Source organism: Ranitomeya variabilis, chromosome 5 (assembly GCF_051348905.1).
Source record: "Ranitomeya variabilis isolate aRanVar5 chromosome 5, aRanVar5.hap1, whole genome shotgun sequence".
Lineage (NCBI taxonomy): Eukaryota > Metazoa > Chordata > Amphibia > Anura > Dendrobatidae > Ranitomeya > Ranitomeya variabilis.
The window spans coordinates 499,233,892-499,305,980 of record NC_135236.1 but is presented as its reverse complement, the minus strand read 5'-3'; the positions used below and the strand labels follow the sequence as shown (position 1 = coordinate 499,305,980).

The following is a 72,089-nucleotide window of genomic DNA, read 5'->3' as shown; positions in this document are numbered from 1 at the left end:
AGATATGATATGTCGTAAATGTACATTGTGTATAGATCTGGGATCCCCAGAACAGGACAAACGCCTTCCATGGAGGGGAGATACGTAGAATGGCTAGTATGAGCCAGGTAGCAAAGCCATGTTTGGTGTCAATATGTAGCAGGGGCCAAGCTGGGTCTGATGGTGCCAAAACCGCCTCCCCAGGACCTTCCAATAAGGAGTTTTGGCTCATCTTAGGTTTTGTAGTTTTTAACTGCTAGATGCCAGGGGAGGGGATTTAGGTCCAGCCCAGAGGGCAAGAGGGGAGTGACCCCAAGGGGTTAAATTCTTGTGTAAAGCATGGGGAATTGCTTTTTCTTGGGAAGATCATATTTACATATCATGTGGGGAGAAGTCAAGGAACTGAGGGGACCATCAGCCTCCCATATGGCAGGCTGTTATGATTGACCTGGTGGTTAGAAGCACCCGGAAGACCTGATGAGCAAACTAGTAATACAGGACTAGCTCTGGGAAGTGGGAGCTCTGCTGACCGCAACCACTAATCCTATCACAACACACTAGAAATAGCCGTGGAGCGTTCCTAACTCTGCCTAGACGCCTCTTCACAGCCTAAGAGCTAACTACCCCTAAAGATAAAAAATTAAGCCTAGCTTGCCTCAGAGAAATTCCCCAAAGAAATAGGCAGCCCCCAACACATATTGACTGTGAGTTAAGATGGAAGTCACAAACACAGGAATGAAACAAGTTTCAGCAAAGGAGGCCAGACTTAGCTAAACAGATTGAGGATAGAAAAGGTATCTTTGCGGTCAGCACAAAAATCTACAAAAAACCACGCAGAGTGTGCAAAAGAGACCCCCGCACTGACTCACAGTGCGGAGGTGCCACTCTGCATCCCAGAGCTTCCAGCTAACAAGACAAAATCATGATAGCAAGCTGGAAAAGAAAACAGTGGTGAACAAATAAGCTAGCAGGGACTTAGCTTTTGCTGGAGTAGACAGGTAATCTGAAAGATCCAAGAGAAAACTGAACCAGTACTAGGACATTGACAGCTGGCATCAAGTAACGATCTGAGTGGAGTCAAATAGAGCAGCCAGCCAGAACTCAACAAGGTCAGCTGAAAACATAACCTCAGAACCAGCAGCTCCACTCACAGCCACCAGAGGGAGTCCATGGACAAAACTCGCCAAAGTACCATTCCTGACCACAGGAGGGAGTTCGAGAACAGAATTCACAACAGCAGGCCCATGACCACAATCCAGGTCTTTCATCTGACTTTTATATTCTGCATACTTTTATACTAACACTATTTGTATTTGCCTATGTGACCATTGTATATGTATAACCATTGCACATATTGTGTCTTGCCTAGTATGCCCATAAGGCAATTAAATATATAATTTAGCCTTGGGCTGCTCTTTTATCCTGATTCAAGTCCACACATCTGTTTTCTTAGCTGAACTTTCCATGCTACCATGGCTTGTTTCTGGCTCGATATAATCAAATTAATGGACCTGGCTTTACTTAACATGGAACTGGTGGCAGTCCTACCAGGCTGACAGTGCTCTGTTTCATTGGTGCTAGTGAAAGAGGCCTCTCAGCCTGTCAGAGTTGTGAGTGAGTGTGATGCCACGCCCATGGCTGCGTGGGCCACCCTCCCTCACTCCCCGTGCCTATCTGGGCCTCCGTGGACAGGGGGTGTCTGGATAAAACTGTGATGAGCTGATCTTACATGTCCCCAGGGTGTGCAGAATGTCACATTGGTGCAAGTGAGGAGTCTGTAGCGAGTGAGCCTTCTGATGGAAAAGTGACGTAAAGTGGGGTGGCGAGGTGCGGGTTCATCACATGTGGTGGCAGCGGTGAGATTCTTTGTGATCTCTCTGGTGTCACCCTTCACATATGGTGGCAGCAGTGGGATTCTGTATTATCTCTCCGGTGTCATCCTTCACATGTGCTGGCAGCGGTGGGATTCTGTGTGATCTCTCCGGTGTTATCCTTCACACCGAGTATCCCCCATCCTGTAGAATTCTGTGGCCCAACACATCTGATTATCCCCTACCTTCTGAAATTTCAATAAGATCTTGAAAACCCATGTCTTCACAACACCTTACAGCCTACAATGACACTGCTGCAACCTCACCAACATCAGAGCTGCTGCAGCCCCCAAACCTACTGTCTCCTTCCCCATTATCCTGCAGAATGCAAGAACACAAGGGCAGGGTCCTTCCCCCTCTATACTGTACCTGTCTGTCACTATTAGTTTGTTCATTGTAATTTCTATTTGTGTTTTGTATGCAACCTCTCATCATACTGCATAAAGCACCATGGAATCAATCAGAGCTCCGGTCACCTTAAAGCTGAAGATGCATTGGAAAGAGTGATTAAACATCAATCACATGACTCACACTTGCTTGAATGAGGGAAGGGTTTATATGATTATGTTCTCTTACAAGTCTTTTTAATGAGTTTTCAATAAAGTATTGTTTTTAAAACATAAGTTTGAGTAATATGATATGCAGTATATAAGCCTGTACACTTTCTTATAATGGTTTAGGTTGGTTTATCAGCACCATGAACATTAAAGTTCACTTCTAAGTTTAATTTTGAATCAGGAAAAAAATACATATTCAAGCAGCATAAATTAAAAAAGGAAGTTTTAACTAAACTGCAAAGACTAATGATGAAAATATAAGGAACGATAGATTAAAAAAAAAATCAGGGAAGAAGTCTAACTGGTTCTAACAAGTAGAATCGTCACAGGCCAATATATTCTTCCCTCAAAGGGAATATTGTGCAAGAGGTCTTCTTAGGAAGTGCCCCACTTAGCTGATTGGATGCAGTAGGCAACACCTCTGTTTTTCTTTGCATAAATATGTCTTGGTGAAATGTAGACAAGAAATGTATAGGGCTCGTTACTACACACAACTACAAACATTTATCACATCAAGATAGGTGTATTAGACAACTGCTTGAGTTTGTACTTTCATTTTAGAATTTGCGACTCATCGAGCAAAGATACTAGCTAATCATCTGCTGCATGGACTTAATAATTAGTAGCTCCAACTATAATCAAGATTCAAGTGGGGCACCCTTGTAATGCTGTTAAACCCACCACAAATCTAACCACATGGAAGAGAGGGACCTAGTGCTTGGTGTTTCCTCCAATCTCCTTTCCTACAGTATTTACTAACGAATTTGACTTTTGCACAAATTATTATAAAGCCTTACTCACACATCCATAATTTAAACAAACTGCACATAGATGCAAAAGTAATAGACAAGGAAAATAGACAAAACACTGGAGAGCAGGTAAAGGATTAAATGACACAAGTCACAACTAGGAAGTAAATGAAAAATGTAGAAACCACAGCAGTTTTGAAAAGATAATAGCAGTACTTAATGCATACAGCAGATGGTGGGTTAAACAGCAGGTAGACATAGATGCAAATAGCAGGAACCACAAGAATTAACAGAGATTAATGCATCTCTATGCAAACAATTTTTAGATAGCAGTTCATAATGCTTACAGCAAGTGATAGATTAACCAAAAGGTAGTAGAAGATGCATACAGCAGAAACCACGGGAATTCACAGAGATGATTGGGGTATAGTGTGAACAGTCTCTAGATAGCAGTCTGGATACTTGGAGCAGTTATTCTAACCATGCAGAGCAACAATATTCAGTTATACTTTAAGTGAGACAAATCTGTAGTCTAAAGAAAGGACATACAAGAGGGGTACACCATTGCACAGCTGGTGTGGACATATAAAATATATTCCAAAATAAATTAAGTAAATTAACATTAAGGTGTTTTGCAGGTGAATATGACAACAAAGAGTATGGGTTGCTCCATCAACACAACATAATCTTTTTCCTTGCCGACCCAGGGGAATAGAGAAGATAATCCAAGGATTCAAATAATCACGTGTAGAAAAACAGTTTGTCAGTGCTGACCCATCAGTATTACTCCTATTGGTTCATACAACCAAAACAATTTGTCAACCATATTTTTTTTTCATGAAGTAAAAGTTAAAATGGATGTTTAAGAGAATCAGAAGGGCTCAATATGTCCCATGCACTTTTAATTACGCAGAAGTTTGATTATAAGGACATTGTGCATACAGGATTGTTACGGTGAGTTTCATTTCTACCTTGTGCATCCTCTAAGCACAATTTTCTATTGAATGGGTTAACAAGTGTTTAAACTATTTTTTCATCATTTTAAGTTTTGTAATTATTACTAATTAACATGTGCCTAAAGTCTGGTTAAAACATTCAGTACATTGGTTTAAATAAGCAGTGCAAGCTAAAACATGCTTGGGACCATAACCCTTAGGCATGAGCTAAGAAAGATACTGAAGCCTTATAAAAACATTACGCCATAGCCAGTGACTGAAAGAAAAGAGAACAACTGATTTATTCTACATAGTAGCTGTTAGATTTTCACTGAATTGTTTAGTACAATAGCTGGCAGAATACACCCTTTATTTTAACTTATTAAACTTTTCATTATACTACATAATTAAGGTGTCTGAAAACTGCTAATATTCACAAGCACAGTAATGCAAATTCTGATTTATCGTGTCATTTTTTTAAAAAAAATATGGAAAAGGAAATACTGCATTTGCACTGATTGTATAAATCCATGAAAGAACACAAATCCATTTTTATAAGGGGTTTCCAGAGTTGTAGCTAGGGGCTTGGTTAAGAGGTGGTGAAACTTCTCAGTGGGCCCCTGACCAGACAATCATGATTACAAATATGATGGATGTATGATGGATGTATGAGAACCTCAGAAGGTAACAGAGCTGCTACTTAAAAAAAAATCTGTATACAAAGACCAACACCAATATTACCACCATATGGTGATCACATAGTGGTAGATACCAGTCCTGCAGAACATATAAGAGATTACATTATAGTTATTGATAATAACTTACAGCCAGGGCCGGACTGGCCATCGGGCACTTCTGGCAAATGCCAGAAGGGCCGATGCCAGGAGTGCGCCGCTGCCGCTATCAGCGGTGCCAGGGCCGACTCCTCCCCCCACAGTTCGCCTGCCCCGCATTCAACTATATCGGCGTCTATGACGCCGGTACAGTTGAATGCAATGATGGAGGAGAGAGCGTCCACTGTCGCTCCATCTCCCATCATTCCCCGCTCTGCCTCGCTCTGAAACTACGGGTGCGCAATGACGTCATGTAATCGCGCACCTGCTGTGTGGCCGGGCAGACTGCAGCTGCTGAGACCGGAGCCTGGAGCAGCGCGGGGCACGAGGAGAGGTGAGGAGAGTGTTTTTTTTTTAAAGGGAACCTGTCACCCCCAAAATCGCGGGTGAGGTAAGCCCACCGGCATCAGGGGCTTATCTACAGCATTCCGGAATGCTGTAGATAAGCCCCCGATGTATCCTAAAAGATGAGAAAAAGACGTTAGATTATACTCACCCAGAGGCGGTCCCGCTGCTGGTCCGGGTCCGGTGCCTCCCATCTTCATCAGTTGACGTCCTCTCCTGGTCTTCACGCTGCGGCTCCTGCGCAGGCCCTCTGTTGAGGGCAGAGCAAAGTACTGCAATGCGCAGGCGCCGGGAAAGGTCAGAGAGGCCTAGCGCCTGCGCACTGCAGTACTTTGCTCTGCCCTTAACAGGGCAGACAAAGTACGCCTGCGCAGGAGCCACAGCGTGAAGACCAGGAGAGGATGTTATCTGATGAAGATAGGAGGCGCCGGAACCGGACGAGCAGCGGGACCGCCCCTGGGTGAGTATAATCTAACGTCTTTTTCTCATCTTTTATGATACACCGGGGGCTTATCTACAGCATTCCAGAATGCTGTAGATAAGCCCCTGATGCCGGTGGACTTACCTCACCCTCGATTTTGGGGGTGACAGGTTCCCTTTAATATAGCAATGAGTGATAACTGGATTGTGGGGCAATTGGGGGGGCTGTATTACATTCTATGGGGGCTGTGCTGCATTACATTCTATGGGACTGTGCTGCATTACATTCTATGGGGGTTGTGCTGCATTACATTCTATGGGGTCAGGCTGCATTACATTCTATGGGGTCAGGCTGCATTACATTCTATGGGGGCTGTGCTGCATTACATTCTATGGGGGCTGTGCTGCATTACATTCTATGGGGGCTGGCTGCATTACATTCTATGGGGGCTGGCTGCATTACATTCTATGGGGGCTGGCTGCATTACATTCTATGGGGGCTGGCTGCATTACATTCTATGGCGGCTGGCTGCATTACATTCTATGGGGGCTGGCTGCATTACATTCTATGGGGTCAGGCTGCATTACATTCTATGTGGGCTGTGCTGCATTACATTCTATGGGGGCTGTGCTGCATTACATTCTATGGGGGCTGGCTGCATGACATTCTATGGGGGCTGGCTGCATTACATTCTATGGGGCTGGCTGCATTACATTCTATGGGGGCTGCCTGCATTACATTCTATGGGAGCTGGCTGCATTACATTCTATGGGGGCTGTGCTGCATTACATTCTATGGGGTCAGGCTGCATTATATTCTATGGGGGCTGGCTATGCTGCATTATATTCTATGGGGGCTGTGCTGTATTACATTCTATGGGGGCTGGCTGTATTACATTCTATGGGGGCTGTGCTGCATTACATTCTATGGGGGCTGGCTGTATTACATTCTATGGGGGCTGTGCTGCATTACATTCTATTGGGGGCTGTACTGCATTACATTCTATGGGGTCAGGCTGCATTACATTCTATGGGGCTGTGCTGCATTACATTCTATGGGGGCTGTGCTGCATTACATTCTATGAGGGCTGTGCTGCATTACATTGTATGGGGGCTGAGCTATATTACATTCTATGGGGGGCTGAATTACATTCTATGGGGACTGTATTACATTCTATGGGGGCTACATTATATTCCATGGGGGTTGTATTATAGTCTGAGGGGAGGTGGGCTGTATTCCATTCTATGGGGTGCTGTATTATATTCTATGGGGAGCTGCATTATACTATATGAGGAGGGCTGCATTGCATTCTGAGGAGGGCTACATTATATTCTAAGGGGGCTGCATTATGCTCTATGAGGGGGCTGCATTATATTCTCTGGGGGGTTACATTATACTCGGGGGGCTACAATATATTCTGTGGGGTGGCTGCATTATACTCTGGAGTGGCATCATTATACTATATGTGGGCTGCATTATACGGTATCGAGGACTATGGGGAATACATTATACTATATGAAGAACTATGGGGTGCATTATACTATGGGTAGTGAATTGTACTACATGGATGACAATGGTGGTGCATTATACTATATGGAGCACTATGAGGAGTGTATTATACTATTTGGAGGACTGTGACAGTACATTATACTATATGGAAGACTGAGCAGTGTATTTTAATATTTGGAGGAATATGAGGATTGTATTATACTATATGGAGGACTGAGGAGTGTATTATACTATATGGAGGACTGAGGTGCACATTGTAATATATGGAGGACTGTTGTGAACTCTATTTCTGGGCTCCCTCTTGTGGTCACAAGTGGTACTGTGTGAGTGCTGTCTTTCTGCAGGTTTGTGACTGGCATCAGCTGTCTCGTTATCTGTGGGCTGGTTTTCTATTTAAGCTCACTTGGACTCTCAGTCTATGCCTGCTGTCAATGTATTCAGTGCTATTCTGATTCCTTCTGACTACCTTGCTCCCAGTCTCTTTAAGAGAAGCTAAGTTTCCGTTTTGTTCATTTTTTGATCATCAGTGTTCTATATGTTTCTTGTCCAGCTTGCTAATATGTGATTTCCCAGCTTGCTGGTAGCTCTGGGGGGCTGAGTTTCTCCCCCCACACCGTTAGTTGGTGTGGGGGTTCTTGATTTCTCAGCGTGGATATTTTGGTAGGGTTTTTTACTGACCGCACAGTTCGCTATCTGTCTTCTGCTATCTAGTATTAGCGGGCCTCATTTGCTGAATCTGTTTTCATTCCTACGTGTGTCTTTTCTCCTTACCTCACCGTTATTATTTGTTGGGGGCTTCCTATATCCTTGGGGTTATTTCTCTTGAGGCAAGTGAGGTCTTGCTTTCTCTTTAGGGGTAGTCAGTTTCTCAGGCTGCATCGAGACGTCCAGGATTTTAGGCACGTTCACCGGCTACCTTTAGTGTGTTTGGATAGGATCAGGTTTTGCGGTCAGTCCAGTTACCACCTCCCTAGAGCTCGTGTCTATGTTTAGTTACTTAGCTAGTATTTCCTGTGATCTCCAGCCACTGGGATCATAACAGTACAGCAGGCCAAAAAAGTGTTTAATGCATCGCATGAAGTGGGATAAAAGAAGTCCTGAGTACAATTTTTTTTTTTTCCTCCTTTGCTGCAGTCTGTCTAGCTTCTCTCATCCCCTTAATCTCTGGGTGGTTTTGAGCTCAGCTGCAGACATGGATATTCAGAGTCTGACTTCTAGTGTGGATCATCTTGCTGCAAAGGTGCAAAATATTCAGGATTTTGTTGTTCATAGCCCTATGTCTGAGCCAAAGATACCTATTCCTGAGTTGTTTTCTGGAGATAGATCTAGGTTTCTGAATTTTAGGAATAATTGTAAATTGTTTCTATCTTTGAGACCTCGTTCCTCTGGTGATTCCACTCAGCAAGTTAAAATTGTTATCTCCTTGTTACGCGGCGACCCTCAAGATTGGGCTTTCTCTCTGGCGCCAGGAGATCCTGCATTGCTGAATGTGGATGCGTTTTTTCTGGCGCTTGGACTGCTTTATGAGGAACCTAATCTTGAGAACCAGGCAGAAAAGGCTTTGCTGGCTATCTCTCAAGGTCAGGATGAAGCTGAGGTGTACTGTCAAAAATTTCGGAAATGGTCAGTGCTTACTCAATGGAATGAGTGTGCCCTGGCTGCAAATTTCAGAGAGGGTCTTTCTGAAGCCATTAAGAATGTTATGGTGGGGTTCCCCACGCCTGCAAGTCTGAGTGATTCAATGGCTTTGGCCATTCAGATTGATCAGTGTTTGCGGGAGCGCAAATCTGCGCATCCTCTGGCGGTGTTCTCTGAACAGAGACCTGAGTCAATGCAATGTGACAGAATTCTGACTAGAATTGAGCGACAAAGTCATAGACGTCAAAATGGGTTGTGCTTTTACTGTGGTGATTCTACTCATGTTATCTCAGCATGCTCTAAGCGCTTAAAAAAAATCGCTAAACCTGTCACCATTGGTACTATACAGCCTAAGTTCATTTTGTCTGTTACTTTAATCTGTTCTTTGTCATCCTACTCGGTTATGGCTTTTGTGGATTCAGGTGCTGCCCTGAATCTTATGGATTTGTCGTTTGCCAAGCGCTGTGGTTTTGTTCTGGAGCCTTTGGAATTTCCTATTCCACTGAGGGGAATAGATGCTACGCCATTGGCTGAGAATAAGCCTCAGTATTGGACTCAAGTGACCATGTGCATGACTCCTGTACATCAGGAGGTGATTCGCTTTCTTGTGCTGCATAATTTGCATGATGTTGTAGTTTTGGGTCTGCCATGGCTGCAGGCCCATAATCCAGTTCTGGATTGGAAAGCTATGTCTGTGTCAGGTTGGGGTTGTCAGGGGATTCATGGCGATGTCCCTTTGGTGTCAATTGCTTCTTCCACTCCTTCTGAGGTCCCTGAGTTTTTGTCGGACTACCAGGATGTATTTGATGAGCCCAGATCCGGTGCCCTGCCTCCTCATAGGGATTGTGATTGTGCTATAAATTTGATTCCTGGCAGTAAGTTCCCTAAGGGACGACTTTTTAATTTGTCTATACCAGAATATGCCGCGATGCGGAGTTATACAAAGGAGTCTTTGGCGAAGGGACATATTCGCCCATCCTCCTCCCCTCTTGGTGCAGGATTCTTTTTTGTGGCCAAGAAGGATGGTTCTCTGAGACCTTGTATAGATTATTGTCTTCTAAATAAAATCACGGTCAAATTTCAGTATCCTTTGCCATTATTGTCTGATCTGTTTGCTCGGATTAAGGGATCCAGTTGGTTCACCAAGATAGATCTTCGTGGTGCGTATAACCTTGTGCGTATCAAGCAGGGGGACGAATGGAAAACAGCATTTAATACGCCCGAAGGCCATTTTGAGTACTTGGTGATGCCTTTTGGACTCTCTAATGCTCCTTCTGTGTTTCAGTCCTTTATGCATGACATTTTCCGAGAATATCTGGATAAATTTATGATTGTGTATCTGGATGACATTTTGGTCTTTTCTAATGATTGGGAGTCCCATGTGAAGCAGGTCAGGATGGTGTTTCAGGTCCTGCGTGCTAATGCTTTATTTGTGAAGGGCTCAAAATGTCTCTTCGGAGTACAGAAGGTTTCCTTTTTGGGTTTTATTTTTTCTCCTTCTACTATTGAGATGGACCCAGTCAAGGTCCAGGCTATTCATGACTGGACTCAGCCTACATCTGTTAAGAGTCTTCAGAAGTTCTTGGGTTTTGCTAATTTTTACCGTCGCTTCATCGCTAATTTTTCTGGCGTGGTTAAGCCCTTGACGGATTTGACCAAGAAAGGTTCTGATGTGACTAATTGGTCTCCTGCGGCAGTGGAAGCCTTTCGGGAGCTGAAGCGCCGGTTTTCTTCAGCTCCAGTCTTATGTCAGCCTGATGTCTCTCTTCCTTTCCAGGTCGAGGTGGATGCTTCTGAGATTGGAGCAGGGGCTGTTTTGTCGCAGAGAAGCTCTGATGGCTCTGTGATGAAGCCGTGTGCCTTCTTTTCAAGAAAGTTTTCGCCTGCCGAGCGGAATTATGATGTTGGTAATCGGGAGTTGTTGGCTATGAAGTGGGCATTTGAGGAGTGGCGACATTGGCTCGAGGGAGCTAGGCATCGTGTGGTGGTCTTGACTGATCACAAAAATCTGATTTATCTTGAGTCTGCCAAGCGCCTGAATCCTAGACAGGCTCGTTGGTCGTTGTTTTTCTCCCGTTTCGATTTCGTGGTCTCGTACCTGCCTGGTTCGAAGAACGTGAAGGCTGATGCCCTTTCTAGGAGTTTTGTGCCTGACTCTCCGGGAGTTTCAGAGCCGGCTGGTATCCTCAAAGAGGGAGTGATTTTGTCTGCCATTTCCCCAGATTTGCGACGAGTGCTGCAGAAATTTCAGGCTGATAGACCTGACCGTTGCCCACCAGAGAGACTGTTTGTCCCAGATAGATGGACCAGCAGAGTTATTTCCGAGGTTCATTCTTTGGTGTTGGCAGGTAATCCTGGGATTTTTGGTACCAGAGATTTGGTGGCTAGGTCCTTCTGGTGGCCTTCCTTGTCGCGGGATGTGCGTTCCTTTGTGCAGTCCTGTGGGATTTGTGCTCAGGCTAAGCCTTGCTGTTCTCGTGCCAGCGGTTTGCTTTTGCCTTTGCCTGTCCCGAAGAGGCCTTGGACGCACATTTCCATGGATTTTATTTCAGATCTTCCAGTATCTCAGAGAATGTCTGTCATCTGGGTGGTGTGTGATCGTTTTTCCAAAATGGTCCATTTGGTGCCCTTGCCTAAGTTGCCTTCCTCCTCCGATTTGGTTCCTTTATTTTTTCAGAAAGTGGTTCGCTTGCACGGCATCCCTGAAAATATTGTGTCTGACAAAGGATCCCAGTTTGTGTCCAGATTTTGGCGGATTTTTTGTGCTAAGATGGGCATTGATTTGTCTTTTTCGTCGGCCTTCCATCCTCAGATGAATGGCCAAACCGAGCGAACTAATCAGACGTTGGAAACTTATTTAAGATGTTTTGTTTCTGCTGATCAGGATGATTGGGTGACTTTTTTGCCATTGGCCGAGTTTGCCCTTAATAATCGGGCTAGTTCTGCTACTTTGGTTTCGCCTTTTTTCTGCAATTCTGGTTTTCATCCTCGTTTTTCCTCGGGTCAGGTTGAGCCTTCTGACTGTCCGGGGATGGATTCTGTGGTGGATAGGTTGCAGCAGATTTGGAACCATGTGGTGGACAATTTGAAGTTGTCACAGGAGAAGGCTCAGCGCTTTGCCAACCGCCGTCGCGGTGTTGGTCCCCGACTTCGTGTTGGGGATTTGGTATGGCTGTCTTCTCGGTATGTTCCTATGAAGGTTTCCTCTCCTAAATTCAAGCCTCGCTTCATCGGTCCTTATAAGATTTTGGAAATCCTTAACCCGGTGTCTTTTTGTTTGGACCTCCCAGCATCGTTTGCCATTCATAATGTGTTCCATAGGTCTTTGTTGCGGAGGTATGTGGTGCCTGTGGTTCCTTTTGTTGAGCCTCCTGCTCCGGTGCTGGTTGAGGGCGAATTGGAGTACGTGGTGGAGAAGATCTTGGATTCTCGTATTTCCAGATGGAGGCTTCAGTATTTAGTTAAGTGGAAGGGCTATGGTCAGGAGGATAATTCCTGGGTTGTCGCCTCTGATGTCCATGCGGCCGATTTGGTTCGTGCCTTCCATGCGGCTCATCCTGATCGCCCTGGGGGTCTTGATGAGGGTTCAGTGACCCCTCCTCAAGGGGGGGTACTGTTGTGAACTCTATTTCTGGGCTCCCTCTTGTGGTCACAAGTGGTACTGTGTGAGTGCTGTCTTTCTGCAGGTTTGTGACTGGCATCAGCTGTCTCGTTATCTGTGGGCTGGTTTTCTATTTAAGCTCACTTGGACTCTCAGTCTATGCCTGCTGTCAATGTATTCAGTGCTATTCTGATTCCTTCTGACTACCTTGCTCCCAGTCTCTTCAAGAGAAGCTAAATTTCCGTTTTGTTCATTTTTTGATCATCAGTGTTCTATATGTTTCTTGTCCAGCTTGCTAATATGTGATTTCCCAGCTTGCTGGTAGCTCTGGGGGGCTGAGTTTCTCCCCCCACACCGTTAGTTGGTGTGGGGGTTCTTGATTTCTCAGCATGGATATTTTGGTAGGGTTTTTTACTGACCGCACAGTTCGCTATCTGTCTTCTGCTATCTAGTATTAGCGGCCTCATTTGCTGAATCTGTTTTCATTCCTACGTGTGTCTTTTCTCCTTACCTCACCGTTATTATTTGTTGGGGGCTTCCTATTATCTTTGGGGTTATTTCTCTTGAGGCAAGTGAGGTCTTGCTTTCTCTTTAGGGGTAGTCAGTTTCTCAGGCTGCGTCGAGACGTCCAGGATTTTAGGCACGTTCACCGGCTACCTTTAGTGTGTTTGGATAGGATCAGGTTTTGCGGTCAGTCCAGTTACCACCTCCCTAGAGCTCGTGTCTATGTTTAGTTACTTAGCTAGTATTTCCTGTGATCCCCAGCCACTGGGATCATAACAGAGGACTATGGGGTGTATTATACTAAACAAGCAAAATGCTGCTTATTCATCGAGTGATTGGATTGTTTATGTGGGAACAGAAATCCTTGTTTTCAGCAACACATCGCCGGTGTAAACTGTAGAAGTTCTGCTGATACCATGATACTGTATGGGGACAGATTGATCTAATTGTGAATGTTCTGTTCCCTTCATTCTTTCTCAGTTGGTGTAAAGAGGCCGGGAAATAAGCGAACGACTTCAGTATGGTCGATCACACTCGTTTAGTGGCCTGAGATCAGCACATGGAAATACAGCAGAAGTGCTTGGCAGGGAGATGAGGAAAGGATGATGACAGTTGTAGTTAGCACCCGACGCCTGGGAATAGCGCTAACTCTACTGCTTTTCCCAGCCGCCAGAGCATTTAATTCTGGTATGTGTAATGATTTTTAGGGCTGATGTCAGCTGCATAATGTCAGCTGCTATCAATCCCTCGTATAAGTAATGGAGAGGTGTCTATCAGACACCCCCACTACTAGCCCAGACCTGGCGAGATCCAGCGACTCTGAAGAGCAGTGACGGTAGTAACAATACCGCTCTTCTCAGTCGCCGAGCTTAGCACAAGACCCGGAATATCTGAAGAGCGGTGACGTTACTGATGTCACCGATCTTCAGAGTCACCGGGTCTCGTGCTGCGCAGTGGAGCCAAAAGTGGCTGTAGGCAAAGTTTATGGAGCATCAGAATGAGGTTCCATAGCCTTTGGTGGTCTCAATCCCTTCATTATCTACGAGATCTAGTTATGTAGGTAAAGTAGCGGCTTTTCTTGGTACTGCAACTAAAAGCAATAAATAGGACTGAGCTGTAATGCTGCATACAGCTGTAATCATATGGTATATAGTCGTGTTACACTGCCCTCACATCTTGTAACCTACAAGTGTACAAAAGATATTATACAGTCACCATGTGACAAGTGGGCCTGTGTAACTTCAAATGCCAGGGGTGAATTTGAGTCCCAGTCCGGCCCTGCTTACAGCTTACTTTCTTTCTGGTAGGGTCATTCATTTTTCACGTCTATAATATCTGGCCCAGACTGACATGACAACTTCTCCAGCCAGGACTCGTCTGCAGAGATTACAACAAAGACACGTCTGACTTATCACATTTCCATCCCCGTCTCCATCTATCTTCAAGGTTCAAAAACTCCTTATCCTGCTGACACCCAATGCTGAGCCGCTGTGTCATTATTACTGCATCTACTGTGTGATACGGTGTGGCTTCTTATTTTCCTCCTATTGAAGCCGTAGATCCCCTTTCATTGCACTCATATACTTGAACATTGCAATTATAATGTAAACAAAAGTGCCCCACAAACAATGTATGATACCCCCACAGTGAATTCCTCAACCGTACCATCCACATGCACAGCATGATGACCCTACTGTACCCCAACCCTCCACTTCCTTGGATAAGTATGGTGATCCTAACACAGTATGATCCCCCAACTGTGACCCCCACATGTTAGCCCGACACCTCTCCACACTGTATAGTGTACTCTTAACAGCCCTCCACACAGTATGAGGGACCCCACACAAACCTTCACACTGTATAATTGCTTGCATACAGAATAATGCACACCATATTCCTCCATACAGTATTATACACCCCATAATCCATACAGTATAATGCACTCCCTATAATCCTCCATATAGCATAATGCATTCCATAGTTCTCCATATAGTACAATGCACGCCCCAAAGTCCATACAGTAAAATGCACTCCCCATAGTCCGTACAGTATAATTCACAGCCCATAGTCCTCTGTATAGTATAATGCACCCATAGTCTTCTGTATAATATAATGCATGCCATAGTCCAAACAGTATAATGCACTGCATAGTCATCTGTATAGTATAATGCACCCCATAGTGCATACAGTATACTGTATCCCATAGTCCATACAGCATAATGCATCCCATGGTTCTCTGTATAGTATAATGCACCCCATAGTCCATATAGTATAATGCACCCCATTATAGTAACATTATGGTAACATAGTAACAGAGTTAGCAAGGCCAAAAAAAGACATTTGTCCATCCAGTTCAGCCTATATTCCGTCAGAATAAATACCCAGATCTACATCTTTCTAAAGAACATAATAACTGTAAGATACAATATTGTTATGCTCCAGGAAGACATCCACGCCTCTCTTGAACCCCTCGACTGAGTTCACCATCACCAACTCCTCAGGCAAAGAATTCCAGATTCTCACTGCCCTAAAAGTAAAGAATCCTCTTGTTGTTGGTGGGACAACCTTCTCTCCTCCAGATGCAGAGAATGCCCCCTTGTGACCGTCACGTTCCTTGATATAAACAGATCCTCGGAGAGATATTTGTATTGTCCACTTATATACTTATACATGGTTATTAGATCGCCCCTTATTTGTCTTTTTTCTAGACTAAATAATCCTAATGTTGCTAATCTCTCTGGGTATTGTAGTTCCCCATCCTCTTTATTACTTTTGTTGCCCTCCTTTGTGCTCACTCTAGTTCCATTATATCCTTCCTGAGCACTGGTGCCCAAAACTGTACACAGTACTCGATGTGCGGTTTAATCAGGGATTTGTACAGAGGCAGTATAATGCTCTCATCATGTGTATCCAGACCTCTTTTAATACACCCCATAATCCTGTTTGTCTTGGCAGCTGCTGCCTGGCACTGGCTGCTCCAGGTAAGTTTATCATTAACTATTATCCCCAAGTCCTTCTCCGTGTCAGATTTACCCAGTGGTTTCCCATTCAGTGTGTAATGGTGATATTGATTCCTTCTTCCCATGTGTATAACCTTACATTTATCTTTGTTAAACCGCATCTTCCACCTCTCGGCCCAAGTTTCCAACTTATCCCGACCCATCTGTAGCAGAATATTCTCTTCTCTTGTATTGACTGCTTTACGTAGTTTTGTATAATCTGCAAATATCGATATTTTACTGTGTAAACCTTCTACCAGATCGATAATAAATATGTTGAAGAGAATAGGTCCCAACTTCGACCCCTGCGGTACCCCACTGGTCAAAGTGACCCAGTTAGAGAATATATCATTTATATCCTCCCTCTGCTTTCTATCACTAAGCCAGTTACTTATCCATTTACACATATTTCCCCCAGACCCAGTATTCTCATTTTGTGTACCTCCTGTGTGGCACAGAATCTAACACTTTGGAAAAATCAAGATATACCACGTCCAATGACTCACCTTGGTCCAGTCTATAGCTTACCTCTTCATAAAAACTAATTTGATTGTTTTGACAGGAGTGATTCCTCATAAACCTATGCTGCTATGGAGGAGTTAAACAGTTATTCTCATTGAGATAATCCAGAATAACATCCCTTAGAAACCCTTCAGATATTTTACCAACAATAGAGGTTAGACTTACTGGCCTATAATTTCCAGGTTCGTTTTTAGAGCCCTTTTTGAATATTGGTACCACATTTGCTATGCGCCAGTCCTGTGGAACAGACCCTATAGCTTTAGCATCCCTAAATATAAGAAATAATGGCTTGTCTATTTCATTACATAGTCCTCTTAGCACTCGTGGGTGTATGTGCAGCGCCCCAGAGTCCTGGTCGTTGCAGTAATGTTGTTCTTCCACCAGGGGGAGCAATATTACGTCTGAAGGCAATAAAGGAGATCTTCTGTCCTGGTATCACAACCACACACAACACACTTCACACTCCAGCCACCAGGGGGAGCAAAGGTTCTATTTACTAGGCCACTCCTCACAGTTAGGTAAAACTGGTAGTTGGAGGGAAAGTTAGGGAGTTCCTGGCTGGAGGCCGAGAGAGAAAGGTCTCCAGACCGAGCTGGCTGGAGCAAGTTCCAGTCAGATCCAGACTGAGGTCTGAGGAGGATGAGGATCCACGGAGCTGCGCCTGCCCCACGTGCGGCAGCATCCAAAGAAAGAGATATAGAAGAGAAGTGTTTTGCAGTGAGTGAGAAACGAAGTCATAGCACAAGGAGATAACACCAGAAGGAGTTCTGCCCTGTAATAGGCTGCCTCCTTCTGAGGCGTGAAGCCAGTTGCCGGAACACCGAGGGAGCAACCGTCTCCAAGCCTTGCTCCAGAGACCAGCAGGACAGTCAATTCCAAGTTGGCTGCCCGACCTTAATACCTAAGAAGACACGGTGGCAACTTGTGGGGGTCGGGGCGTCTCTAGGGTCCCTATAAACAAGCCTCACACCATCAGTCATACGGGTTTTGTTCTATACGACCACAGGGAACAGTGAGAGGAGTAATAACAGTGAGGACCTTATTAGAACTTATGCAAGTGAGGACCTACTGTGTTACTGTGCGCATAGGAAGGCAATTGAATTCCATCTGGATAAGGGGACTCTGGATTTGCCTTTGAACCGGCTGGACTCTGCCTACCCTGTGATCCGGTGCCCTGGACTGAGGACACTGAAGCCTTCAGTAAAGGTAAAAAGACTGCAACCTTGTGTCCTCTTTATTCACTGCGCCTCACACCATCTACACTCTGGGAAGCCCTGGGGATACACTTCACCTGTGGGAAGGTATACCATCAAGCTGCCATAACATCACCCCAGCGGACCCCTAAGCAGCATTGGTCACCCTGACCGAATACCACAGGTGGCGTCACAAACACTTCCCCTTTAAAGACCTTTCCCAAAACCATAAAAACTATTCCTTTTCCTGGACACCCCTGAGGACCCGGTGCCGAGTACCCCATTGCCCTAACCTGGGGGCGATCCATATGCCATCCGGACCTGGAGATTTATCTATTTTAATCTTATTTAGCCGGTTTTGCACCTCTTATTGGGCTAGATTGGTGACCCTTAATATAAGGTTTTCTTTGTCTCTCGGCATTTCACCTAGCATTTCATTTTCCACTGTGAATACAGAGGAGAAGAAGGTGTTTAATATATTAGCTTTTTCCTCATTATCTATAACCATTCTTTCCTCACAAATTTTTGTTTGGGATTAGTTTTACTCTCCTTAGCAATGTGCTTCTCTGTTTCCTTTTTGGCAGCTTTAATCAGTTTTTTAAATAAAGTATTTTTCTCCCTATAGTTTTTTAGAGCTTCAACGGTGCCATCCTGCTTTAGTAGTTTAAGGCCATGTGCACACGTTCAGGATTGTTAGCGTTTTTTTCGCGTTTTTTCGCTATAAAAACGTGATAAAAACGCGAAAAAAAACGCTTACATAAGCCTCCTATTATTTACAGGGTATTCCGCATTTTTTGTGCAAATGTTGCGATTTTTTCCGCGAAAAAATCGCATAGCGGAAAAAAAAGCAACATGTTCATTAAAAATGCGGAATTGCAGGGATTCCGCACACCTAGGGGTCCATTGATCTGCTTACTTCCCGCATGGGGCTGTGCACACCATGCGGGAAGTAAGCAGATTATATGCGGTTGGTACCCAGGGTGGAGGAGAGGAGACTCTCCTCCACGCACTGGGCACCATATAAGTGGTCAAAAAATAAGAAATAAAATAATAAACAGTCCTATACTCACCCTTGATGTATTCCCGCCTCCTCGCACGCTGCCGTTCGGTTCCTGTAGCTGGTGTGCGCTGAAGGACCTCGCCGAATGACGTCACTGTCCTGTGATTGGTCGTGAGCGGTCATGTGACCGCTCACGTGACCGGACCGTGACGTCACGGAAGGTCCTGTGCGCACAGACCAGCTAGAAGAGGAGCCGGACGGCCGCTGAGGAGATGTCTGGGTGAGTATAAGCATTTTTTTTATTTTTTTTATTATTTTTAAACATTCTATCTTTTACTATAGATGCTGCATAAGCTGCATCTATAGTAAAAAGTTGGTCACACTTGTCAAACGCTATGTTTGACAAGTGTGACCAACCTGTCAGTCAGTTTTCCAAGCGATGCTACAGATCGCAGGGAAAACTTTAGCATTCTGCAAGCTAATTACGCTTGCAGAATGCTAAAAAAACGCGAAAAAAACGGAAAAAAAACGCAAAAAAAAAAATGCGGATTTCTTGCAGAAAATTTCCGGTTTTCTTCAGGAATTTTCTGCAAGAAATCCGCAACGTGTGCACATACCCTAAATGCTTACCTTTTACTGTTAATTACCAGTCTTACTTCTTTGTTTATCCACATGGCGTTTTTCCTATTTCTTGTCCTTTTATTCCCACAAGGTATAAACCGCTTACAGTGCCTATATAGGAAGTTCTTAAACATTTCCCGTTTATTATCTGTATTCTTATTTCTGAGGACATTGTCCCAGTCAACCAGATTAAGGGTATCTCTAAGTTGGTCAAACTTTGCCTTCCTAAAGTTCAGTGTTTTTGTGACTTCCTGACAAGTCCTCTTAGCGAAAGACAAGTGAAACTGTACAATATTGTGGTCACTATTTTCTAGATGCCCGACGACCTGCCGATTTGTTATTCTGTCAGGTTTATTAGATAGTATTAGGTCTAAAAGTGCTGCTCCTCTGGTTGGATTCTGCACCAATTGTGAAAGATAATTTTTCTTGGTTATTAGCAGAAGCCTGCTGCCTTTATGGGTTTCACAGGTCTTTGTTTCCCAGTTAATATCATTGTAGTTAAAGTCCCCCATAACAAGGACCTCATTATGGATTGCAGCTTCATCTATCTACCTTAGTAGTAGATTTTCCATGATTTTTGTTATATTTGGGGTTTGTAACAGACCCCAATGAGAATTTTGTTACTATTTTTCCCTCCATGTATTTCTACCCATATGGACTCGACATCCTCATTCTCTTCGCTAATATCCACCCTTAAAGTGGACTTTAGACAAGACTTTATGTAAAGACAAATCCCTCCTCCTCTCTGATTTTTACGATCGTTCCTGAACAGACTGTAACCCTGTAAGTTAACTGCCCAGTCATAGCTTTCATCTAACCATGTAAGGGAAATATTCAAATTGTCTCTTCAGAGAGGAAGAGGACTAGAACTCTAGTGCCACCTATTGGAAGTAGCTGATCAGCCAAACCAGATCTCCAAGGGTCGTCATTGTTAGGATTGCTACTTCCAATAGGTGACACTAGAGTTCTAGTCCTCTTCCTCTCTAAAGATACAATTTGCATATTTCCCAGAGGAGCATTGCGGCTTTAAGCCTCCTCACCTCGACATGCTTTATCATGTCACTCTCCGCAAGGAGAAACAATATTTCTTGGATCCCGGTCAGACGCCTCTCAATCAGCCAAACCAGATCCCCACTTTGCACTGACGAGGGGCAATGCCCCAAAACACAGTGTATGCAAATTGAGATTCTGATTTGGCTATTATCCTAAGTCATGTGACAAGGCTTGTTAAAGGGTTGACATTGACTGTTAGGATTGCTACTTCCAATAGGTGGCACTAGAGTTCTAGTACTCTTCCTCTCTGAAGAGACAATTTGCATAATACTGACCTACAAAGCCATCCATAACCTGTCTCCTCCATATATCTCTGAACTAATCTCCTGATATCTTCCCTCACGTAATCTCTGGTCCTCCCAAGACCTCCTTCTCTCCTCCACACTTATTCGTTCCTCATCTAACCGCCTCCAAGACTTCTCCCGAATATCCCCCATCCTCTGGAATTCTTTGCCCCAACACGTCCGACTATCAACCACATTCGGATCCTTCAGATGGAACCTGAAAACCCACATCTTCAGGAAAGCCTATGGCCTGCACTGACCTCGCTGCCTCCTCATCACTACTGGAGATACTGCCTCACCAACACCAGAGCTCCTGCAACCCTCAACCTATTGTCTCCTTCCCCATAATCCTGTAGAATGTAAGCCCACAAGGGCAGGGTGCTCGCCCCTCTGTATCAATCTGTCATTGTTAGTTTGTTTACTGTAAGTGATATCTGTAATTTGTATGTAACCCCTTCTCATGTACAGCCCCATGGATTCAATGGTGCTAGATATAAATAATAATAATATTAATAACCATGTCTCAGTTATTCCCACTATATCATAGTTACCTGTAGATATTTCTGCTTCTAGTTTTTCCATCTTGTTTGTCAGGCTTCTGGCATTTGCGAGCATGTAGTTTAGAGGAATTTGTTTGCTCCAATCTCCTTCCTGTGGATTGTTTTAGAAATTTTCTTACCTCCCTTCCAAGTATGTTGTCTTAGGTCTTCTTTGCCGCACCTCATATCCTACATCAGTATATTTTCTCACTTCATGTTCATGTCTAACATTTTTCTTCCCGTCACCTCTTCTTCTAGTTTAACGCCTTCCCGATGAGTGTAGCGAGTCTTCTGACGAATGTATGTTTCCCAGGTTTGCTGAGGTGCAGTCCGTCACTGGCGAGGAGTCCATCATACAAGTAATTCACACCATGGTCCAGGATTTGAATCCTTGTTGACTGCACCATCGTTTTAGCTAGTTGTTCCATCTCCTGGTGCCATGCCCGTCTACTGGAAGGATAGAAGAAAAAACTACCTGTGCATCCAGTTTCTTTACTTTCTTCCCCAACTCTTCAAAGTCATTGTAGATTGTTGGTAGATTCTTCCTTGCCATGTCATTGGTGCTAACATGTATCAGAAGAAATGGGTGGACATCCTTGGAACTGATGAGCTTTGGTATCCTATCGGTCACATGCATGATCTTTGCACTTGGGAGACAGCATACTTTTCTTGCAGTTATATCTGGTCTGCAGATGGCTGCTTCTGTGCCTCTCAGTAGTGAGTCTCCCACCACTACAACTCTTCTTCGCTTCTTGGCTGTACTTTTTGTTGTCACTTCTGGGTGTGGCTGTGTGCTCCTTTCATCTTTGCTTGCCAGTAGTGCCTCATCCTTAGGTGTGCCATCTTCGTCCTCCACAAGGCCTTGGTATCGGTTTCTCAGTTGTGTAGTTGGTGATGTCTCCATGGTCTTTTTGCTTCTTTTGGTCACATGCTTCCACTTGTCTGCTTTTGGAGATTCTCTGACACTTCCTTCACCTTCTGTGACCAGTAGAGATGCTTCTGTTCTGTCTAGGATGTCTTCATTTTCTTTGATGTATTTCAAAGTCGCAATTCTTTATTCCAGACCCGGCATCTTTTCTTCTAAAAGGGCCAGTAGTCTACACTTCTGGCAGGTGAAGTTGGATTCTTCTTCTGGTCGATCTGTGAACATGTAGCACATGTTGCAGCTCACCATGTAAGTTGTCCATCTGCCAAGTTGTTCCTAGATCCTGCTAACTTGCTGTGTGTCTTCATTCTTGTCTAATCTACTGTATGTAACCTTGTGTAATCTGATGGGTGTTTTCCTAATTGTGTAATCTATTCAATCAGCCAAGCTTTCTTGCAATAATGTTCTAGAGACAAAAATTAGCACACCGTAAGGCTCGCGGTTTGGCGATACTTTCCAAGCAGCTGGTCTCAGCTGAACCCAATGATCTTCTTGCTGAGAAAGACTCTTCGCCTTTCCCAGAAGGCACCTGAAATATGCAAATTGTCCTCTTCAAGCATCAATCCCTGGTTTGGTGATGCTTTTCAAGCAGCTGGTCATGGCTGTACCCAACGATCTTCTTGCTGAGGGAGACTTTTCAATTTTCCTAGAAGGCACCTAGAATATGCAAATTGTCCTCTTCATGCTTCAATCCCTGGTCTGGGGATGCTTTCCAAGCAGCTAGTCCCGGCTGTACCCAACGATCTTCTTGCTAAGGCAGACTCTTCGCTTTTCCCAGAAGGCACCTGGAAAATGCAAATTGTCCTCTTCAACCTTCAATCCCTGGTTTGGTGATGCTTTTTAAAGCAGCTGGTCATGGCTGTGCCCAACAATCTTCTTGCTGAGGGAGACTCTTCGCTTTTCCCAGAAGGCATCTGGAATATGCAAACTGGCCTCTTCAAGCTTTAATCCCTGGTTTGGTGATGCTTTCCAAGCAGCTGGTCCCAGCTGTACGTAACGATCTTCTTTCTGAGGGAAACTCTTTGTTTTTCCCAGAAGGCACCTGAAATATGCAAATTGTCCTCTTCAAACTTCAATCCGTGGTTCATACAGTATAATCCATCCCATAGTTCTCTGTATAGTGTAATGCACCCCATAGTCCATACAGTTTAATGCACATCATAGTCCATACAGTATAATGCACTCCATAGTCTATACAGTATAATGCACCCCATAGTCCATACAGTATAATGCACCACATATTCCATACAGTATAATGCACCTTATAGTCCATAGAGTATAATGCACCACATAGTCCATACAGTATACGGCATCCCATAGTCCATGCAGTATAATGCACCCTATAGTTCTCTGTATAGTATAATGAACCTCATAGTCCATATAGTATAATGCACCCCATAGTTCATATAGCATAATGCAACCCATACTCCCTACAGTATAATGCATCTCATAGTTCCCTGTATAGTATAATGAACCCAATAGCCCATACAGAATAATGAACCCATAGTCGATATAGTGTAATTTGCCCCATAGTCCTTACAGTACAATGCACCCCATAGTCCATGCAGTATAATGCATCCCATAGTTCTCTATATAGTATAATGAACCCCATAGTACATGTAGTATAATGCACCCCACAGTTCATGTATATCATAATGCACCCTATAGTCCATACAGTATAATGCACAAAAGGTATTGCTGCTAATATTGCATTGCTGTGGTATGGTGACCTCTACTTACCTCCGCTGCTTTACATTGGATCATCTTCATATATTTACATTCTATTGAATTATGCATATGAACCCTTTTCACACAATACGGTTAAACCTTCTATACAGAACCCAAGAGACAAAACACTGTTTTCCAAGGCACGTTTTGATTCCATCCAGTTTGCACGTTTATGGACAATTTTCCATTTTTTTCCATGCACATGCACTTTTTTTATGATGCGATTGGACTATCCATATGGAACCCAGTAGACAACAAGAGTTTTGCTTGGCATTTTTTGCCATTTTCCACAGTAGCATTTCTGTTGACAATCCAGCGTTTGTTGCACTTTACTGCATTCCTCACAATAAGGGCTCATTTCCACTTGCGAGAAACACGTCCGTGTCTCGCATGTGGAAACCAAGCTGTGGCGCCGGCACTTTGTAGCGGAGTGTGCAGCTCCATGTGTTCCTATGCGGCTGCACGCTCCGCTCTGGAGTGCCGGCGCCACAGCTTGGTTTCCACATGCGAGACACGGACGTGTTTCTTGCAAGTGGAAATGAGCCCTTAAGCTGAACATTATGGATTACCGCATGGCCAAATTAGCTCACATGTTTGAGACTTGTGATGGTTCCATCCCACAAATATCTCAATTAAAACAGCTATGCATAAATTGGACAAATTGTTGGGCCAAGAGTTACATATGTGCTGGGATCATAACACATTGAAAAAATATCTGGAAAAAGAAATGATCCCTCATGGACTTCGCCTAAGGAAGGTTCTAACATACACAGTATATCTTTTCTGAGGAATTTGTAGTAACTTGGAACATAATCCTCTATCAGTGTTCATTGAAACTAAGGGAGCTCATTGTATCACATGAGGAAACTAAATTAACCCCTTCATGACCCAGCCTATTTTGACCTTAATGACCTGGCCGTTTTTTTGTAATTCTGACCAGTGTCCCTTTATGAGGTAATAACTCAGGAACGCTTCAACGGATCCTAGCGGTTCTGAGATTGTTTTTTCATGACATATTGGGCTTCATGTTAATGGTAAATTTAGGTTGATAATTTCTGAGTTTATTCGTGAAAAAAATGGAAATTTGGCGAAAATTTTGAAAATTTCGCAATTTTCACATTTTGCGTTTGGAGAGCCCCTGTGTGCCTAAACATTGGAGCTCCCCCACAGGTGACCACATTTTGGAAACTAGACCCCCCAAGGAACTTATCTAGAAGCATAGTGAGCACTTTAAACCCTCAGGTGCTACACAAATTGATCCGTAAAAATGAAAAAGTAATTTTTTTTCACACAAAATTTCTTTTAGCCTCAATTTTTCCATTTTCACACTTGCAACAGGATAAAATGGATCCTAAAATTTGTTGAGAAATTTCTCCTGAGTACAGCGATACCTCACATGTGGGGGTAAACCACTGTTTGGGCACATGGTAAGGCTCGGAAGGGAAGGAGCGCCATTTGACTTTTTGAATGAAAAATTATCTCCATCGTTAGCGGACACCATGTCGCGTTTAGAAAGCCCCTGTGTGCCTAAACATTGGAGCTCCCCCACAAGTGACCCCATTTTGGAAAACTAGACCCCCCAAGGAACTTATCTAGAAGCATAGTGAGCACTTTAAACCCTCAGGTGCTTCACAAATTGATCTGTAAAAATGAAAAAGTACTTTTTTTTCACACAAAAATTCTTTTAGCCTCAATTTTTTCATTTTCACATTGGCAACAGGATAAAATGGATCCTAAAATTTGTTGGGTAATTTCTCCTGAGTACACCGATACCTCATATGTGGGGGTAAACCACTGTTTGGGTGCACGGTAAGGCTCAGAAGGGAAGGCGCGCCATTTGACTTATTGAATGGAAAATTAGCTCCAATCGTTAGCGGACACCATGTCGTGTTTGGAGAGCCCCTGTGTGCATAAACATTGGAGCTCTCCTACAAGTGACTCCATTTTGGAAATTAGACCCCCCAAGGAACTTATCTAGATGCATAGTGAGCACTTTAAACCCCCATGTGCTTCACAGAAGTTTATAACGCAGAGCCGTGAAAATAAAAAATAATTTTTCTTTCCTCAAAAATGATTTTTAGCCCGGAATTTTTTATTTTCCCAAGGGTAACAGGAGAAATTGGACCCCAAATATTGTTGTCCAGTTTGTCCTGAGTATGATGATACCCCATATGTGGGGGTAAACCACTGTTTGGGCGCACGGCAGGGCTCGGAAGGGAAGGCATGCCATTTGGCTATTTGAATGGAAAATTAGCTCGAATCATTAGCGGACACCATGTCACGTTTGGAGAGCCCCTGTGTGCCTAAACATTGGATCTCCCCCACAAGTGACCACATTTTGGAAACTAGACCTCCCAAGGAACTCATCTAGATGTGTGGTGAGCACTTTGAACCCCCAAGTGCTTCACAGAAGTTTATAACGCAGAGCCATGAAAATAAAAAAATATTTTTCTTTTCTCAAAAATGATTTTTTAGCCCACAATTTTTTATTTTCCCAAGGGTAACAGGAGAAATTGGATCCCAATGGTTGTTTTCCAGATTCTCCTGAGTACGCTGATACCCCATATGTGGGGGTAAACCACTGTTTGGGCACACGTCGGGGTTCAGAAGAGAAGTAGTGACGTTTTGAAATGCAGAATTTGATGGAATGCTCTGCGGGGGTCACGTTGCATTTGCAGAGCCCCTGATGTGCCTAAACAGTAGAAACTCCCCACAAGTGACCCCATTTTGGAAACTAGACCCTCAAAGGAACTTATCTAGATGTGTGGTGAGCACTTTGAACCCCCAAGTGCTTCACAGAAGTTTATAACGCAGAGCCGTGAAAATAATAAATGTGTTTTCTTTCCTCAAAAATATTTTTTTAGCCCAGAATTTTTAATTTTCCCAAGGGTAACAGGAGAAATTTGACTGCAAGAGTTGTTGTCCAGTTTCTCCTGAGTATGCTGATACCCCATATGTGGGGGTAAACCACTGTTTGGGCACATGCCGGGGCTCAGAAGGGAAGTAGTGACGTTTTGGAATGCAGACTTTGATGGAATGGTCTGCGGGCATCATGTTACGTTTGCAGAGCCCCTGATGTGCCTAAACAGTAGAAACCCCCCACAAGTGACCCAATTTTGGAAACTAGACCCCCAAGGAACTTATCTAGATGTGTAGTGAGCACTTTGAACCCCTAAGTTCTTCACAGAAGTTTATAACGCAGAGCCGTGAAAATAAAAAATAATTTTTCTTTCCTCAAAAATGATGTTTTAGCAAACAATTTTTTATTTTCACAAAGGTAACATGAGAAATTGGATCCAATAATTGTTGCCCAGTTTGTCCTGAGTACACTGATAACCCATATGTGGGGGTAAACCACTGCTTGGGCACACGTCGGGGCTCGGAAAGGAAGTAGTGACGTTTTGAAATGCAGACTTTGATGGAATGGTCTGCGGGCGCCACATTGCGTTTGCGGAGCCCCGATGTGCCTAAACAGTAGAAACCCCCCACAAGTGACCCCATTTTGGAAACTAGACCCCCCAAGGAACTTATCTAGATGTGTGGTGAGCACTTTGAACCCCCAAGTGCTTCACAGAAGTTTATAATGCAGAGCCGTGAAAATAAAAAATCAATTTTCTTTCCTCAAAAATTATGTATTAGCAAGCAATTTTTTATTTTCGCAAGGGTAACAGGAGAAATTGGACCCCAATAGTTGTTGCCCAGTTTGTCTTGAGTATGCTGGTACCCCATATTTGGGGGTAAACCACTGTTTGGGTGCACGTCAGGGCTCGGAAGGGAGGGAGCACCATTTGACTTTTTGAACGCAAGATTGGCTGGAATCAATGGTGGCGCCATGTTGCGTTTGGAGACCCCTGATGTGCCGAAACAGTGGAAACCCCTCAATTCTAACTCCAACACTAACCCCAAACACCCCTAACCCTAATCCCAACTCTAGCCATAACCCTAATCACAACCCTAACCCCAACACACTCCTAACCCCAACCCTAACCCTAATCCCAACCCTAATCCTAACCCTAATCCCAACCCTAACCCCAACCCTAACCACAACTTTAACCCCAACACACCCCTATCCATAACCCTAACGACAAGCCTATTCTTAACCCTATTTCCAACCCTAACCCTAATTCCAACCCTAACTCTAATTCCAACCCTAAGGCTATGTGCCCACGTTGCGGATTCGTGTAAGATTTTTCCACACCATTTTTGAAAAATCGGCAGGTAAAAGGCACTGCATTTTACATGCGGATTTACCGTGGATTTCCAGTGTTTTTTATGCGGATTTCACCTGCGGATTCCTATTGAGGAACAGGTGTAAAACGCTGCGGAATCTGCACAAAGAATTAACATGCTGCGGAAAATACAAAGCAGCATTTCCGCGCTGTATTTTCCGCACCATGGGCACAGCGGATGGTACTGTAAACCTGATGGAACACTGCTACGAATCCCCAGCGGCCAATCCGCTGCGGATCCGCAGCCAAATCCGCACCGTGTGCACATAGCCTAATTCTAACGCTAACCCTAGTTCTAACCCTAACCCTACCCCAACCCTAACCCTACCCCTAACCCTACCCCTATTCCTAACCCTACCCCTAACCCTACCCCTAACCCTACCCCTAACCCTAACCCTACCCCTAACCCTAACCCTACCCCTAACCCTACCCCTAGTTCTAACCCTAGTTCTATCCCTAGTGGAAGAAAAAAATATATTTTCTTTATTTTATTATTGTCCCTATTACGTATGGGGGTGATAAAGGGGGGGGGTCATTTACTATTTTTTTTATTTTGATCACTTTGATAGGTTTTATCACAGTGATCAAAATGTAGCTGGAACGAATCTGCCGGCCGGCAGATTCGGCGGGCACACTGCGCATTTTGGAAGATGGCGGCGCCCGTGGAGAAGACGGACGGACACTGGGAAGTTCAGTAAGTATGAGGGGGGGAATCGGAGCACGGGGGTGATCAGAACAGGGGGGGTGGGATCGGAGCACAGGGGGAGCGGACAGGAGGAAGGGGGTACGGACAGGACGATGGAGGGGAGCGGAGCACAGGATGGAGGACTGGGGAGGAGATCGGTGGCGGTGGGGGGGGTGCAGACCAGTGTTTCCAGCCATGGCCGATGATATTGCAGCATCGGCCATGGCTGGATTGTAATTTTTCACCAGTTTTCATAGTGAAATATTACAAATCGCTCTGATTGGCTATTTCACTTTCAACAGCCAATCAGAGCGATCGTAGCCACAGGGGGGTGAAGCCACCCCCCCTGGGCTGAAGTACCACTCCCCCTGTCCCTGCAGGTCGGGTGAAATTGGAGTTAACCCTTTCACCCGATCTACAGGGACGCGATCATTCCATGACGCCACATAGGCGTCACAGGTCGGATTGGCACCGACTTTCATAACGCATACGTGGCATCAAAGGTCGGGAAGGGGTTAAATAAATTGAGAATCGATATGGAAAAAATGAATGCTGATCACTCCAAATCCAAAAATACTACTGAATTTGCTAACATTACCAAGAAAATGGATGGAAATCTAAACGCAAAGGAGAATTCAATTATTAAAATAAAAAATTGAAATTTAGTGGAGACTGTCTGAATTACATAAACAACAAAGTGTATACTTGGTCAAATAAACGAATGGAGGAACTCTCCAACAAACCGGTATTGAAAAATCGGTATACCAAACGGTTAGACACAAGTACTAAGAGAAAGTATTTTTTTCTTCATCAGAAAAATCAGTATATTTTTCCTCATTACATTTATAAAAACCATTGCTGTCCAGCAAAGGTTTTTGTAAATATGCCAATACTAGATGTAATGTCTGTGAATTTGCTGAAAACAAGAAAAAAATTTTTTTTCTTACACAAGGTACCATGCCCGGTGGTCAGCGCTAACAGCAAGTAAGCATTTCTGCTACATACAGGCGATCTGATCATCGCCTGTGTGTAGCAGTGGCAATCAAACAACTGCAGTTTCTAGTCTCCCATGGAGACTATTGAAGCATGCAAAAGGTAAAAAAAAGTTTTAAAAATATAAAACAATTAAAAAAATATAAAAGTTCAAATCACGCCCCTTTTGCACCATTCAAAATAAAACAATAAAAATAAGAAAAAATGTCAAAACGGCAGAATTACTTTTTTTGGTCGCTGCTACACTGCAATAAAATGTTATAACGGGCGATCACTAGATCGTGTCTACTTCAAAATGGTGTCAATAAAAAGCATCAGCTCAGTGTGCAAAAAAATAAGCCCTCACCCAGCCCCAAATCATGAAAAATGGAGATGCTACAAGTCTTGGAAAATGGCACAATTTTTTTTTTCATAGTTTGCATTTTTTTTTTCACCACTTAAATAAACAAGAACCTATACATGTTTGGTATCTATGAACTTGTAATGACCTGGAGAATCATACACAATCATAATCTCAGGTCATATTTAGCATTTAGTGAACATGGTAAAAAATAACACAAAAAATCTGTGGAATAGCATTTTTTTTTGTAATTTCACCGCACTTGGAATTATTTTTTTCCGTTTTCCAGTACACGATATGTTAAAACCAATTGTGTCGTTCAAAACTATAACTTGTCCCACAAGACACAAGCCCTCAAAGGCCATTTTGACCAAAAAATAAAAAAGTTACGGCTCTGGGAAGAAGGGGAGCAAAAAACCAAAAATACCTCCGGTCATGAAGGGGTTAGTTCATTTATTCACATGCACTTGGAGCAACACAGGTTTTGTCTCTTTAATGCAATTATCGAATAGCTGTTCTTGATTGGTTCAATTATTGTATATAATAATGTCAATTGACTTTGTAACATATTCTATGACTAAGGCTGGAGTCACACTACCGTAGAGTGCTATGCGAGAAAACATCACATAGCACTCGGACCAGTGGTAATCTATGGGGCAGATCACATCACCGTATTTTTTCTCCGGCATATTCTACGTGCATGTAAAATCTCAGCAAGCTGAGATTTTATGCGTATATCAGCCGCATCTCGCCAATGCAAGCCTACGGGTGCGAGAAAACATCGGACACCACATGGACAATGCGAGTGCTGTCCGATATTTACGTACCGGTGTCCTTTGAAATGCCGGCAATTCATGTGTGGTGACAGGATAGAATAGGATAGGATAGATATTTACATATAGAATATATAGATATATAGATGTCAGTGACACACATATATATATATATATGTACTTATATAACATTGATAGATAGATACAAGAAAAGCCTGCAAATCATCTGCTGTGTTCTGTAAAATCAATGCAGGAATCGACACAGGATGGAAGAGATGGATTATATACAGTAAATACATATAGAATAGGTAAATATATAGATGTCAGTGACAAATTCAATTAGTACAGTGTGTGTGCAAATTACTGTACATGTATTTAATTAATAAAAGATTATTTTTCGGAATAAAATGGCATGGACTCCAGCACAATTTTTGTAACCAGCAGAGGGAAAGCCGACGACTTGGGGCAGACTTTTATAGCCTAGGAAGGGGGTAATACCCATTGAGCTTCCCAGGCTATTAATATCAGCTCACAACTGTATACTTAGCCTTTACTGGCTACTAAAATGGGGGACCCCCTCAAAAAATGACATGGGGTCCCCTATAATTAATAACCAGCAAAGGCTATGCAGACTGCTGCAGGCTGATATTAATAGCCTAGGAAAGGGCCATGGATACTGGCCCCCCATGGCTAAAAACATCAGCTCTCAGCCACCTCAGAAAAGGCGAATCTCTAAGATGCGCCAATTTTGGCACTTAGCCTTGCTCGTCCCACTTGCCCTGTAGCGGTGGCAAGTGGGGTAACCACATAGTCACATTGTAAGAAAATACAGACACCCAGAAAAAAAGTACTTTAATTGAAAGATAGACACAGACTCCTTTAATATTTTTAATTAAATCATACTTATGACCTCGCCTAATTCCACTGAAGCCCTCGATCTCCTGTAATAAAAGATAAATAAAAAAACAACAATATAAAATACCTGTCCGTTGGTATGTCACATGCCGTAATCCATGTCTGGGGGATAAACAGTTCTCAACCACGAAGGTGCCAAGATGCAACCGTTGCGGCTGAAAACCACTGGTGAATGAGCTGCTGTGAGCGCAGCTTCAGTGACAGTGACATGTTGCAGGACTGACCCTTGCATGTGACTGCGGTAGGCGGGGCCGTGTTAAAAATCGCTGCGGGCAGGAAAAGAGACAGAGTCCAGGCGGGAAAGCTAATTGGACAGTTGGGTGCAGTGTCAGCTGTTAAAGCAGAGCATCCCGTGAGTGCAGGCCAACTTGACAGATATCCTGCGTACCGGTCCACTGTAGGTGGACGACAGACTGCCAGTTTCCCGCTAACCTCTGTGCCAGGAGGTGACTCACAGTTGAAACCAGAGACTGTAATGTGCGCACATCGCAGTGAGAAGCAGGTGACTAGGCCAGAGCCTCTTGGCCAAGTACCTGTATACACCACAGAGCAAATCCTTGTTCAGGCGGTTCTTCGTACTGTATTAGTACTATTAGTCCATCAAGGAATAATTTGCCCAAAGGGACACTCAACTTAGAGTAAATCAAATATATCCATATGGGTGCAATTGCCAAGGATAATGAGTGATATAGGCTAGAACAAAATTATTTTAAAATTGAATTTTTATTAGAAAAAATATTGGATAAAAACCTAATTGTTAAACAGGGCTAAAAAACCTCCTGAGGGAGGGAAGCGGATACAGACACAGGTGGGACATGTAAGAAAAATGATAATATATATATATATATATGCTAATTAGTAATAGCAAAAAACTATAGTATAGACAAATAAGGCACATGAGAATACTGCTGTAATAAATAACCACTATAATAAGACAAAAATTACCGTCTATAATATGTGTAATAACACAGCGGTATGCTCATATATGCACAAATACTATAATATATTGGCACCAATATTCTATAGGGGTAACACAACTAGGTGCAGATGACAACTAGTACAATGAGTACAATGCAAAAGTGGCAATACTATAGGATAGATAGCTAAACCTGCCAGAGGGGAAAACCGCTGTACCCCAATACAAAGTAATAATATGGATATCCCCGAAATCGGTAATATGCACTGGGTAACGGTATCCCATAGAGAAGGTGCTCACTAGATGGTTAAATAGTAACCCTAATGGTGCCAATGAATATAGGTATGCTATATAGTAGGAGCGCTTACCACCAAGATGTGCTGTGTCTGACGAACTCCCTCCCGCCCGACGGGCACCGTTTCGCTGATCTCTTCTTCCGGGGGCGTGTTCTTCGTACTGGACTGAGCACAGTGTTTGGCGTTCGTGAGTGCAGGAACTCCCCGCACCCTTCAAAGACTCTTCACCCACTCCGTGGATTGGAACCCCGTCTTCTACAGACACCTCAGAGACATCACGTGCCACTGTTTGGCGTTCGTGAGTGCAGGAACTCCCCGCACCCTTCAAAGACTCTTCACCCACTCCGTGGATTGGAACCCCGTCTTCTACAGACACCTCAGAGACGTCACGTGCCACTGTTGTTGTTGCCACCGTTGAAGAACAGGGATGGTGCAATCAAGAAGACTACAGACTGATACGTTTTATTGCCTTGGTTTCTTCCTATTGAACAATCGTTTGTTCCTGCCCTACCCCGTTCTAGCTCCCAGTTCTGCCTTCTCCCTAACACACCTCTCGTGTCCTACCACTCCCTGTGCAGAGTATACGTGTTGTTAATAAACCTGTTAACTCTTGATCTGCCTCCTGTCCATGGTGACATCTCACTTTCCTGCAATTTCTACACAACCATGACCTGCAGCGTCTCTGGACTTGCCTATCATCGAGCTCATCTGGGACTTAATTGATCAACAATTACAAAGGGAGCTGCCAGTAGTGTATCTTGATGATTTGTGTGCCCATGTGTATTCAGTGTGGCAAAACATTCTTCAGACAACCATTAATAACTTCATTGATAACATGCCAAGACATGTAAGTGCCTGTATTTCTGCGGGTGTCATTCATACTTGATACTGAATAAATCAAACATTTTGTTGCCATTTATTCATCACTTGCCTATCAATAACATGTGAAATAGATCTTGTGATTTCCATAATTCTGCAACTTTTTCTTCTTGGTGTTTCAATTATCTGTTTGACTTTATGATTCTTGGTTACAACAAAATATCACACATTTAGATTTAATTTCCCAATTTACACAAGTGGAATCAATTTACTAGCAACCAAATGGAGATGTAAAGTTACACATTTTATTGGAAAAGACAATGATGTAACACTTTTCAATATAGGTTGAGTTTACAAACCATAATGTACTTTAAATGGCAATGATAATGTGCCGCTTCTAAGTGAACCAGTGTCTACCAACATAAATAATTTTTTGTCCTAACTTACTACACAGAAAAAATATAAAGTTAGAGGAAAAGACAGCATTGTCTTCACACCATTCCGCCTACATGGGGCAGACAAACATTGAAGTGATCTCTAGAAGTAAATTCAGTGGGCTACACTTGAATAAACAGGTATTCAATAAGACGTTTTCTCAGCTAATTATTCCTTTTAGATTTTCTATAGCGATCTCCTATCCATTATTTATGTAGGACATTGATTTATTTCTTGCCCCTGTGCCATGGATATTGTTGTAATTTTAGCTGTGCTAGAACTTAGTCTTGGCTTTTTAATAAATAATATTGGCGTTATATTAGCATTTTTCAGATCTTTTGTTTGCTTTGTCTGCTCCAGACTGGTAGATGAATGAGGCGGCTAGGCAAATCCCACTATCTATTTGTTTCTGCTTGCCTCTGCATTTTTTTGCCTGATGTTTTCTCCGGAGTCCCAGTATCAAGCACCCACAAAAGCTTATAAAGCAGAATCCTGAGTTGAACACCAACAGATAGATCATACATATTTCACTTCTATAAAGTAACACGAAATGAACCAAATGCAATAAAAATGGGACTTCACTGCCTATAACAAGAAATGTAGTTACAATCACCCCGAATGGAGAGGGGGTAGTGCTGACTTTTCTTCTTAGGGTAAGATCTGATGCAGGAGAGCCTGATACCGCAGTTTTAAACCTCATTTCCATATATATTTTCAGGAAAAATGAATAAAGAAATAAAGAAATTGCTGATGATGCATACATAGGTGGAAGCCAAGTTGTAACACCTTGAAAAATAAAGATTTGTGGAGACTGCTGGGCTTGTAGACTTATCATATAAAACGTAATTGCAGAGGACAGATATTTTAGTGTTGAAAGAAGCAAAAGAACAGAATAGTAAAATCCCCAAAGGTGTTGCTTCTGCCATACTGGTTCTGATTCTTCCATTGTATAGAAGACCAAGGGAACAGCAAAGTTCACACAGAATGCCATGAACGGTATGATCTTGATGGATGGAAGAGGCGGAACAACAATGTCAGTCTCTGAACTGTTTCTTTCTTGCTTGTCCCACTCTAGCTGTATAGTATCTATAGAAAAAAAATCATAAAAGCAATAAAATATATTTGGAAATATGACAATGATTCAATGATTATGTTCAATGATGCTCACTGTTTTTCCCGTTTGACCCTCTTCTTACCACTGCCGTACGTCGAAACCCCAGGCATCTTCACGCTAGACATATGTGCAGAGATGTCCTGGACCTAGACATGGCCAGAAGTCCCATCCTAGCGTGAAATGCCCTAGGGAGAGCAAGCAGCACAGGTGGCCAGAGAGGTGAGCGGTAGCATATTTTTTTTGTTTTAAGATATTTTGCAGGCCCATTACGGCTCAGCAAAAAAGGTGCAACACATTTTGCTGAATTTACATGTAGCAAATTAATAATAAAATCTGCAATCCATGGATTGTAACATTTTAGTGGAATTCAATCCCACCCAAATAGATTTAGCAAACTCTAATTGTGACCATGTTTTGTCGGTGTCTTATTTAAAGGGGTTATCTTCTGTGGGTAGTACTAGTTTGTTTGAGGGGGCCTTAAAATAAGCTGATTGAAGAGGACCCAGCTAGTGATCGCCTATAATCTCTGGAAATAAGAACACATTTTCTTACTTCACCACTATGGTACAATTACAGAATTACCCAGCTCCCACCGATATCAAAAGGAAGTCTTTGTAAAGCACCTAACATGCCTGCTTCTCTAGTGCAAGAGTGGCTCCCTGTTACCATTCTCTGCCATTATGTCTGGATTAAGCTCAGAATTACTTGGAAAATTTGGCTTCTAAATTAAACAACCTGTTTTCAATTTTACTGAAATTATTAGAATGCTTTATTATTTTCACAAATGATGAAATCTTATAGATATAAAAAAAAGTGTCCACAAATTATTTTTATTTTAGAGCAGAGGTGGACAAAGCGCAGTCCGCAGGCGACATCTGGCTCTCTAGCTGTTCCAGTCCATCCTGCGGACCGAGACAGTTGAAGGCCTGAAACAGTTGCCCATGGGCCACACCATGCTCTCGCCCACTGTCCTTCTGTTGCCGTCCACTGTCACCACTGTTCACCTCCTCATGATGCAGACAGAGGTGCACACATTGGTGGAGGATGGAGCCATCAGCTCCTTCTTACACCAATCAGCATGTGGGACTGAACCAACAGATGTGATGCCATCATTACAGCCCGTCTGCTGTACGGGACAGGAGCAGAGTGTTGGGAAAATGGAAGCGAGGTGAGCATGTGTTGTTTTTTTCATATGTCTATGGGATGTTTGCATGTATATAGGGATCTATGTAGGGGCTCATACTGTACATAGGGAAAATGTGGGGCTCATAATGTATTTAGAGGGCTATGTGGGTGCTCATACAGTATATAGAGAGGCTATGTGGGGGCTCGTATTGTATATAAGAGATTATGTGGGGGCTTATACTGTATGTAGAAGGCTATGTGGGGGATCATACTATATATGGGGATTATTTGGGGGTCTCATACTATACTGTATATATACATATATAAAGAGAGAGAGAGAAAAAAGAGAGAGAGAAGCTATACGGGTACACATAATGTATACAGGTGATGTGGGGGCTCATACTGTATTTAGAGGTGCTTTGTGAGGGCTCATATTGTATATGGAGGGGATATGTTGGGGCTCATACTGTATGCAGGGGGTTGTGTGTGGGCTCTTATGGTATATAGGGGGCTATGTGTGGGTTCATATGGCACATAGGGGCGGTGTGAGAGCTCATGCTGTATATAGGGGTATGACAGCATACTTAATTCTTCTCAATATCAAGTGATACAATAAATCAATTAATTAATATGCTAGTATTAATACTGGAAAAAGTAAGACGTGCAAGTCGGTGGCGTATTTCACTTGCGCTGCTGATAACACTCAAGGCAGAGGTAAAATCCAAAACGTTTAATATTAAGCTTCAATGCATTTCAAGGTTCTACATGACCTCTTCATCAGGACAAAAAATGGCTTTTTTGTTTTTTGTCCTGATGAAGAGGTCATGTAGAACCTTGAAACACACTGACTTAAAACCTTAATATTAAACTTTTGGGATTTTACCTCTGTCTTGAGTGTTATCAGCAGCGCAAGTGAAATTCACCACTGGCTTCACGTCTTTCTTTTTCTGGTCTTTCCCTGATCGGTGTCTTGCAGCAGCTGTACTTATACTTGTTTCATGTTGCTAGTTTGCAATGACACCAGGTGAGTGGTTCCACATCTTTTATTTATCTTTCCCATCGGATAAGACCCTATTGCGCTTCTTGTCTCCTAGTTTTATCTCCACTGAGTATTAATACTGAGCAGAATTAATTTCAGTCTAGTGGTTTGGTCATTTTAAGTCAGTTATTAATAAGGTAAGATTGTCATTCTATTCTATTAGGTAACTAAAATATATTTAATGCTTTTGATTTTCATGTTACTGCAAAAAAAAAAAAAAAATTGGGGTTCAAAATAAGACTATAAGGTCACGTGCACACGTTGAGTATTTGGTGAGTTTTTATCTCGGTATTGTAAGACAAAACCAGGATTGGGACAATCAGAGGAAAAGTATAATAGAAACACGTCAGCACTTCTGTATTTATCATCCACTCCTGGATTTGACTTCCAAATACTGAGGCAAAAAACTCAACAAATACTCAATATGTGCACGTGGCCTAAAGGGCTTATGTAATAGAAAGCAAAAACAGCAGCAAAAAATTACTGTCCACCTCTCCAATCACTTTTAGTGCAGAAAATCCATTGGTTCCTACAGTCTGTTAGCAAGCAGCTGGTAGATGACCACTGCAGCCAATCAGTGGCCTCAGCAGTCAGGTGCTGTATTACTAGCATCACTACATGACTCCTATCACTGAGTTTTGGTGCAAGCAGTAGCACAGCACATAACTACTGCAGTGGTAACGTATCAGCTACTAATCAAAGACCAGGAGCACTGTCAAACCTTCTGTGCTGTGTTGCAGGGCATTGAAGAGATAATTACTGGTAGTTTTTTTTTCCTTTGGTATTTTATAATATTATCTTTTTAGCTTTGTTTTCCAAAGTTTGTAATTCTTACAATTCTAAAACCAATATCTATAACAAAACGCACAGTGATGAAGGTCGCTTACCATTGCGCATTGTCTTGCCCAGGTAGACTGGAGCCAGCTGACTAAGTTGTAAGAGCAGGTAGCTGTTGATCAGAATGAATGCTGCCAGGGCTTGAAGGTGATACTTTTGACTTCTTAAGGCTTGAGCAATGTGTTTCATTGAGGGGTGTTTTTGATATGTCCAACCAGAGCTAAGATCCACCACAATTTGCTTCCTTTTCAAAAAGATGGAGGCAGTGAAGAGAACTATGGCTGCTGTGGAGATGGCTAACAGGAACTGTACAACTATATAAAAGAGGGAACAGAAAAATGATCATTCCTAATGTACACCAATATAGCATCAATCTTAATGTAATGTTAATTTCTGTTGAAAATGTCACCAATCTACACCAATTCTCATTTGGCTATATTGCAATTATGATCAAAATAGTAATAAGTATTTGCAAAATGTTTTACATCAAAGATATCTTCTAAGAATGTTTACAGCACAAAGGGCAAGTAGTTTTCAACTTCATTTACTTTTTTGATGATCATTAGTGGTTTAACCGCTGAAGACTCAAAGATGCAAAGAAACTGGGATCCAAAAATCCCCCGTATGAATAGAGTCTGCATGACCACCGCTAAATTCACCTCTAAGGCTATGTTCCCACTTTTCCCTCACCCTAGCAGGCTGACAAAACTTTCCCCGCCTCTCCTTATACAGTTATTCAGTGCTAATAATGGGACAAGTACCAAGGCCATTTCACAGTCCATCATGACGCTGGTCAGCTGCATGTGACCACCTTCTTTATGAACTCTGTGCCTGTCCTCATCATCCCCTAATACTTCAGGAGCAGTGCTGATCATGGGACACCTACTACAGACCATGTCACTGTCTGTGGTGACACTGGCCAGCAGTACAGGACCACATACAGTACTTCATGATCCCCATGCCTGTTCCCATTGCCCTTAGCACTGATGTTCACTTCTTTTAGGGAATCCTCAGCAACATCATTCCGCAGCATGACATTGCTTAGTTCTCCTGTACAATGAAACACATTATCATCACGCATAACATTGACATTCAAGTTATTGATATTTGACTCACATGAAAAGCCAGATATGGGAGGGTTGTCAGGATTGTATTGTGGGACCAACCATCCCAGATCAGACCCCAATAAATAATTTGTGGATAGACTCTTGGACATCCCCATTTCCCTTAATTCCTTCACGGCACCCCAGTCTAGGAAAACTAGAGCCATGGGTAAAAGTCGGCAAACACTGCCAAACTCGGTGACATTCGGCATCTTCCCAAGGATAAGTTCTCCAGGGAACACAAATTTAGGGCAGATGACATTTTTTTCTGCTCCAGTGTCATTGAGCCCCACAGTCATGGTATTGCCCACAGTGCTCGAAACGCATTCAGCTAACTTATGGCTTCTTTTCTGGAATAGTTGTGCAGCTACTTGTAAGCAGCTTTTTCCGAATTTTAAATATGTGGAAATAAATTTGATGACTTTTTACTCCGGAGCTGGATTTTCTTCTTACTTACCTGGCAGAGGTCGCCCACAGTGACAGGTTTTATGTTATCCTTGGCCCTCACAACCACCCCACCCACAAAAAGGACTACCGCATTAGGCCCCTGGACCTCAGATGTGGGGTTCCTGTTCTGCCTCTCCAGGCAGGTGATGCTAATATGTCCAGGTCGGTTGCAGGTATAGCATTGGTGGGAGTCAGATGCAGGCCGGGTGCTGGAAGATGGGATGAAACACCCCAAGGATAGTCTGGAATTGATTGTTGGCTTACCCCCTTTCCAGCTGCTGACAGCTGACTTCCGCACCTCAGGTGTATGATTGGCCTCATAGATATCTATGATATGTGCGACTTTGGCAGCCTCCTTTGGCTCCCTGTCCTCCTTAGGGTAATGATAAAGAAATTAGTCCTTCACCATCAGGTCCTTCAAGTCCTCAAAGGTGGTAATCAATAGCCCCTGGAAGCAATGCTAGAAGTTGGTTCTGAGCTCATCCACCACATCACTGTAGCTGTCGTGAGGTCCATGTTGGAGAGTCTGGAACTTTTTGTGGTACACTTCTGGAGTCTGCTGACATTTCCATATCAGGACCTGTTTGATGACCTAATAGTCTCCACCTTGTTCTCAATGGAGAGCAATGAACACCTCCAGAGCTTTCCCTCGTAGCCCAGGGGTAAAGTATCAAGCTCACTGGACATCGGGCAACTGGTATTGTTTACAGGCCTTTTCGAACCCCCTCAAAAATGTGTCCAGATTTGTGTCCTTGTCCATGACAGGAAAATGCATGGGACAGGGTTTAAAGGAGTTGACATCATTGCACTCACTGTTCAGTAAAGTACATTGCTCCTTGTAGAGTCAGATTAACTCCAGCTGGTGGTCTCTGTCAGCTTGTCACTCTCGCACCTCTCGCTCAGCCTGCCACTCCACGGCCTCTCTATCGGTCTGTCGCTCAGCAAACTCACTCTGCTTTGCAAATGAGAGTCCATTCTACACTGGGAGGCATGGCTGCTGCTGGCCCACTCTGATCAACTTCTCCTTGGCTTTGTCTAACCCATCGAGATCTCACTCCTCACACAAACAGATCAGCACATTAGTTTCTTGTGCTTCTTATAAGCAGCTGTCATCTTAGTAGTCACTCACCAAATAAAAGTTAGAACAGAAATATAAGAGAGGGGGAAGGGTGTAATTGCTACATGAAGAGTATTGTCCCAGGTGTAATTAAACACAGAGTCCGATCCTCAAAACTATGCACAGAATCCTTGTGAGGACAGTGCAAGTTTTTAGTGACCGGAATGATTGCTCAAGCCAGATTACTAATTCTCTGTCATCACACTGCTTGCCACCAGTTTGTCAGGGAACACCTGAGAGATCCAGCAGGTATCTCCCCGACGTTGCCCTATGTTCATGAACTAGCACTCCAGCCCCTCCAATCGTCAAGACAATTACGCAACTAGCTGACAATTGATGGACGAGGACACGGCTGCTTTCACTACTAGGTCAGATACACGGGAGATCACAGTGAACATATAGTATTTACACATTCGATTTCAACGCATTTAATACATACACTCACTGGCCACTTTATTAGGTACACCTGTCCAACTTCTTGTTAACACTTAATTTCTAATCAGCCAATCACATGGCGGCAACTCAGTGCATTTAGGCATGTAGACATGGTCAAGACAATCTCCTGCAGTTCAAACCGAGCATCAGTATGGGGAAGAAAGGTGATTTGAGTGCCTTTGAACGTGGCATGGTTGTTGGTGCCAGAAGGGCTGGTCTGAGTATTTCAGAAACTGCTGATCTACTGGGATTTTCACGCACAACCATCTCTAGGGTTTACAGAGAATGGTCCGAAAAAGAAAAAAAATCCAGTGAGCGGCAGTTCTGTGGGCGGAAATGCCTTGTTGATGCCAGAGGTCAGAGGAGAATGGGCAGACTGGTTCGAGCTGATAGAAAGGCAACAGTGACTCAAATCGCCACCCGTTACAACCAAGGTAGGCCTAAGAGCATCTCTGAACGCACAGTGCGTCGAACTTTGAGGCAGATGGGCTACAGCAGCAGAAGACCACACCGGGTACCACTCCTTTCAGCTAAGAACAGGAAACTGAGGCTACAATTTGTACAAGCTCATCGAAATTGGACAGTAGAAGATTGGAAAAACGTTGCTTGGTCTGATGAGTCTCGATTTCTGCTGCGACATTCGGATGGTAGGGTCAGAATTTGGCGTAAACAACATGAAAGCATGGATCCATCCTGCCTTGTATGGAGCATCTTTGGGATGTGCAGCCGACAAATCTGCGGCAACTGTGTGATGCCATCATGTCAATATGGACCAAAATCTCTGAGGAATGCTTCCAGCACCTTGTTGAATCTATGCCACGAAGAATTGAGGCAGTTCTGAAGGCAAAAGGGGGTCCAACCCGTTACTAGCATGGTGTACCTAATAAAGTGGCCGGTGAGTGTATATACCCTGGTATGGTCATCGCCAAGTTTCCCAATAACCCATGAAAAACTAGTTGCTATCAATCGTTTATACAGATTGATTACACACCCAGCAGGTAGCATATGGCTTCAGGGGTGCGGTTTACAGAGCAAGAGGAATGGAGCTATTACATTTTATATATCTAATCCCCAAAAGTACGCAGCGTTTACAAAAGTTATGCACAGATGTTACAAAATGGGGGAAAAAAATATGGTATATGCAATCACATGCAATCAAAGGAATAACAAAAGAAAAAGTGCTAAACTTGTGTCACAGAAATGGCTCAGAGCTTAGTGGAGGGAAGCACTCCTTAGAGCAACTCATTAAAGCAAAGAACAGAACCACAGAGCACTGTGGCTTTCAGGACTGACAAATAACAAAACCCCAAACTTTGATTTTTATTAGCTCAAGGTTACGCCCACATACCTTCCCTTTGTGAGCTCATATAGTTGGCTGGTCACGGGATGTGCTAGGTCATTAGAGGATTATGAGATCTCCAATGTTCATGATATGATATTTTTGCCCCTGGAGGTCCCAGATAGGAGATATTGTTATCATGTTTCCTATCACAATTTTACCTTTCCATAGAGATGAAACATGGCATGGATAGCATCATCCATCTGGTCGATATTAAATTGGAGGTGTTAGATCGGCTTTATGGTGATGAGAGTAAATGCGTTATGTTCATCCCTTTGCCACAGTCCTGAAAATATATCTCTTATAAACATATGATTGATGCAAACCCCAATATTTCTCACTGACCACTGGTTACAGAGCATCTAAGATAATTCCTTTAAACAGAGAAAGCCCCTGCCTTGGGAAGTGTACTTCTCCACCTCTGAGTAAACGAATCATAGACTTACAGTTCAAATATATGTCTGATGGCTTCCTGCATGGCAATAGTTAACAGCCACCAGCCAATCAGAGGCTGGCAGCTGACATTGATGCGCATGTCACTGGCGTATGATGTCACTGCCATGCATCGGCACATCCATGCAGCATATCAAGAAGGAAGATGATGCCATTGGACCGGGGCCAGATAAGAAGAAACTTTTTTCAAGAATGCGATATGTGGGGGCCAGTAATGAGACACATTGGGGCCAGAAATGAGACACATGAGGGCCAGAAATGAGACACATGGGGCCAGAAATGTGACACATGGGGCTAGGAATGAGACTCATGGGGGCCAGGAATGAGACTCATAGGGGCCAGGAATCAGACACGTGGGGGACAGAAATGAGACACATGTGGAGATAGAAATAAGACACATGTGGGCAAGCCATGAGACACATGGGGGCCAGGATATGGGATTATTACAAGAAGGGGCCAGGATGTGGGATATTATTACCGTTGTGGCTTATTATGTGATATTACTGCTGTGACATATTTTATTTTTGAGGATACTGTTTTCAATGTTACTATGCAGGACAGCACTATGTCGCTTTTTTCTTCATCTGGCATAGTGTTGAAGTTGAGGAAAAAGTGGGGAATGTGCTTTGTAAGCGGTGCTTTAGATAACTGTGTGTTATTTTCTGCAGAGATGAGTCCAGGCTGGAAGAAGTGATGGTGGTCTGCGCTGGATGAACTAGAAAAGCGAAGATGAAGAGCTTCAACTAGAGATATCACTGGTGAGTCAGTGTATTACCTGTACACTGACATTATACACTGTATACTATGTACAGAGCTCCTGTGTATAATAGCACTTATGGTAATATTAGTAGTGTGTGTTTTTTTTATTAATGACCAATATTGTAGTATTTGGTCACTATGTGATGGTAATATATGATCTGGTCATGGTGTGACAGTATTTGTTCCTTGTATGTGTTATTATTCGGTCACTATGTGGTGGTTGTAATATTGTAATATGTGAACTGGTCATGGTGTGATGGTATTAGTCCCTTGTATGTGGTATTATTAGTCATTTTAAAAAATGTAAGTGACAGATTCCCTTAAAGAAAAATAACTAAAAATATATCTAAAAAAGTATTGGATATTTTAACTAACTTTTAATAGGTTAGAGTAGAGTAGGGCCCGGACAAAAGAATCTTTTCGTGGTGGCAGGCTTAAAAAATCTTTTGACCCAAACAGAACCTGATGGCTATGTATGCGATATGGTGTTTGATGGGAACTGTTAATGTGTGATTGGTGGGGATGTGGTGCGAAGTGAAGTTTTTCCAAGAGTGGGTGGTGGGACTGTGGAAGGTTTAAGTGGTGGAGGCAGAGCTGGGGTGGAGCCTGGGCAGAGTCTCAAGGTACTGGTGGCAGCCCGGGTTACATTAGAAGCATATTGGTTTGTATTAAGGAGGCCCATGGTATTTATAGTATTATTAGAGTAGATTGATATAAAGGATGTCTCCATATCTGAGAAAATTGGTCCACTTATTCTGATTAGACTTTGTTCAGAGTTTAATCAGAGTGGCATCAGTTTTTCTCAGAGGTGGAGAGAAAAAAGTTACTCCACCTTCTCCCTTATGTCAGTGCATGAAAGTCGGATGGCACTCGATTTTACATGGGCCCGTCCCAGGAAAAAGTCAGACATGTGCACAGTCCCATGGGCATGAGCTCTATCCATGAAAACAACGGATAGCAGTCGTCTGAGAAAATGGGTAGTTTGCACAAGGTATTAGTAGTGGTAGTCGTAGTAGTATTTATAGTCTCAGAGTTTTTTTAGTGAAAAACAATACCCAAATTTCAATATTAAATTACAATAATTGCAATAATTCTGTTCAAGATTACCTGAATTGCCAGGACTATCCTGTGTAAGATCCATTTCTCTAATGCAGATTATTACCAAGTAGATGTGAAAGAGCCAACAGACAGGAAGATACCAGACCATACCTTTAATGACAATAATTTCCAGTTAGAACATACATTGAAATCTCATGGTAAGTCTGACACATCTTCAGCATTACCTAAATGGTAACATTTATTATAAATCCTTTATACCAGTAAAGCAATATATTTTAACACATGAAGACGTATGCCTGCATCTGAGCAAATTAAACATTGACAAATTCCCCGGCTCAGATGGCATTCATCCACGGATACTGAGGGAATTGAGCTCAGTAATTGATAGACCACTGTATCTCATATTCTTAGACTTTCTTGTAACAGGGCTGGTGTCACAAAATTCGAGGATGCTGACGTGATAAATATTTAAGAAAGGTAAGAAGGTGGATCCAGTCAACTACCATCCAGTAAGCCTGACATCAGTAGTGTGCAAAGTTTTTGAGGGCATTATAAGCGATAACCTGCTGAGATATATTAGATAATAGTATAACAACTGACAACCAGCATGGATTCATGAAAGATAGGTCGTGTCTAACCAACATGTTGGGTCTCTATGAGGATGTGAGTGCAAATCTGGATGTAGGTAATGCGGCTGATGTCATTTATCTGAACTTTGCAAAGGCATTTGATACTGTACCACATACTGAATACTTATACTGAAGCTTCATACGCAGGGACTCGGGGAAACTATATGCAGATGGGTAAGGAATTAGCTAAATGACAGGAAACAAAAAGTTGTCATAAATGTCACATTCTGTAAATGGGATATAGTCAACAGTGGGGACTGCAGGGATCTGTGCAAAGACCGATTCTTTTTAACCTCTTTATTAATTACCTTGTGGATGGGATTGAGAGTAAAGTGTCAGTTTTTACTGACGACACCAAACTATGTAGGATACTAAAAACTTTTGGCAAATGAAATTTAATGTAGATAAATGTAGAGTATTGCACCTAGGATGAAGTAATGCTATTGCTGCATATACATTAAATGGGAGCATACTCGGGACTACAGATCAAGAGAAGGACTTGGGTATTCTGGTTACAAGTAACCTGAGCAGCAGTACTCAATGTCAAGCAGCAGCTGCAAAAGCAAATACGATTTTAGAGTGTATAAAAAGACAGAGCAGTCAGACTGTGGAATACTCTACCACAAGAGGTAGTAATGGTAGTCAATATAACAGCTTTTAAAAAAGGGCTGGATGATTTCCTCAGTACAAATAATATTGTGGGTTATAGTTAAGTTAGTGACAAAATGTATAATTGGTGGGGATAGATTTAAGTTAGGTCTTTTTTCAACCTATGAAATTATTTGTTTTCGGTGCCAAAGGTTAACATTTGCATTAAAGAGTAATCATGGACTTCTTTCTCCTCCCGAATTGATCTTTCACTCTCAATTCAACGATAAAATGCATTTAGACAGGAGATGACAGTTGATGCACATACAATTCGATGTAAAATGGTGGGGAAAGGAAGAGGGAGGAACACAGTGTGGCAGTTAGCTGGGTGACAGATAGAAGGCGGGGTAGAGGGAAGAGTGCCAGGGAGGCTAGTCCTGATCTGGCACACCCCAATAAGTTTGCTAAGTTGGCAGATGAGGGGGGTGCCAGTACAGGGGTAGCACTGCTGCAGCCAGGCATGTCCTCTGAAAGCCGGAGGAGTGACTGCTCCAGTAAGGAGGGAAAAAGGAGAGCAGGGCAGGCCAGACAGGTGCTGGTAGTGGGGGACTCAATTATTAGGGGAACAGACAGGGCAATCTGTCACAAAGACAGGGATTGTCGGACGGTGTGCTGCCTACCTGGCGCTCGAGTCCGACACATCGCTGATCGGGTGGACAGATTACTGGGAGGGGCTGGTGAGGACCCAGCGGTCATGGTGCACATTGGCACAAATGACAAAGTTAGAGGTAGGTGGAAGGTCCTTAAAGATGATTTCAGGGAATTAGGCTGCAAGCTGAAAGCAAGGACCTCCAACGTGGTATTTTCCGAAATACTGCCTGTACCACGTGCCACGCCAGAGAGGCAACGGGAGATTAGGGAGGTTAATAAGTGGCTCAAGAATTGGTGTAGGAAGGAGGGGTTTGGGTTCCTGCAGAACTGGGCCGACTTCTCAGTTGGCTACAGGCTCTACGCTAGGGACGGGCTGCACCTCAATGGGGAAGGGGCAGCTGTGCTGGGGGAGAAAATGGCTAGAAGGTTGGAGGAGTGTTTAAACTAGGGATTGGGGGGGAGGGTATTCATTTTATAGGAGGGGAAGATAGTGCAGATAGAGACCTGGGCACAAATAAGGAAGTTGGGGGTGGCGGTGGCATGGGGGGTGGGGTTAGAACAGTTAGTAATTTAAGAAAGAATAGAGGTACAGAGAGTAACATCAAGTGCATGTATACTAATGCCAGAAGCCTCGCCAACAAAATGGATGAATTAGAACTAATGTTGTTGGAGCATAATTATGACATGGTGGGGATATCTGAGACGTGGCTGGATGAGAGCCATGACTGGGCTGTTAACTTGCAGGGCTATAGCCTTTTCAGAAATGACCGTACAGATAAGCGAGGGGGTGGGGTGTGTCTGTATGTAAAATCGACCTTAAAACCCATCCTGCGTGATAATATAGGTGAATCTAATGAAAATGTAGAGTCTCTGTGGGTGGAGATAAGGGGAGGGGGAAAAAATAATAAATTACTGATAGGGGTTTGTTATAAATCTCCAAAACTAATGGAAGCAATGGAGAATATCCTCGTAAAGCAAATAGATGAAGCTGCAACTCAAGGAGAAGTCATTATTATGGGGGACTTCAACTACCCTGAAATAGATTGGGGAACAGAAACCTGCAGTTCCAGCAAAGGTAATCGGTTTTTGACAACTATGAGAGACAATTACCTTTCACAACTGGTTCAGGACCCAACAAGGAGGGGGGCACTGCTAGACCTAATATTAACCAACAGGCCAGACCGCATATCAAATATAAGGGTTGGGGGTCACTTGGGGAATAGTGATCACAAAATAATAAGTTTTCATGTAACCTTTAATAAGATGGGTAGTAGGGGGGTGACAAGGACACTAAACTTCAGGAGGGCAAATTTCCAACGGATGAGAGAGGATCTTGGTGCAATTAACTGGGACGATATCCTGAGACACAAAAATACACAAAGAAAATGGGAGACATTTATTAGCATCCTGGATAGGACCTGTGCACAGTATATACCATATGGGAATAAACATACTAGAAATAGGAGGAAACCAATATGGCTAAATAGAGCTGTAAGGGGCGCAATAAGGGACAAAAAGAAAGCATTTAGAGAATTAAAGGAAGTAGGTAGTGAGGAGGCATTAAATAAATACAGAAAATTAAATACATTCTGTAAAAAGCAAATCAAGGCAGCAAAGATTGAGACAGAGAGACTCATTGCCAGAGAGAGTAAAAATAATCCCAAAATATTCTTTAACTATATAAATAGTAAGAAACTAAAAAATGACAGTGTTGGCCCCCTTAAAAATAGTCTGGGTGAAATGGTGGATGAGGATGAGGAAAAAGCCAATATGCTAAATGACTTTTTTTCATCAGTATTTACAAAAGAAAATCCCATGGCAGACAAAATGACTAGTGATAAAAATTCCCCATTAAATGTCACCTGCTTAACCCAGCAGGAAGTACAGCGGCGTCTAAAAATAACTAAAATTGACAAATCTCCGGGCCCGGATGGGATACACCCCCGAGTACTGCAGGAACTAAGTACAGTTATTGATAGACCATTATTTTTAATCTTTAAAGACTCCATAATAACAGGGTCTGTACCACAGGACTGGCGTATAGCAAATGTGGTGCCAATATTCAAAAAAGGGGCAAAAACTGAACTCGGTAATTATAGGCCAGTAAGTTTAACCTCTACTGTGGGTAAAATCCTGGAGGGCATTCTAAGGGATAATATACTGGAGTATCTGAAGAGGAATAACCTTATGACCCAGTATCAGCACGGGTTTACTAGGGACCGTTCATGTCAGACTAATTTGATCAGCTTCTATGAAGAGGTAAGTTCCGGACTGGACCAAGGGAACCCAGTGGACGTAGTATATATGGACTTTTCCAAAGCTTTTGATACGGTGCCACACAAAAGGTTGTTACATAAAATGAGAGTAATGGGGATAGGGGAAAATATGTGTAAGTGGGTTGAGAGCTGGCTCAGGGATAGGAAACAAAGGGTGGTTATTAATGGAGCACACTCGGACTGGGTCACGGTTAGCAGTGGGGTACCACAGGGGTCAGTATTGGGCCCTCTTCTTTTTAACATATTTATTAATGACCTTGTAGGGGGCATTCAGAGTAGAATTTCAATATTTGCAGATGACACTAAACTCTGCAGGGTAATCAATACAGGGGAGGACAATTTTATATTACAGGATGATTTATGTAAACTAGAAGCTTGGGCTGATAAATGGCAAATGAGCTTTAATGGGGATAAATGTAAGGTCATGCACTTGGGTAGAAGTAATAAGATGTATAACTATGTGCTTAATTCTAAAACTCTGGGCAAAACCGTCAATGAAAAAGACCTGGGTGTATGGGTGGATGACAAACTCATATTCAGTGGCCAGTGTCAGGCAGCTGCTACAAAGGCAAATAAAATAATGGGATGTATTAAAAGAGGCATAGATGCTCATGAGGAGAACATAATTTTACCTCTATACAAGTCACTAGTTCGACCACACTTAGAATACTGTGCACAGTTCTGGTCTCCGGTGTATAAGAAAGACATAGCTGAACTGGAGCGGGTGCAGAGAAGAGCGACCAAGGTTATTAGAGGACTGAGGGGTCTGCAATACCAAGATAGGTTATTACACTTGGGGCTATTTAGTTTGGAAAAACGAAGACTAAGGGGTGATCTTATGTTAATGTATAAATATATGAGGGGACAGTACAAAGACCTTTCTGATGATCTTTTTAATCATAGACCTGAGACAGGGACAAGGGGGCATCCTCTACGTCTGGAGGAAAGAAGGTTTAAGCATAATAACAGACGCGGATTCTTTACTGTAAGAGCAGTGAGACTATGGAACTCTCTGCCGTATGATGTTGTAATGAGTGATTCATTACTTAAATTTAAGAGGGGACTGGATACCTTTCTGGAAAAGTATAATGTTACAGGGTATATACACTAGATTCCTTGATAAGGCATTGATCCAGGGAACTAGTCTGATTGCCGTATGTGGAGTCGGGAAGGAATTTTTTTCCCCATGGTGGAGTTACTCTTTGCCACATGGGGTTTTTTTGCCTTCCCCTGGATCAACATGTTAGGGCATGTTAGGTTAGGCTATGGGTTGAACTAGATGGACTTACAGTCTTCCTTCAACCTTAATAACTATGTAACTATGTAACTATGTAATAAGCAGATGCAGACATCCTGCTGTAAGTTCTGAAAACAGCAGTTACACTTTAAGCTAGCTGTATACTTTACATGGTGATTAACTTAACTCTCAACTAACAGCTATTCCTCTTGACTCATTTCCCTATGCACAAACACACTTGGTTTGGGAGAGAGTGCAAGTGTTTTCACAGGGGAGTGGAGTATGTACTGCTTTTGTTACTTTGTAAAGGACTACTCACCAATGGATGGCGTGGTGATTTGTATATGCCTGCAGATCCATGTCCGTCTTGGTGTTGGACTCGCCAGTGACAGCAGTTTATTAGATATCTGCTGGGATAATGAAGATAAGCTGTTTTTAGTAACATATCATGAGATCTTGGGCAAAGCTCGAGCCAGTAGAGTACTCTCTGCTCCCTTACTATTTGACTAAAATCAGTTGTCCATTCCGTAGATGTTGATCACCCATCCTTAAGATAGATGGGAAGGGTCGGTTACATCCTTAGGGTAGGTTATCCTACACCCAACATCCCCATGATCAGCTATTTGCATTTTTGGCTCATTGTAAACAGTTTATGAAACTCGAACAACATTACTCTGTACTTGGTGTAGGAGCCGCTTTCTGGTACTGAAGTTCATCTCCTGGAGTTAATTGGCATCTATATCTAGATGATGGATAACCTCTTTAAGATGATCATATAACATAATACATAACTGTAATTCAAAAGCTGTTTCTTTTCACTACTCCATATATATGGGTTCAATGAGGAGAGGGGAGTAAGCCGCTTCCAAACACAAAATGATTGGACATTAAAATTTAACAAACCCGAAAGAGGAGGTTTGGCAGGATTGGGAGGCCCCAGTATACATCAGATAGTTGCCCTGTCCCACTGAACACCTTGGGTTCTATCACCTTTTTTCTTTAGAGCTTAAGCACAGACGTTTTGGAACTTATGTTTATAATAGGGTAGAAAACTATTTAGAATTGAGAGTCCTCAGTGGTTGATACCTTTTAATGGCTAACTGAGAAGATGGTACCACTTAGGACTCTCAATTCTAACCATTTTTCTATCTACTGGCTAAGCGGTTGTCCACTTTTGGGGACAATTTTTTTTTATACTTAAATACATGTATTTGAAGCTACAAATAATTTTTGCAATCGAGTTTCATTAAAAATTTGGCACTGTTTGACTTTTGCAGGCCCTTTTTTTCCTGCACATTCAACTTTGATGTGGTTATAGATCACTGAGAGGAGACCATAAAAAGACAGATGAATGATTTACAAATTCCTTATCAGTCTGTCATAGTGGGCTGACAGACAGATTTTAAGTTAACCCATTCTGCATCCAGCAATAGACAGTGCTACACAAAGGCTATTAAAGGCAAACAGTGCAAAATTTTTAATGGCGCCCAATTACAAAAATGTATTAGCCCAAAATACATACATTTAACTAAAAAAGAATACAAATTAAAAAATATCCGTAAGGTGGACAACCCGTTTAAAACCTTCTTAGTTAAAAGTGAGCAACTTTTTCTTGTTTTCTTCTGTAAGCACTACGTTTTAGGGAAGAAATTGGTCTGAAAAGATCTACATTTTACTGTCAATTCATCATGACACATGCCTATGCATTAATATTGTATTCAGTATATTTCTAATACAGTAACAAATATGCTGGCATGCATAAAATCTTAACGCTATAGGATATTGTCTTATTTCCCAGGCATGCACAGTGATTAGCTGCAGTGGTCACATGCTGCAGTCTAGACATCACTGATGCAGCCATGTCAATAATGACCAGGACAGCGGCGGAGAGGAGGTGCTGGAGCATCGGTCAGTGAGTAAAGCTCATTTTGGTATTTTCAGACTAGCAACTTGAATAAAGGGGGATCCTGGAAAACCCCTTTAAGGTTGTAATAACAGGCCCACACATAATTTGTAATGGGAGCAATGAAGGTTTGTGAGCATCTGAAGTCGGCTCTAAAGAATAATTTATTTGGTATAGCTTGATGAAGTGATGATAATTTCATTACTTTCACAGCAACAACATTCTTACAGCGCTGCACATGGGTAATAAGTAGTTGTGATCCCCTTCCCCGCTACCTTCTCATTTCTGTGAATAACATCACCTCAATTCTTTCCTTTTAGTTGTTGTGGTAATGGAATTGGATGCCAAGCTCACCTGTGTGAACATTGCCATAGGGGAAAAGACAGGGTGCAAATGATGTGAGTTGCTGCTAACATACAAATGATGCAAAATGCCTTTTCAAACTGTAAACCTGCAAAACTATTTTGACTCTAATATGCAAATAAGTGCAGTGCAACTAAGCCTAACCTGAAGCCTTGATTCGCACTGAAATATTCAAATAAATCTCATATCCAAGATATAGTTCCTAATTTATAGCAATAATGTCGCCATGTCATTATTATTAATCAGAATACTGTATATTATAGTGACGTCAATTAATCCAAAAAACCTAATTGGGTTCTGCAGAAGTGATGTCACTGTAAGGCTTTTCCCACATGACCGTAATGTCAGTCCGAGTTCTGTCCATGGAAAAACATAACATCACACAGCAGAGCTTGGTCCAATATTATTCCATAGGGCTGTTCAGATGTCAACTGAATGTCAAAGTGAATAACACTACAACTTGCAATATCTCTTCTGCATTTCACATGAGACTCATCTATTCAAGATTATGGGTGCGCATCCCGTATGGATCATCTGCATAATCTACAGACACGCTGTGATTCTTAACATAGGAAACTGTATTTGGCCTTTTAAATTTGAATATGTGTAAAAACGAATGCCATACGAATGACAATACAAATGAAAAATAATCTGCCTTTTCTGGACGTAAATAGGATTTTTTTAATCCGTTTATAAGAACTTAGCCTTATAAATATTATTATATTTTATACTGATGACATCGCTACTGGCTTACTATAACTTCTATTTCATAGCAGTGACATCACTATTTTCTAACTGTAATTGATATCCTATAATAGTGTTACTGTAAAAACGTCATATTCTAGGAGTGATATCACTGTGTGAACATAAGATTCAGATTTTGATGTAGTAGCATAATGTGCTAAATATAGCTAAGATTTTAAAGTAGCAATTAGTGATGAGCGAATATACTCGTTAATTGAGATTTCTCGAGCACGCTCGGGGGTCCTCCGAGTACTTTTTAGTGCTCAGAGTTTTAGTTTTTCTTGCCGCAGATAATGATTTACATCTGTTAAGGTACCGTCACACTAGGCGATATCGCCAGCGATCCGTGACGTTGCAGCGACCTGGATAGCGATATCGCTGTATTTGACACGCAGCAGCGATCTGGATCCCGCTGTGAAATTGCTGGTCGCTGCTAGAAGGTCTGCACTTTATTTGGTCGCTAGGTCGCCGTGTATCGCCGTGTTTGACAGCAAAAGCAAGGATACCAGTGATATTTTACACTGGTAACCAGGGTAAACATCGGGTTACTAAGCGCAGGGCCGCGCTTAGTAACCCGATGTTTACCCTGGTTACCAGCGTAAAAGTTAAAAAAACAAACAGCACATACTCACCAGCGCGTCCCCCAGCCTCTGCTTCCTGACACTGACTGAGCGCCGGCCCTAAACTGAAAGTGAAAGCACAGCTGTGACGTCACCGCTCTGCTGTTAGGGCCGGCGCTCAGTCAGTGTAGGAAGCAGAGGCTGGGGGACGCACTGGTGAGTATGTGCTGTTTGTTTTTTTAACTTTTACGCTGGTAACCAGGGTAAACATCGGGTTACTAAGCGCGGCCCTGCGCTTAGCAACCCGATGCTTACCCTGGTTACCCGGGGATCTCGGCATCGTTGGTCGCTGGAGAGCGGTCTGTGTGACAGCTCTCCAGCGACCAAACAGCGACGCTGCAGCGGTCGGCATCGCTGTCGCTATCGCTGCAGCGTCGCTTAATGTGACGGTACCTTTAGCCAGCATAAGTACATGGGGATTCCCAGCAACCAGGCAACCCCCACATGAACTTATGCTGGCTATCAGATGTAAATCATTCAGCTGCGGTAAGAAAAGCTAAAACTCCGAACACTAAAAAATACTCGGAGGACCCCCGAGTGTGCTCGAGAAATCTCGAGTAACGAGTATATTCGCTCATCACTAGTAGCAATGATTATTATTATTACTATTATTAAAATTATATAATAATGCCATTGATATTGCCTAAATATAAGTTATATTTTATAATAATGACAGTACCATTTAATAAGTATTATTCAGGTTATATTGTAATGACAGCGTTACTGACTAAATATAATTCTTAACAGCGCCAACGTACTTTAAAAGCGTCTGTGTAAAGTCTCATGCAATGGATAATCGAGTATCCTATAGATAGGGCATGAGAATGACTAAGTAGTAGCATCCAATGTGCTTTGGGTGGGGTCGGCACTTGGTGTGAAACACCCATCAGCTGGGGTGGGCACTTTGATCACCTATCTGGGTTTGTATGATGTCTATGTGCTTAAGTTTATTTGTTTTATGTTGTGATTATCATCATTATGATTATTATTACTGGCTATTGTGTAGTTGCTATCATCATCATGGGTATTGATCATTAGCATAATTGCTTATTGCTGAATTCATAACATATTTTCATATTAACTATGTCTGTTATGGGCATTTTGTGAAATGTATTATTTTGTGTTACCACGTTCACATTTATACCTATAATGCTTCAGTATATATTCTCAATAAAGTTTGTGATATTTCGCCCCCTGACAAAGCTAGGATGAAACGTGCGTAGGGGTGCAAGGGACACACAGCATTTAGATCTTCTCATCATCACATGATGTAAGTGCTTTCAATTCTATATTTTATAGTTGTACTCTCCACTGTAATATATACTACAGGCACTGGGAAGAATACTAAACAATTTACAAGCTTTACTATACATTTACATATGTGGTCTCCATTGTGTTACTCTGCTTTTTATTTAATTTTTATTTATTATTTATTTATGAGACCTCAGTGTACCATTTTGTCACTTTTTGCTGGTATAAATAGTATAGGGTGCTATACCCTGTTTTCCGGTATTTTAGTACCAATGTGCTCAGATTTTTGTTGGTTCTTGGCCATTTTCATACCTTATCTATGGGCTAGTCAAATATAATTCTTATTTTATAGTAGTGACATAACTGCTGGGAAACTGCTATTTAAAATTGCAGTAGTGACTTATTGTCTTCATATAGTGTACCGCTAGTCTTACAAAATGTTAATTATATTGATACAGTAGTGATGTCACTAATAAAAGTGTGAGTATATTTTGGGGTTCCCCTCTGTTAGGACTCATTCAGGCATCCTTTTTTTGTATCTGTTTGAAATGCAATTTTCTCCTACCCATTAAGTATTAAAAAATAGACAGCACTCAGATGACACATGGATGTCAATCCATTTGCTATTCGTTTTTTTTTTTTGATGGACCCATTCACTTGATCCTCATAACGAATAAAAAATAGTCACACCTTTTTTTATTTTGTGTGCGGCCAATTGGTTTGCAAAAAAGGAACAAATGAACATTGTCTTAGATTTAAAAGGGTAAGTATTCTATCTGTGAAAAAAACAGATGTACATGAAAAATGAATGTCTGAAAGAGGCCTTGCTTCATGCAACCCCTAGAACAGGACAATGGTTGCCTTTAACAATCAAACAAACAATAATAATTGATAATATTCATCCATTTTAGATTGTGTAAATAACCAATTATGCGATGTACAAGAATTTTAATTTTACGACTAATAAATCCTGAGGATTCAGTAAGCTGAACTGTTAGACTTTTTTCGTACTCGCTGAACATTAACGTAGGATTCTATTTTCCCTGTTTTTTTAATGATAAATTAAGCATTGTCTGATATATCCATGGTTAAATAAAAACTGAAACCTGAAGTGTGAATTAATTGTACCTCAGCATGAAATGTATCAGTGAAACATAGCACTTAAAATGAGCTATTACCAGACAATAGGTTTTTAAGTAATTATGCATCAAATTTCCATTCCTGCTACATAACTTTGTATGTGCAAATTAGTAATCCAATTTGTTTAGCTATTCTGTTTATTGGATGTCTACTAAAAAATCCCTTGTGAAAATCATCTGCATGAACAGAGCGAAGTCAGCATTTAACTACTTGTTTGCCTTCTTTTTTGTTTAAGAAAAAATAAAATTAGCCTTAAAATTAAAATGTCGAATTTAGTATTTTTTGTGTTTGCAGAAGTTACAATGGGGCTCCAACACTGTAACACCTAGTCACATATGAAGAGGGAGGTGACAATGGCATTTAAATGTTAAATGATGGAGCAATTACTATACAAATAAACATTTCAGCTAAAGTACATATTATTTAAAGCATGTAATTAGATAAAGTGACTTAATAAAGGGGCTTACCAAAATTGCAACTTACCTGACCTCTAGAAAGGGTATTATTGGCAGAGCTTTGGAAGTCTCACCACTTAGTTCCTCAGAATGGGGCCACAGAATCCTGAAAAGAGGTTCTGCACTCTGCTTCATTCATTGATTGTCACATAAAGAAAGCCAGGCTCACTGCTCACCTACCTAGCAGGCCTGTAATGCTTGGAGAGGACATAAAGAACCCCCATTTGCAGGGTTCCAGAGCTCCATCATCAGAATTGCTGGGGTTCAAGAGTTTGGTCCCTTGCAATCAACAAGTTATCCCTTATGGGTAGGGAAAACTTGTGATTTGGGGAAAACCTGTTCAAGTTATGGTTGGTTATGTGGTTGACCCAGTCAGAGGTGGGATGCTCATTCTTGGTGCCCAAGGCTGGTGTTAGAATGAACCCTCAGTCACTAAAGCTGAAGATGATATTTCTTAGTTGGACACAGTTTATTGGACAGGTATCAGATCTGAGTTAGGCCCCACTGACATGTCCAATGTTCACGTACATGTTCTCTTTGTTTTTTTAAATTGTACAAATTAAAGTCTATGGGCCTTTTCACAGAACTATGCTAAATTTTGGTCCAATTTGTGGTATCAAAGTCACGCCTGTCAATAAATGGGTTCGTGATTTAATGGCCAGCACAAGGATGCCATGCGTGTTGCTTCCGTGTGCTGTACACTAAAAACAGACATGTATGTTATATAAATGAATACATAATTAAATAAACCAAGCTTCTCTCCTTCAATTGATCCCAATTCCACTTCCTACTGCACTAACCCTAGGGCCCAAGTATGACTTTTCGCACCACAACATACAAGCTGCATTACCTAGCTGAGCCATATTGTAGCTTCTCTACTTACCGTGGTCTTGTTAGTTAGAAGAATCATGGATCCTAAGTTGTTCTGAGAGGGGAACGCGCTGTCCATTATGAAGTGTAGCGAACAGCAAAAAGCCTATTTCCAGAATGTTCAGTGACAGTCCTGTACAGATACCAGGATTTATATGGAGGCTTTATCTCCAGCACATGCTGAACAATAGAGACTTGAGGAAATCTGATCAATAACTCCTATCACCAACCTCTTATCACTGTTTTACACACAAAGCACTCCAGCCATTTGAGTCTGATGGCTGCACAGGTATCTGGATTAGGAAATAAAGACAAATAATGACAGAAATAAGAGGTCACAGTAGGAATGGGACACATTAAGGGCACACTTCCACCATGATACATCTATAATAGTAGTGATCTAATTACAATTAGATCACTACAAAAAGACGACTGAGGGGCGATCTAATAACCATGTATAAGTATATAAGGGGACAATACAAATATCTCGCTGAGGATCTGTTTATACCAAGGAAGGTGACGGGCACAAGGGGGCATTCTTTGCGTCTGGAGGAGAGAAGGTTTTTCCACCAACATAGAAGAGGATTCTTTACTGTTAGGGCAGTGAGAATCTGGAATTGCTTGCCTGAGGAGGTGGTGATGGCGAACTCAGTCGAGGGGTTCAAGAGAGGCCTGGATGTCTTCCTGGAGCAGAACAATATTGTATCATACAATTATTAGGTTCTGTAGAAGGATGTAGATCTGGGGATTTATTATGATGGAATATAGGAATATAGGCTGAACTGGATGGACAAATGTCTTTTTTCGGCCTTACTAACTATGTTACTATGTTACTATGTTACAATTGTTATATTGGGTTACAATTGTTATATTGGATGAGCTAAAATGACAAATGATGGGGTCAAAAAGGTTGTACATTTTGGATGAATTTAAAAAAAGACAAAAACTTCTCCTACTTAAATATTAACCTATGCTCTGCATGCTTGTCTTCAAAGCTAGAAAGTAATGTCAAATGTGTGCTACCAATCCAAGAGGGAAAAAAGGGGGGGGGGGGACAAGCGCACATAGGGTGATATTGAAAGGTAAAAATGATAAGGGAGTTATGGTGTTGCTCACCTAAAAGGGATGTGATTGTCACAACTCCAATAATAGCCCATGAATATAACAGCTGCTACAGTCCCTTCGGCAAATAAAGGTAAACCCACTTTTGCATATTAGTAAAAAAAGAAGTTTGACGTTTCATAGCAACCCGTGCTGCTGTATAAAGGATGCAGTTGCAGAGTGGAATAGCAATTTGTTAGTTTTTATTTATACGTGGTTCATGCTATGGTTCAAAAACAAAGTACCGTATATACTTGAGTATAAGCCGACCCAATTATAAGCTGAGAACCCTAATTTTCCCACAAAAAACTGGGAAAACTTATTGACTCGAGTATAAGCCTAGGGTGGGAAATGTAGCAGCTACTGGTAGATACCAATAAAAGTAAAATTAATTGAGACATCAGTAGGTTAAATGTTTTTGAATATCCATATTGAATCAGGAGCCCAATATAATGCTCCATACAGTTCATGATGGCCCCATAAGATGCTCCATACAAAATACGCCCCATATAATGCTCCATACAGTTTATGATGGACCCCATAAGATGCTTCATATTAAAATATGCTCCATACTGTATAATGATGCATAAAAGATTAAAGGGAACCTGTAACCCCCCCAGGTGTTTCTAACTAAAGGCCCCGTCTCACATAGCGAGATCGCTAGCGAGATCGCTGCTGAGTCACAAGTTTTGTGACGCAACAGCGATCTCAGTAGCGATCTCGCTATGTGTGACACGTACCAGCGATCAGGCCCCTGCTGCGAGATCGCTGGTCGTGTCGGAATGGCCTGGACCTTTTTTTGGTCGTTGAGGCCCCGCTGACATCGCTGAATCGGTGTGTGTGACACCGATCCAGCGATGTCTTCACTGGTAACCAGGGTAAACATCGGGTTACTAAGCGCAGGGCCGCGCTTAGTAACCCGATGTTTACCCTGGTTACCAAAAAAAACAAACAGTACATACTCGCCTTTCTGTGTCCAGGTCACTTGCCGTCCGCTTCCTGCTCTGACTGCCGGCCGGAAAGTGAGAGCAGATCACAGCAGTGACGTCACCGCTGCGCTCTGCTCTCAGTGTACAGCGGCACTGTCAGAGCAGGAAGCAGACGGCAAGGGACCTGGACACCGAAAGGCGAGTATGTACTGTTTGTTTTTTTTGGTAACCAGGGTAAACATCGGGTTACTAAGCGCGGCCCTGCGCTTAGTAACCCGATGTTTACCCTGGTTACCGGGTGCTGCAGGAGTGCAGGGGGACTTCGGCATCGTTGATGACAGTTTCAACGATGCCGAAGTCGTTCCCCTGATCGTTGGTCGCTGGAGAGAGCTGTCTGTGTGACAGCTCCCCAGCGACCACACAGCGACGCTGCAGCGATCAGCATCGTTGTCTGTATCGCTGCAGCGTCGCTGTGTGAGACGGGGCCTTAAAAGAGCCACCTTGTGCAGCACTAATGCTGCATTCTGTCAAGGTGGCTGTTAGGTGTCAATTTCCCGCCTCTGCACAGGGGGAATCTCGAGCCATCTCCACTGCGGTCTCCCATCCTTCTCCAGCCGCAGTGGAGCCTGCTCAGTGGAGACGTCGGTCCCAGCGTCTGACTCAGGCAGATACTCTGCGCCTGGTTACTGCTGTTCTTCCAGGTTCTGCCATTAAGACCAGTGCTGGGCAGCGGTGAGCAGACGCTTTTGGGAATAAGTCCTGCTTTTCACCTTCTGAGCATGCCCAGGGTAAGATCTCTTATTGGAGGTCGAGGGTCACATGCTTTGATACTGCAGCAAAACCCATTGGTCCTCCAGGAAGGTCCTGAAGGTGCTCAGGCTCTGTGGTAGCCTCATATTGGTCCTTCTTGGAAGGTCATGTACCTGCTGCAGCTATAAAGGGTTCGCATGGCCGCACGGCCATGCGCTAGTATCAAATCTGTCATGTGTATGCGCCAGTGTGGTCACATTTATGTGTGTTCAGGGACTCGGCTGAAATAAGCCCCTAGAATGCCGGCACCTCCGGCGAGGAGATTGTGTGCGTGGATTTAGGGCCCCGGCTGAAATAAGCCCCTAGAATACTGGCTCCTCCGGTGAGGAGATTGTATGTTTGCGTAACCACAGACTGCCTTCAGCTCGGCAGTTAGCTGTGAACTCCTGTGGGGTTAACAGGGCACAGCGTCTTGTTTCCGTGCGACTCTGTGAAGTAACAGAGTTCGCTTAAACCGCCATATAGTGCCATCATTTGCTAGCAGCAGGTTCCTCCTGCATGGTGGACCCCAGGCTGCGAACGCACCAATAATAACATCTATATTTGCTCAGTGCATTCCGCTAGCCCTAACAGTGGCTCTTTTAGTTGGGGTCCCTGCCAACTCTGAACTATTTGTTTTTGGAATTTGCCTTTCCTACCTGAAGTTTGTCAGGGGGGCATGTCTTTTCCCCCTGACACAAACGCCTCCCAGCCATCACTCAGGGCCTCCGTGCGCCGGGCGCAGCCTCCACTTCCTTCATTAATGTCCCCAGTGCCAGTGTCCTGAGCAGGCGGGGACACCAGTGCGCTATCGGGGCCAGGTGTCGGAGTCACCGCTGGCACAGGCCCCCCACACTTGCGATATTCACCTGTCCCCATTCCACCGCTGCATGCCGCTGTGTCTTCCGGGCCTCTGCAGTGACTGTTCAGGCAGAGGGCATGCACTAAACACGTCATTCCACCCCCTGACCTGACCGTCACAGCCAGAATATGCAGAAGACACAGCCCGGCGGTGGAGCGGGGACAGGTGAATATCGCATGGCTCACCCTCCCCCATTATACTTACCCTCCTGGCACGGTCTCTACACTTCCCTGCTTCATCCTGGGGCCTGCAGCTCCTTCCAGTGCTGAGACACCACATGGTACCGCTCATTAAAGTAATGAATATGCGCTCTACGCCTATGGAAGTGGAGTTGCATCCATATTCATTACTTTAATAAGCGGTACCACGTGACCACTGAACACAGGAAGAGCTGCCGGCACTGGTGATCGCTGACTCCTGCCACTCCCCCTCCCCCGCCAACACCCTGGCACAATGACTCAAGTATAAGCCAAGAGGGGCATTTTCAGCCTAAAAAAAATGGGCTGAAATTCTCGGCTTATACTCAAGTATATACAGTACATAGCATTCTATGTAGCTGGTTTTTAAAAAGAGCTCTGTTCAAGCACGAAATACGTAAAAATAAAAACTACAAAATTGCTATTCTACCCTGGAACTGCTTCCTTTATACAGCAGCACGGTCTGCTACAAAACGTCAATCTCTTTTTAAGAACATAGAATATGGACCACCACCCTTTGTCCAGTAAACAAAAGTTAAAGTTAAAAAAAGTTAAAATGAGGGATTAGCAGACCTGTGCATGTTCGGGTTCGGTTGAACTTTAGTCCAAAGTTTGCTTCGGGTACCGGAACTGGACCTGAACTTGACCCTTAAACTCCATAGAGGCCAACGGTGACTAGAACTTTGGTCCTGTAAAATGGATGAAAAATAGTCATAGTAGTAAGGGCTGCAAAATGGGGTAAGAGCAGGACAATTGAACTGCAAACAAATCTGGATAGGGAACTTACTTAAAATAACATACAGCAAAAAATATACCAAATAATAATCTTGAACCAGAAGGCGGAGGTCCAAGTGAAGTAGTGCCGTGCATGTGTAGTTTACTATACTTGTTAATAAATAAATAAATAAATAAATAAATGTAAAAAACGAAGTGAGGTCCATCTTTTTTAATAACCAGCCAAAGGGAAAGCAGACAGCTGTGAGCTGGTCTTGTTAGGCTGGGAAGGGCACCATATTCATTCACCTTCCCAGACTATTAATATTAACCCCCAGCTGTCTGCTTAGTGTAATGTCAGCTGGCATCAAGCCCAGGGGTTAGTAATGGAGAGGTATCTATCTGACACCCCCATTACTAACCCATATTTAAAAATAAAGAGACACACACAGAAAAAAAATATTATTTGAATAACGACTCCCCTACACATTGACTGGTTAAGCCATTTATGTAATCCATTGTTCCCACAACATCCAGCGATTCTCTACAGCAATCTATGGAGCACTGTTCTGAGAATGCACTCTATAGGTCACTCCCGGTCATGTCTCATGAGCAATGGCATCAGTAAAGTCTCTATCCTACACTAGTGAGACCAAAATGGTGGAGCAACCAGTGATCTGGTGTTTATTCAGGTCTGGTCACATGTTGCTCTGGCCAATCACAGCCATATCTCCACAGCCTAAAAGCTTGTTGATTGGCTGTGCAGCAGGCTTTCAACAAATGTTATTCGTCTCCGAACATAAAAATGGACTTCTGGGAAAAAGTCCATGTTTGGGAGTTCAGCGCCGGACACTAGGTGTCCGGTATGAACTCTGAACTTTACAGATCGGGTTCGCTCATCCCTAGTTGTAATGCATATAGCAAAAAGCACAGTGATTCAATTATGTTAATTCTGCTACTGTCATCGACTCTAATGCTGCAACCTGGTGAATAGTTTTGTTAAGAGAATATTCATATTGACGTCTGCAGGATCGATGGACCATAGTAGTAATCACAGTATATACAGAATCCATAAAAGTGAAAAAAATATAAACAAACACAAAAGTCAGGGCCTGATTCATCAATGCATTGCCGTCATTTTTTTTTCAGTTGTGAATACCTCCCTAGTGACTTTTATTTGCAAAAAAATTCATCAATCAATTTTCGCCCTTTTTTAAGTTGTCTTTGGTAGTTTAGTTAGCTTTCTTGTTTTTATGTTGATGTGACATTTCCTGACGTTTTAGTCAAATTCATGAAATAAGACTTTATTAACAAGGTACAAAATTTCATGCAAGCCTACTCAAGTCACATCCTGGAGTGATTTTATCTACACCAATTAATCTGGAACATTTTTAAAAACATGCGACTTTTCCCACTAAAAAGTCCCAAAGCTAGTTAAAGAAAGAGAAAACACAAGTTTGGGTTTTGCACAAAATTCATGTATAACACGTGCCTTTTTGATGAATGCTACACAAAAAGTGTCAGTGTAACCTATGAGTCAAAAAAGAAAGTGGCTTAAAAAAAAATGTATATGGTCCTTAGTGTATTCCAGAATGTCACAGTGGATCCTGGTACATGTGTTTAGAAATGCCATATTGTATTTGAGAATTTGATTCGGACCAATAAATTATCATTCATCTTATTGAGTGCTGGCTTTCTTTCTATTGCCTTAGAGCCTAAATGGTAACAACAGTGAAAAAATCATTATAGGGAATAGCAGGGATAAAGAGAATTTTCCAAATACAAACCTTTAAGATTTGGAGTTTACTGTGTTACGTGGAAGATTAATTAATTACTTTCCCCACAATATAGAGATCTTCAGTCACATACTCTACATCACCATTAGATCTGTCACGTCTATTTAACAGCCAAGGCATTATTTTACAGGGGGCAATGCAGAATGAAATTCAAATAATATTACTACCATATCTGACTGTTACACATTCATAGTATTAACTGTTTATTACGCCTTTTTTTTTATTTTGCACTTTGTTATGTACCCATACCTCTGGCTTGGCCAATCCAGATTTGTCCAGAACATGCATACACTTTTGACATTCATTCTTAGAGCTGCTTAGAAGCAGTGTATGTCTGGCTTCAGGTTATCTCTCATCATTCTGGCTATATTGTTCTTTTCCCTTTGTAATGATGGGGGATTATGTCTTAACTGTTTGCCCAGATAACCAGCAGTGCTACTGAATTGTCTGCCCAGTCCAAAGGAACCAGAAGAGGCATATGAGTCTGGTTTCACTCAAAGTTTCGTTTGCTTATTAGTTATTACAAACAGATGGTGTACAGAATATGCATTTCTCCTGACTGATGTTTTATCTCCTAATAAGATTAAAAGAAAAAGTCTTCAAACCCCTTTTCTAGATTGAAGTGAAAGATGAGTGCCTCACCTGTGACACACTAAAAAGCCAAGGGCTGAGTGATTGAGTTGGATTCATCACTCTAAGAATACTCAAGTGAAGGGCCGGGATGACAGGTAGGTAGGGTAGGCACCCACCTAGGGTGCTACCTCTTGCCTCCCTGAGGAGAGAGCTTGTTTTAAAATAAAAATGACATTGATAAATGCATACAGATGCACGACACCTTCCTCCGGCCATTTGGACATCTTAATTGAAGCCAAATGGCCCCTATTATGGTAAAACTATATTAGTTTCCAATTACTTTCTTTGGTACTGACATCTAAAATATCACTATTTGTCCCTTGTATTGTGTAAATAGTCTGCAAACAAGAAATGATTTTATATCTAACTTTTTGAAATTACATTCCCTGTTAAGCTGCACCCCAAAGTACACCACTTTTTAAAAAACTTTTTCAGGTATTTTTTGGTGAAAAAGGTAACAAGTCTAGTGCAAGTGGTCGTCAGAGCTTGCTTCCTGACCCATCAAAGGTAGGTGTATTAGGGGTCATCATGTTACCTTAGTCTATGACCCAGGGCGTACATAGAAGTCTTGGTGCCCCATAGCAGAAGTTGAAATCGCACCACAAGAGAAAAAAATAAATTTGGTTGTGCACAGAAGAGCATATCTCACAACTTTGCATCCCTCACAAAGTCATTTTCCTCCTATTGAAGCCCTAGATTCTCATTTCCCAAAAACATAGTATAATACCCACACAGTGAATTATTTCATAGCACTCTCCAAATGCACAGAATGATGACCACAGTGGTAAAGTTTGGTGACCCCAACACAGTATGATGCCCCAACTGTAACTCCAACACAGCCCTCCATACAGTATGATGACCCCTGCACAGTATGCACAGTATGATGGACCTTAAACAATCCTCTGAACTGTATAATGGCCCCCACTAGCCCTCCAAACAGTATAATGGCTCCCATATAGCCCTCCAAACAGTATAATGTCCCCCACATAGCTCTTCAAACAGCATGATGGCCCCCACATAGCCCTCCAAACAATATAATTGCCCCTACATAGCGCTCCAATCTGTATAATAGCCCCCATAGCTGTCCAAACAGTATACTAACTACCACATAGCCCTCCAAACAGTATAATGGCCCTCACATAGCCCTCTAAATAGTATAATGGCACCCAGATAGCCCTTTAAACAGAATAATGGCCCTTTTATAGCCCTTCAAACAGTATAATGTACCCCACATAGCCCTCAAAACAGTATAATGCCCCTCAGATAGCCTTCAATGTAGGATAATGAGCCCCACACAGTTTTCCCTATAATATAATGGCCTCCACATATCCTTCAACATAAGATAATGGCCCCACATAGCCTTCCATTTAACATAATAGGCCCCACATAACCTTCCATATAATATAATGGCTCCACATTGCCTTCCAGATAATATAATGGCTTTGTATTGCCCTCCATATAACATAATAAGCCTCACACAGCCTTCCATAAAACATAATGGGCCCCACATAGCCTTCCATAGCATATAATGGGCCCACATAGCCTTCTATAGAATATAATGGGCCCACATAGCCTTCTATAGAATATAATGGGCCCACATAGCCTTCCATTTAATGTAATGGCTGGACATAGACCTTCATATAATGTGATAGCCCCACATAACCTTCCATATAATGTAATGACCCACACATAGCTTTACATATAATAAAAAGGGTTCAATATAGAATTCCATATAATATGATGTGCCCCACAAAGCCTTCCATATAATGTAATAGCCCCACATAGCATTATAGAAAATATAATGGCCTCCACATAGCCTTCCAGATAATATAATTGACTCACATTGCCCTGCATATAATGTAATGAGCCCCACATGGCCTTCCATATAATGTAATTGCCCCACATAGCATTATAGAAAATATTATGGCTCCCACATTGCCCTGCATATAATGTAATGAGCCCCACATAGCCTTCCATATAATATAATGGCCCCCACATAGCTTTCCATATAATGTAATGGCCCCACATAGCCATCCATATAATGTAATTGCCCCACATAGCATTATAGAAAATATAATGGCTCCCACATTGCCCTGCATATAATGTAATGAGCCCCACATAGCCTTCCATATAATATAATGGCCCCCACATAGCTTTCCATATAATGTAATGGCCCCACATAGCCATCTGTATAATGTAATTGTCCCACATAGCCATCCATATAATGTAATGACCCCACACAGCCCTCCATATAATGTAACAGCCACACATAGCCCTCCATATAATGTAATGGCCCCACAAAGCCTTCCATATAATATAATTTCCCCCGGGATCAATAAAGTGTATCGTATCGCATCATATAATAGGCCCACATAGCCTTTTTTATAATATAACGGCCCCACATTGCCTTCCAGATAATATAATGGCCCAACATTGCCTGCATTTAATATAATGAGCCCCATATAGCCTTACAGTGAATATAATGGCCACCAGATAACCTTACAGATAATCTAATGGCCCCACATTGTCCTGCATTAGCTGCATATAATGTAATGAGCCCCTCATAGCCTTCCATATAATATGATGGCCCCATATAGCCTTCCATCTAATATAATGGGCCCCACATTGACTTTCATAAAATGTAATGGGTCTCACAAGTACTCACTCACAAGCCGGTCTCCCCAGCTTGTTTTCTGCAGCTCTGCACTGCTTGTCTCAGAGGGTGCTGACGGCCCCTAGTCCATCATTGCTTTCAACTGTATTGTCATGCAGGACATTGATACAGTTGAAAGCTCAGTGCCAGGCGCGGGTGGGGAGGTGACGTACCTGCCCCCCCACCCGCACCCGAAATTGCACCTTCCCCCCCAAGTCACGGGCCCCACTGCTTTAACCCATTCCTTTACTTCGAGGTGGGGGACATTGGCTTCATCTGCCTAAGACACCAAAACACATTGTCCTGGTGCTGCCCAAATGCAATAGAAGTCAAATAAACTGACTCTTTAAGTTCCTTCTTAAATATGAGAACTTTTTTATTGAAATTTCCTTCAAATCATTTATTATGAAATCACTTCTGCGTGTTTCTAAACAGCTAAATACACATTTGCAGAAGTATACCAAGAACACAAAGTCCAAAGAACACATTTAAGCTAACCATACCTGTAACAATTGGATGCCATACTGATGGGCTGTATGGCATGCATTCTCATTTCTCGCATGTACAGATTTCAAATACAGCAGAGAAAAAATACACAGATCTGCAATGCCTCATTGAATAACATTGTTCTGAGTGCAATCTGATTTATACGCTAGTGTGAGCGGGCTCTTAGATACATGTGGTCAATACTGAGGAAGAAGTAATTTTATACTTCGAAATGTGTTGAATAAACCACTAAGAGTATGTGTCCACGTTCAGGATTGCTTCAGGATTTGGTCAGGATTTTATGCAGTTAAAATCCTGACCAAATCTGCACCTGAGGTCACTGGTAGGTCACCTGCGTTGTCCTTGAGTTTTTTCTGCTATGTAAGGACATGCTGCGTTCTTAAAAGCCGCGCCGCATGTGAGTTTTCTCGGGTGTGCCGCATGTGTCTTTTACTGCATAGTGGAGACGGAATTTCATGAAATCCCCTCCACTATGCTGTAACATCTGGACGCTGCGTGTTTTATGCATGCTGCTCAACGCTGCGTCAAAAACGCAGCGTTTCCTGAACGTGGACACATACCCTAACTTTTCACTTATTATATCGGAGTATACGTCTCAAGTTTATCTAGCAGTGTGGAAACTATCCACAAATATCCCTTTATTTGATGCCTAATGGTCACTGACTGACTCGTGTATCTGCTGGAGCTGATGCTCACATTACATGCTTTTTCTATGGCTACATCAGGTGACCCTATTTGCGCTGATTTCTCCTACAGTCCCTTGATTATCCCACCAGAAATGTTACTTCAGTCAGACTCAGGATTAGCATTTCTTGTGTAAGAATCACCGCCACTTTCCATGAATGTGACAGGAGGGTATATTCACACCTGTCCTAGCTCCTCCCCAGTTCCACCCTTTTTTGGCAGAGCTGCTGGAAACTGGTATGAAAACTCCAAAAGTTGTAAACATTTTTAGAAACTGCGTTGCCAAAAAACTGTCTTAAAACACTTCGAAAACTCTTGTGACTTTTCAAAGTGTTTTATGACAGTTTTTTGGCATAAATACTTTGATGTATCAGCCCCCATATGTCTTGGACTTGGTTAACATCTGTATTGAATGCTCTATTAGAAGCCACTGCCCTAGATTTCATCATAGGTGGTTAAAAAATAGTGCAGCATGAAGCACTATTCTTTTGAGTAAAATGATGGACTCCATGACATCTGGGTTCATCAGGTGTCATTTGTGTATATCATGTGACGGTTCTGGCACTGCTGTCAATTTTATTACTCTGTAGCTATCACAGAAAAACTGAAATGTGATTGCAAATATACACTTAGCCTGTGTGCATAAGGCCTAACGCAGGCATACAGTATCTGTCAATACGTTAGAAAAACTGGCTATTGTAGCATTAATGTTTGTAGTGAGGTTTGAGGAGTCTTTCATACCTACCCCTGCTTGTTATCATTGCAAATTGCTGTGTACCTAGACAATGTTCGACAAGTAAAGACACACACATACAAAAGAAACAGGATGGCAATGGCTGAAGTTAATAAATAGCCATCAGTGTCTGCTAAATAGAGTTGACTAGGCTTGACCAAATGTGCATACAGAACACAATGGAAATGACAGTAGATTCTTGTAATAGTAGTGATTTGCATAAAAAGAGAGCACCTGATAAAATTATATCGGAGCTTTAGCCACCTGCTATAACAAGAAGCAGGTATGGATTAAATTGCAAATTTCAGAATGCCAATAACTACCTGTGGGGAGCTATACTAACTCTGCTGCAATACAATCCACCCCAGCGGTTCACTTTAAGCAGCGTTGGCCATCCCTGGCCGAGTACCACAGGTGGCGTCACGAACATTTCTCCATAGACTTTATTTGCCACTACACTTCATCCCCTTTAATTGGACACTCAGGGCCACGGACCAGGTCACCACTGCCATGACCTTCCCCTTTAAGTACTGCTGGACCCAGCCCGAGTACCCCATGGTCCTAGCAGGGGCTTCACATTCATTCAGACAAAGCGGACAAGGGGATCTAACAGCCGGCAGGCAAGTATTAACTAACTTTGCACATACGATGCTCAGGCACCTTCCAACAGGTGGAGGTATCTTAAGTAGAACCATAGAATGTTAGAGTTGGAGGAGACCTCAATGGTCATCTTGTCCAATCCCTTTCTCAATACAGAATTCACTAAACCATCTCATACAGATGTCTGTCCAGTCCCTGATTGAAGACCTCCATTGAAGGAGAACTCGCCACCTCTCATGGCAGCCTGTTCCACTCACTGATCACCCTCACTGTCAATTTTTTTTTCTAATATCTAATCTGTATCTTCTCCCTTTCAATTTCATTCCATTGCTTCTCGTGTTTACATGTGAAAATGAGAATAAGGATGATCCTCCTACAATGTGACATCCCTTCAGATATTTGTAGACAGCTATTAAGTCTCCTCTTAACCTACTTTTTTGCAAGCTAAACATTCCCAGAACTTTTAATCATTCATCATAGGACATACTTTGCAGTCCGCTCACCATCCTGGTAGTGCTTCTCTGAATTTGCTCCAGTTTTTCAATGTCTTTTTTAAAATGTGGTGCCCAAAACTGGTCACAGTATTCCAGATGAGGCCTGACCAAGGAGGAGTAGAGGGGGATTATTACTTTGAGTGATCTAGACTCTTTGTTTCTCTTAATACATCCTAGAACTGTATTTGCCTTTTTTTGCTGCTGCACCACATTGTTGACTCGTGCAGTCTGTGATCTATTAGTATATTCAAGTCTTTTTCACATGCACTGCAACTTAGTGTATTACTCCCATTCTATAGATGTCATTTTCGTTTTTCTTGCACAGATGTAGAATCTTGCATTTCTCTATGTTAAATACCTTTCTATTAAGGTACCGTCACACTCAGCGACGCTGCAGCGATACAGACAACGAGCCGATCGCTGGAGCGTCGCTGTTTTGGTCGCTGTAGAGACGTCAAACACAGCAGCTCCAGAACGATGCAGGAGCGATCCTGTGACGTAACGGTGACTCACTTATCGCTCTCACAGGTCGTTAGCTCCATGTAAAACATTGCTGACATCGTTGCTTTTGATGTCAAACATGACGATACACGCCGACCTGACGACCAAATAAAGTTCTGGACTTGTAGCTCCGACCAGCGATATCACAGCGGGATCCAGATCGCTGCTGCGTGTCAAACACAACGAGATCGCTATCCAGGACGCTGCAACGTCACGGATCGTTGTCATTCTCGTTGCAAAGTTGCTGAGTGTGACGGTACCTTTAGTCGCTGCCCATTGTTCAAGCTTATCTAGATCCTTATGAATCCTTTCTCTGTCTTCTCTATTGTTAGCCCTCCTTCCAAGTTTTGCATTATCAGCAAAATTGATTAGTTTACCTTCAGTTGCTTTATCTAGGTAATTTATAAAAATGTTGAACAACACTGGGGCCTTGTGGTACTCCACTTGAAACACTTACAATTGGATGTGCAACCATCTATCACCACTCTTTGAGTATGATCACTAAGCCAGTTATGGATCCACCTAACCATAGCCTTCTCAATCCCATATTTGGTAATTTTTTAAATATAGTATGATATACTTTATCAAATGCTTTGCTGAAGTCAATATATACTATATCTACCACATTTCCTTGATCCACCTAGTCAGTGATTCCATCATGTTGGCTCTGGTTAATCACTGTATTCTTTTCCCAGTACTTATATACATGCTGTTTAATAATTTGTTCACAGATCTTTCCTCACTGTCCTGTAATTTCCTGGCTCCGTCGTCCTTCCTTTTTTGAAGATAGGGACAACATTTGTCCTTCTCCAATTTTCTGGGACTTCTCCTGTTCTCCAGGATTTTTCAAAGATTCTGGCTCAGGGTTCTGCAATTAATTTCCTCTGCTAACTCTTTCAGTACCCTAGGATGTAATTCATCTGGACCAGGAAATTTAAATTCAGTTAAATTAGCTACGGTAAGTGTTCCCTCACCATCTCTCTGTTTATAGATAGTGTGGATTCTTTTATTCCTTTGATGGCATCGTGAAGATCATTTGATGCTACAATTGCTTTCTTAGAGAACACAGATGTAAAATAGTAATTTAAAAGTTTGGCCTTCTCCACATCATTTTTGACCACTTAGTCAAAAGTAG

General features: G+C 42.5%; 1 protein-coding gene across 6 annotated transcripts; it reads right to left on the bottom strand.

Annotated features, from left to right (window-relative positions):
• Positions 1–33,896: 33,896 nt before the first annotated feature.
• Positions 33,897–62,328, bottom strand: LOC143773767 (uncharacterized). Of its 6 annotated transcripts, none has more exons than XM_077261113.1 (6): positions 62,213–62,328; positions 57,775–58,054; positions 50,735–50,822; positions 45,083–45,184; positions 38,373–38,636; positions 33,897–35,293 (listed from the first exon to the last, which is right to left on the bottom strand). In XM_077261113.1, the coding sequence occupies exons 2-6, from the start codon at positions 57,838–57,840 to the stop codon at positions 34,527–34,529; spliced, it is 1,287 nt and encodes a 428-aa protein (XP_077117228.1). In that variant the 5' UTR covers positions 57,841–58,054; positions 62,213–62,328; the 3' UTR covers positions 33,897–34,526. The 6 variants fall into 6 exon arrangements, with proteins under 6 accessions (XP_077117228.1, XP_077117230.1, XP_077117229.1 ...); XM_077261115.1 differs by lacking the exons at positions 57,775–58,054; positions 62,213–62,328 and adding exons at positions 51,089–51,157; positions 54,058–54,085; XM_077261114.1 differs by lacking the exons at positions 57,775–58,054; positions 62,213–62,328 and adding an exon at positions 54,058–54,127 and having other exon boundaries at positions 50,735–50,825.
• Between the last annotated feature and the right edge of the window lie 9,761 nt (positions 62,329–72,089).

What these genes read in the sequence shown, in the direction of transcription:
- LOC143773767 (XM_077261113.1), bottom strand. Translation starts at nt 57,840, where the DNA reads ATGGACAGCGCGTTCCCCTCTCAGAACAACTTAGGATCCATGATTCTT. An exon ending in TTCTAACTAACAAGACCACG is followed by an intron (nt 50,823 to 57,774) that starts GTAAGTAGAGAA and finishes TTATCCCAGCAG; the next exon opens with ATATCTAATAAACTGCTGTC. An exon ending in AATCACCACGCCATCCATTG is followed by an intron (nt 45,185 to 50,734) that starts GTGAGTAGTCCT and finishes TTGTCATTAAAG; the next exon opens with GTATGGTCTGGTATCTTCCT.